Source organism: Lactuca sativa, chromosome 1 (assembly GCF_002870075.4).
Source record: "Lactuca sativa cultivar Salinas chromosome 1, Lsat_Salinas_v11, whole genome shotgun sequence".
Classification (NCBI taxonomy): domain Eukaryota; kingdom Viridiplantae; phylum Streptophyta; class Magnoliopsida; order Asterales; family Asteraceae; genus Lactuca; species Lactuca sativa.
Window position 1 is genome coordinate 105,779,440 of NC_056623.2, and position 59,823 is coordinate 105,839,262.

Here is a 59,823-nt window from a genome sequence, read left to right on the forward strand (position 1 = left end):
GCCAGTTGAACTGATTGTTTGAACTTTGAATCATCGCTTTGGATAGGTTTAAAATTTTAATATTGGGAAGGGGTAAAGTGTAAAATAAAGGAGGAAAGGGTAAAATTGTAATTTACTCTTATTTTTTTTATAATAATCATATTATATAATACTTTTAATAAAATAGAAAATGATATATTAATATATTATGCCACTAATAATTATAAATATTAGTGACATAAAATGGTAAATGCCATTAAATTCATTAATTTTTATGGTGGCATATAGAATATGCCACTAAAAACATGATATAATGGCACATTAAATATATGTCATTAAAAATGTATGTCGCTAAATGTCATTTTGTTTATAGTGTACTTTCCCTCAAAGCTTTAACTTTTAATTAAAAGAAACACCTCAACATCAATCCAGTCATCACAATATGATTTTTAAATTCATCTAATTATGTTTTACGCATATTGTAAACATAAAGATATGATAAATTTGTTTTAATATTATATATATATATATATATATATATATATATATATATATATATATATATATATATAGAGAGAGAGAGAGAGAGAGAGTTAGGTTCAAATGTTTTTAACAACTATTGTGTGCCTAAATGCACCAATGAGAATTCAAGAAATAATAAAGAATTAAATAAATCATTAAATGGTATTTTGGACTTTTGGTACTTTTAATTAAGGAAATGATTTAATTAAATTCATTCAATTAAGGAAATAAAGTTAATATATTTGACCTAGTTATTTGGGGCCGAACACATTCATCATCGGCTCACCATCGCCGATTCTACTTCTTCTTCTACAATTGATGTATCCTCTCGTCTCGCAGCCTCCTTCTTCCATGTACCTATTTGCACCACCGCCTACAAGGACCTTCAACAAGATTCGGGCTTTATTCGATCTTATTTTACAGTCGTTATCTTTATCTCTCTCGTTCCAAATCCATGGACCGATCCTAGAATACAGTGATTTATACTCACCAGTCATAGGTATGTAATTATATTTCTCAAATATTATCAGTTCAATCAAAACCGAAGCCACATAACCATTTATGCTTTTTTTTGTTCGATCGTATGGAAACCGAACACCGGAGGTATACCCTCCTGTGTAACTCATTTGATGTTGATGGTTCTGAATTGGTATTTTTTTTCATTCATGATTCATAGAAAATGTGGTGATTTAGGGAGCGCCCTTAAAGCGTTTGATGAAATGCCAAAGAGAAATATGACAATCTCATATTGTATTCATGGTTAGTGATGGAACACCGGTTAATGAGGAGATACTGGTAAGTTTACATGAACTTTATTGATCTTTGATTAAGTTTTTTGAGTTGGGTTTTTGTAGTTTTTTATTTTTTTCAAAAATTCAGAGACACCATTCTTTGATGGCAGAGAACTTGTAATTGGAAGTATTGATGATTCAATCTATGTTTATGATGTTGAAGCAAACATCTATCCTGATCATAGATTTAATGTTGAAGCAAACTGACTTTTCCTTATGTTTATGATGTTGAAGCAAACAGACATATGGGCTGATCATAGCTTTGACCTTGTTTACCTTTTTATAATATTTCCATTCTGAAAGAATAGTTTATTATATAAGAATATTATTGCTTTATTCTGATAAAATTTGTAGTTAATTAATTATATGTTTAATGTGTAGTTGTTACAAGTGTATCACTACAAAGTATTTGGCAATGAATTTGTGATAGAAATGACTTGAAGAATGGCTTGAAGACCTGATGGGAAAGACTCCTTGTATAAAATCATTCTCATGCAATACAATTCTGACAGAATGTCAATGTCACAAAATGTCAATCTCATTGAATGCTAGCATATTTTAAATTGGCTTAGAGGTCAAACATACACAAGACATCTAGAATGTTGTTATCTTTTAAGAATTATACTTGTTATTCTTTCATAATGTTTGTTATAATTCAATGAATCACAATCGTACAATGTAATTATTTGGTATATTATTAGTTCAAGAATCGATTTTGTGTAATCTTTAAGAATATATTTACTAGTTTATGGTTGACATTCTGTCATTCTGACAAAATAAAATCGAAAAATATGTTTACTACTTTATGGTTAAAATTCTATCATTCTGACAGAATAAAAATCGGATTTTTAATTTTAAATTAATTTAAAATATTTAGATTTTTAAAAATAAAGGAATTAATTATCTCTAAAAATCCGAAAATTTCCTTTTTTAATATAGGTTAATTGACTAGAATGCCCTTATGCTCAAATTTGTATGATTATATGGTACATGTTATCTTATTTTACTATCATAGACCCTCAGATCATGATCTTTGATTATATTACATCCAATGGTCCAGATCTGTGCATTCTGCCACATAATAGTTACTAAAAACAAAATAACTTAACCCTATATATATATATATATATATATATATATATATATATATATATATAGAGAGAGAGAGAGAGAGAGAGAGAGAAAGAGGGAGAAAGAGGGAGAGAGAGAAAAAAAAAGAACTATGTTCAAATGTTTTTCACATCTATTATGTGCTAGCATGCACCAATAAAAATTTAGTGAAAATTAAGTTATTATTTAATCAAATAAATGTATATATTAAATGATTTCCATAATTATATGTATATTAAATGATATCCATAATTATAATTCTTTTTTATGGAAACTAATTAAATTCGTCATTAATATCAACAATAACATTTTTTTTTCAGAATGAATTCGCATCTAGGTTGTCATGTATGGGTTCGTATTTTGTTTCATGACTCACTCACTCAAAATGCAACAAACTTGTCTGAAACATGGAGAACAAGAGTGTATTATAGCAGAATGAGAGTATATTTTAACAAAATGAGAGTGTATTCTAGTAGAATACACTCTCGTTCTTCATATTTAATGCAACTTTGTTGTATTTTAAGTGAATGAATCCATAAAAAAAACATGAACCCTTACATGAAAACCTAGATGCAAATTCATTCTGAAAGAATTTTATTGCTAACATTAATGACGAATATAATTACATACAATTATGAGATATATAATTACATACAATTATGAGAATCATTTAATATCTATTTTTATTTTATTAAATAATTATTTAATTTTACTAAATTTATATTGATGCATTTTATCACACAATAAATGTAAGAAACACACACACACACACACACACACATATATATATATATATATATATATATATATATACACACATATAAAAACATTTTTATATATTTTTGTGCTGATGTCATAAAGACGTTAAGTTTTTAAAAAATATTCCTTTTTATCCTTAAGTTTTCAAGTAATGTCTAGGTGGCCTAACCTGTTAAAAAGACAAAAATGAAAATTTTGACGCAAACTTCTGGCTTTACTAAACTCCGAAAAACATGAAAGGGTAAAACCAAACATATTTTTTAAAACTTAAGGGTTTTATAACATTGACCCTGTATTTTTATTTCTCACACATTGAAATCGCAGACAAGGAAAAATTTTACAGCTTACTCACTTTAAACCCTAAGTCAGTCCAATTGAAATGATGGGTAAGTTTATACTGTTTTTAATTATTTGAAAGGTCTAGGAAAGAGTTTTTGTCTGGATTGTGTTGTTTATGATTTATTTTGTTCATTAGTTCGAAACGTAAACTCTGTTTTTGCGTATTGGAAAACAGAAATTAGGAAACCGATTTGAGAATATTACATGTGTTCTAAAGATAATTGAATAGTTATTAATTTTTCAAGGCCGCAAGTATGATGGGTATAATCTAGTTTTTGCAAGTATGAAGGGTATATCATGTGGTGATGTAGGTTGTTTTAAGTTAGGTTTTGCCAAGGAAAGCCATCGATGCAACTAGAAAAATTTGAGGATAGACCAAAACTGAAACCCAAAAGAAATTTTTTTTGTTCTCACCCTTCTGCAACAAGTTTGGTTAATAATGCTTTATGTATGTATGGCCTCTAGCGTTTCTTTTTACTCGTACAACTTTGGAATAACCTTCTTGCTCGACTATCAATTGTCTTTCACTTTTATGCTCACCTCCTTTGATAGCTTCCAAACTCACGTCGGTTTCTCCCGAGATTTCCCTTTGTTTTCCACGACCCTCTTATAAACCATTATGCTCTTAAAAACTCTTGGATTATTATCTTTAGTGTTACAAAATGTAAATATGTGAGCCACAGCTCCTTAAAAATGCTTGCAACCTTTAAATCATAAGTATTACATATAAAATAGTTTCTTTCTCATGAGCTGTGCTACCACACACACACACATATAAACTTCGTTGATAATGAAAGGATATTAAGAATAGTATTCGAAAGGACAAGTTGCTCCATGTTTCTTATTGCATTCTATTTTATATTGATATAACTTGGTCTTTTTTTTCTGAATCTAGTAACAGAGAGAAATAAAAGGAGGGTTGTCAGTTGTCCCCAGGAAGATAGAATCAGTAAGTTGCCAGAACAATTGATAGACTCGATCTTAGAGCTGCTCCCGATTGAAGATTCTGTAAGGACAAGCATTATATCAGAAAGTTGGAGGTACAGATGGACCACAATGGGGGCACTGGTTTTTGATAAACATTTCTCCAATAAATTTGCAAACAATGGAGCTTTTGGTCGTAATGGGTTTATAAGGATCATAAACCAAGTCTTGTTCCTTCACAAGGGTCCTATCTTGAAATTTCATCTCTATATACCAAACATATCTCTTGATAGCTTCAAAGAAGTTGATCAATGGATGTCATTCTTATCAAGAAACGGTGTCACCGAACTCCTCCTTACTAATTTAAATCAACGTTATGAACTTCCTTCTTATGTGTTTTGTTTGTCTAGAGTTGACAAAGTTAAAACTGGTGAACTGTTTCTTCAAGAAGCCACTTAAGTTTGAAGGATTTCTCAATCTTGAAGAACTCCGTCTGGAGAATGTTGATTTTGGGACTAAATTGTGCGGAAATAAGATCAACCTACCACTGCTTAAGAAGTTGTTCCTTCTTACGTGCAAAAATGTTTACACTTTCAACATTAAGGTTACAAAATCGCAGATTTTGACTATCGTTGCTTGTCCTAATGTCATACTGCTCCGGTTATTGGACAGTTCATGCCTTTATGTGACTGGGCTTGCTCTTAAGAACCCCATACAAGATTTTGTACGAGGTGAAAAAATAAATTTGGCCACAATGTTGAGTAAGTTGCCCAGAGTTGAATACCTTTTTATCGACAATCATTTCCTTAAGGTATGATATAAAGGGATAGTTTTTATGCTTAACCTTTGCTCTTCCTGAATTGGAGGGTATGTAATTCTCATGTTTATCGGGTAACTTGAAATCTAACTTTCATCTCACAGTCTTTGATTAGAGAAAAGATTCCAAAATTGCTGCCACGTGCGATTAGTAGTTTAAAGCGTCTGTGTTTGTTTGATTATCAACTTGGTGATTTGGATCAACTTCATGTTGCTCTTTGTTTTCTTCGAAACTCACCGAATCTAGAACAACTGTCTGTATGGCACTCTGAAATGGTAAAGTAAAGAGTGTTAAAAGTAAATACATATAATAAAAGAGTTAGATGCTAAACTGTGGTTGCATCTTAAAATTGTTTCAGGAGTCTCGAGTGGATGTGGGACCAGCTTCAAATCATTTGGAATCCCCAAACTGTTTGGACTTTATATTGAATCGATTACAAACCATGAAGATAGAATGTTTAGAAGGATCAAAACCGGAACTGCTTTTTATAAAGCTTCTTCTTGCTCATTCACCTTCTCTCCAGAACTTTTCCATCACACCAAGTGAGAAAACTGATGCTCAAAAAAGATTTGACATTGCTAAAGATGTGATGCAGTTCCCTCGAGCCTCACCAAAAGCAAAAATGATCTATTTGAACCCGGAGACATAATCATGTAAGAATGTTCAACTACATTTCAAGTTAGCTTTATACTTTCATACAAGTGCCAAGTATATATGTTGGACTTTTTTGTCATCCTCTCCTTCCACAAAATCTCTACTATAAACTTTGACCTTCACAAAGCGCTAGTATAAATTTACAAAAATGTAGACAGATACCTCCAACTGAAATCAAGACTTTATTGATGTAAGTATTTGAACTTATATACACAAAGAAAGAAAATATGTGTACAGCTTCATACCAGTAAACAGTAAGTTTCTGCAGAGTATTTCCTTAAAACACCCACTTATTTATCTATCCTATATTCTTTGCTTTGCTACCCTTGCATTTTTGTTATTTGCACAAAGGACCTTGGTTCAGTTGAGTTGTTTATAGCTACAAGTCCCCTGCTTTTCATCTTCTTACTCTTTACTTTCTATGTCCTTGAAATAAAATAAGCAGTTATTAAACTCCAACAAAGTTTGTTGATTAAATTTGTTTAAGCATAAGATTACATAAAAAAGGACTGCATATTGAAAGTTATAGTAAGAAACAAGTGCTCAGTAGACTATATATATTTCAGCCATTAGAAAACCAGGAATTTGTAATGATTGGTATGTTATGATTTAATTCAGAAGGATCCTAGTAACTTTACATTTTTGATTATTTGTGGCGTGTTTTAATATACTTGTGAATAGTTTGTGTGCATGAAGAAGAAACTGATGATCTGAGATTTGTGTTATGCAGATCTGCAGTGACCATAGCGAACAACAACTATGTTGAAGAACAAAAGGAAGCTGAAGCTGTATGTGTGTGTGTGTGTCAAATTACATGTGTTGAAACAGAAATACTATAAGTTTAGTGCACTCTATTTAGATTAGAAGCTACAGTAGTGTGTATAATACCGAAGACCCAAGTGCTGTTCGTCTGTCGTTTTTGACTGGAAAGTTGTTAGCCTTCATTTAGAAAGAACTCCCGATGTGCTTCAAGGTGGATAGCCATGACATGGATATTTTTTGAGGAGTAATGCTAAAAAGGACATTGAAATTGTTATTTTGACAAGAAGTTTCGTTTATCCTTATATTAAGTAGCATGCTCTAACGACTATGTATGAAAGTAATTTATATAAATGATAAACTAGTTATTTTACTTTGGTTAGATACCAAAACCACAATGAAACCATATACTTTTTATAAAGATGTCTGTTTTGTTAAAATATCCATTCTTTTATGTGAACCAAGAAAGATGACACCAATAGACAATTTCTATAATTTCCTCTTTAAATTTTAAAGAAACATTTATGTTATCTATTTTTTTTATCTTTATATTTTGCAAAGATGATATTTTTTTGTTAAATAATAACCGTAAATATTCAAAATATAATATAGGAAAAAATAATTACATGAATTAGTAATTTTCTATAGAAAAAAAATCAATAAATAAAATGTTATCATTAACTCATTAATAGAAAAATGAGAAACAGCTACGAAAATCACCTACGGAAATATGTGGTCAGTGTTTTCCCACGGAATTCCAATGGAAAGTCATGCCCTAAATTAGTGACGAGATTGTGACGGAATAGCGACAGAATACGGACGGGGTGAGAAACCGTCGGAAATCCATCAGTAAATACCGACGAAATAGCTACAGAACAAAGAAAAATATTATTTTGGTATATTTTCCGTCGTTAGAAGTTAGAACTTGAAAAATGAAAAAAAAAAATATGGGGTCGGTTCATATCAAACACTTACTATCATGGCATGCCACATTCAATTATAATGGTTGCTTGATATTTCTTATACAATACCTATTTCCTTTCCTTTATTATTATTATTATTATCTCTAAATATTATTAAAAGAGAAACCTTATGACATCATCTCAAACAATCTAAGCCCTTGATTGTCTTTTCATTATAGGTTTTCCACCATTAGATCAAATTGTTGACATCATCGATACCTTTTTAATTTAAAACTACGCGTCTCCTTAATGATTTTAAAAGTTTCCAAAATCGGATTTCATTCTAAACCTAACATCATAGAACTCTTAAGTCTTAACCCTAATTTCGGCTCCACCAGTACATCTCCTCTTCTCTTTAAACCGAGCGACCGCACCACTACCATCGAGAAGATATTGGATTGACTGTATCACCGCTACCTACATAAATGATCAGGACTAAAATCATCCTTATAGGTATTGTTTCAAAGATCCCTTCTCTGTATAAATCAATCTCTCTCTTCACATCGACTCTATCTGCTTTCCTTTCTCAGAAGCAAAAAAATGGTGGAATTATGCCAAGGTGCTTTGATAGCATATGTTCTACGTTCTAGGGTAACTGGCAACTAAGTTTTGAATTGCAATTTGACGTGATGCTTCAATCGAGGTGAATTGATGTTTGTTTACTCAAATCATGTGTGATCAACAACCATTGCCACTTGGGGGCTGGAAAAGATGAAAATGCAGAAGACCATGGCGCAAACTCCGTTGTCGGAAGACGTTGGTGCGTCTATATCTTGGATTGAGACCTCCGACACCGTCTCCTGCCACATCTTCTTTCAACCAGACGACCAATTCTCCATAAGTATTCAACATATGATAACGCTAATCAAATTTTTACAATTAGGGTATTCAAAGTGCCATAATTTACAGTTCTAATAAATGTATCGTCTGTTGTTTATCGCAGAATCTAAACTTTTTCATAACGCTTAACATCATGAAAATTGAATATTGTGGGATATTTGTATTTTAGGTGAAGGTGTTTGACGATTCAAGAACAGATGTCCACAAAATGGCTGAATCTTTCGTCAACAAATTCTTCCCCTCTGGTTTTCCATATAGGTGAGTTGATGGAACTTAATTTCACATAAAATTTGTTGAAAAGTTTCATTTCTCATATCATATAAATTCCACCATCGCTTCTTACTCCAGCGTCAACAAATGATACCTTAGATATACTCAATTTTGGGCATTAAAAGTTACAGCAATTCTCAAGTGCAGCACTATCTTTTTTATCAACTCTGGTCCTCTTCCAATACACTCCATCTCTTAAATTCCATTTTTACGTGATTCATTCCATTGTAGCAAATAGCAATATTTAATCTTACCCCTTTGCAATCACTACTATATGCTGCAGGCTTGAGACCTAACCTACACAAGCAACTGCAGTTAGTTGGGTGAGGAACAACTTTCATCTCAAGAATTTGATCATACCAATACTAAAAGAACTTAACCTCACATTCTTGATGTCAAACAGATACTAAAAGATGGAATGCAGCATATGGGAAAACTAATATGTAGAAATTTAGGTGCACTCATGGATGTAGAACCCAAATGGTGGAGAATATTGGGTTTGTAGTTTGTACCATTATTTTTTTTCTTTGTTCTTATATATGAGTATGAAATATTCAACTTCAAGAACCTCTTTTTAATATGTAGCTGATGTGCTATACGACTTGGGCACTGGTCTCGAAATCGTTTCCCCATTGTGCCCTCAACTGTTTCTTCAAACAGCTGGGCTTGGGAATTTTTCAAAGGTTAGTTGGTGGTGAATAATTACCAATATTCAATAATTATATAATAACCAAAATTGACCAATTTTAAAAACTTGGTTGTCATTATTGAACAAGGAATGGCTGTGGTAGTTGCAAGAGCAACAAGACTACCAATTTATTCTTCATTTGCAAAAGGAGAAGCCATCTCAACCGTGTTTAATGTGCTCGGGTTAGGTACCAGTTGCTTACAACAGTTTGTTCATCTATGCAAGGAAAGGTACATGTAAAATTTTGAATTGACATTATTGCCCCTTTGTTATATATGGGAAACAAATCTAATGTCAGTTCTTTTTATTTTGTGTAGATGGTTGTTGGGTCACTTCTTTCTATAATACATGTATACAGTGTATCTGAGGAAATGCGAGCTGCTCCTGTTAACACATTAAATCCACAAAGAAGTGCAATGATTATAGAAGATTTCATTAAGGTTCATAAACAAATGCTTACATTTTTGTCCTGTCTATTTTGCTAATGTTTTATAAATTTCTTATTAAAACATAGAGTAAATTACATTTGTTGTCCCTGTGTATAGCTTATTTTTGCAATTTTGGTATTGTAATGTTTTTGGTTCAGGTTCCAAGTAAAATGACTCTTTTAGTCCCTGAGCATAGCTGATTTTAAAACATATCGTGGAGCTCCGTGTTGTTTGGTTTTCTTATCTGTTCCAGAATGTGGGGCAGATGTTCTTCGACTATAATGCGAGATTAATTTTTATTTTCAGGTCAAAGTCAAAGATGTCAATTTCCAGATAATGTTACTCGACCTTCAATTGGTATGATTACTTGCTCTCTTTCTCCATTTCATTAGGGATTCCATTGATTTCTTGAGGATTGCTTTTATGACAATAGATCGAACTGATGGAGCACCTGTGAACTATCCATTGACTCCTCAAGAACCTATTTTCATTCATGGTAAATAAAAACCTAAGAAGCACTTTTAGGTATATAGTTGGGGACATTGCATAATTTACATATTTGATGAATAACATTTTTTTGTCTTATCTAAGGCCAATCTCAAATGGTTCAACTTCCTAATGATCCTAGAGGACAAGCTGCAACTACTTCTATTGAATCCTTCTATACCTTACACATCAAATTTTAGACCTCGCTTTCCTGTGACAGTTGCTCCTACTCCTATAGTCTCATATTACATGGAAAGGTACACTATCGTTTCTTACTCTTCTTCAATTGGACACATGTAATTTTGTAGTTTTTTGGATTAAATTTATTTCCACATGTCATTTTGTAGTTTTTTTGTAATTAAATAATTTATTTAATGTTTTAATTCCATCATTACTCCGTAAATTAAAGAATACATATATATATATATATATATATATATATATATATATATATATATCTTATATTGCAGTTTGCCAGTTACTGTTGCTGATATCAAGCATTGTCGTTAAACTTTCTTTCTGTCAACCCCAAATCACAGGTAATCATATATCCTTTCCTAATTACATGAATGTTTTTTATATGGCATTTCAATTTACCATATATTTACTTAAGCCCATTGTTACAATCATACTTATGTATGTATGTATCTTTAACTTGATTCTAATTGACTAATAATTTGATTGAATGATAAATTGGTCAGGAACAATGTTCCACATTAATCTTTACATTTGGCTTATTGAATGATATAGAAGTAATATGATGGAATAAAGAATGTGGTAATATGATTACCTGATATAGAATCCAATGCTGATAAGTCATAATCTGATACCACCCCAACTTATGCACAACAATACAACTAGAAGATGGAATAAAAAATGTGGAAAAGAAAGAAAATCATACTAATTTCCAGCCATCGTCGGTTGCAATTTACAGGTAAGCCGTTTATTATGTTCTCCACAAGAGATTCAAGTGCTGAATGAAAAAAAAAAAGTCGAATTAGATTAAGAGGAGAATTGAGGTAATACGTGATTATTTATTTTGACTAAATGTAAAATACCTTCATCTACGGTTGTAGTGGGTTTTACCATGTGTAATTGTTTCCAACTTATGCCCCTACTCCCTTACATTTAGGTTAAAATTTTTGATTGATTACGTTTCTGTCATAAATCTACTATTTTGAAAGGGTTTAATGAGAACATATGACAATAAGGTCAGTTGGTAAAGAATAATTTTCGTATTTAGACCAATCTCATGAATTTGAAAAATATGTTACTATCAAGGTATTTACGCATACCCAAATAATATGTAGAAAAATATAGAATAAATAAACATTACTTAAATAAAGATGAGAATAAACTCTAGCACTAAGTAGCATTGATAAGTTAAACATTGCTTAAAACAATATAATAGAACATTGGCAAAGTCATAAAAGTCATATACAATATGAACCAATTTTGTTTGGTCACCCTTTTTTTGTTGCCCAGTTGTCACACTCCGAAAACCAAAGGCGGAAACATTTACGGGGTTGACTCCACGTTGAGTATCAAATCCAATGCACATAGTAAAGCAGTAATCACAAAACATTACATTATATAATATTGTTTACATCTGTTTGAAAGTAAAGTTATACAAGTGTTTTACATATGTAATATAAACAAAAGTAAAGACGAGTCTTCGGGACGCTCCATCTTCTCCAAAGGGTTGCGGTGTACCTGTCTAACGCTGACCTGAGAATACAAGCGGTTTGAAAATCAGCATAAAGCTGGTGAGTTCATAAGCGGTTTAGTTTTGAAAAGAACGAGTTCCTTTACTTTCTGGAAAAGTTATTGATCAAGAAAATCCCATATTTTCTTATGAAAACAGTTTAGTTATCTTTTGTTACAATTTTGAAAACAGTTGGTTATGTCGTTCCAGGAAAATCCCATATTTTCCTTATAGTTTTAGTTATTTGTTTGTTACTTTATCCGTTTATGTGTTGTTGTACTACCCAGGAAAATCCCATATTTTCCTTACAGTTTTAGTTATTCGTTTGTTACTTTATCCGTTTATGTGCTGTTGTGCTACCCAGGAAAATCCCATATTTTCCTATGTGTTGAGTTGTCTATTTGTATCTAGGTTCGTTACTGATTGTAATGTTATCCCAGGAAAATCCCATATTTTCCTATGTGTGGTGGTTGGTTCTTAAGTCTGATTTCGAAGTACTAGTAATTACCATGTGAGTAGTATTAGTTATGTGTTTTAAACCCTTAGTTATTCTACATTCGGATGACTATAATCTACTAACTTAGTTGTATTTTCGAATATTTGGAATCACACAGAAGCGTACATTACAGTATTTTCGAAGTTCTGCTGAGTTCCAAAAGAGTATATTAGTTGTGTATTCGAAGCTCTGTCGACATTCTGAGGCGGATATATTTGAAACTCAGTAGAGGTCTAGAGGCGTATTTTCGTATTAGATTCGAAACTCTGGTGACACTCAAGGAGTACACTAACTGTATATTCGAAATCTTAGTGTCAACCAAAGGCGTCATTTCGCATTCGTAGTCATATTCGCATTCGTAGTCGTATTTGTATTCGTATTCGTATTCGTATTAGTATTCGTATTAGTATTCGTACTAGATTACATTCGTTGATCTTAAATATGATTAGTATGATTTCTTTTTCAAAGAGAATGTATTTATAACACTTTTAAAAGAAATCTATGTTTAACCTGCAATTCGAAACGTCAGTTACCATAAATCTTTGGAAATCAAGACATCTAGTAAGTAAAACCATTGAGTTGAAAATCAGTTTAAGTACAAAATACACTTGTACTTTTTGCTTGTATTCCCCCCTGAAAACATTGAAAAACCATTGAAAACACGGAAAAGGGTAGGGGTATGAATTCACCGGACTCGGAAATGCGACGATTTCGGACATAAACGTCGGTTCGGGGCCTGATTACTCACGATGTCCCTATGTAAAATGAAATAATGTCCATATATATCTAATTAGATTTACAATCACTAATTATATGGAACATTATACTCCAATGAGATTATACACCTCAAAACGAGTGTTTGGAGTGACCTGGGTGACATCTACGGACATGTAATGGCACGAGGGACTTGGGATTTGAGTTTACTCCCCAAGAGTAAACATTTTAGGGAGTTTACAACCATAAAACACCTACATACATGAGTTCACGGCCATGAACTCATGTTGGTGTGATTTTGAGTGCTTAATGGCTTGTTTGGACTTGGGAAATGTTGGAATGGACTTCTAAAATGCCTTGGAATAAATTTATGGGACTTATACCATTCAAAAGGGAGTTCACGGCTGTAAACTTGGAGTTTACGGCCGTAAACTCTCCTATGGTCAAGAGTAATTATTTTGGGGCACAAGGGACAATCACATGTGACTCTAGTTAATTTTCCAAGCCTTGTTATGATTTAATGGCATCATTTAACACATAATTGGGAGTTTACAGCCTAAGAGCATGATCTATGTCCGTAAACTCTTATATGTTGCATTTTGATATGATTAAGACCCCCAAACTATTTTTAGATGGTTCTAGGATTTACCACAAGGCTAATGGTTGAGTTTCAAGGCATTTGGACATGTAAAAATGAGTTTACCCTCCATTTTTGAGGGGTTTACGGCCCAAGCATGAACCTTGGCCGTAAACTCTTATTTACTCCCCAAAAATTATGTTTGAAATGTTCTAAGGCCATTACCAATATTCTAAAATTCATATCTAAGCCTTGTTTGAGTCTAGGAAGGGTTTAAGGGCTTAAAACCCTTATAATTTAGTGTTTACGGCCTAGACACCTTCCTGGGGCATAAACTCATAATAATCCTTCAAATTCCATGTCTAAAATGTTCTAAGTCCAATCCATGAAGTCATTTAGCCATATCTAAACTCTAGTTGTGGTTTGGAAGGGTTTTGTTGCTCAAAAACCCCTTTTAAATGAGTTTACGGCCTAGGATAGTTCTAGGGCCATAAACACATGATAATGGTCCTAATCCAAAGATTAAACTCGAATTTGAAGGCTAAAGAGGCTACATAACAAGCTAGGTAAGGTACCTTGGTGATTAGAAGCCTTAAATTGATGATTTAGACCCTTAAACTTGGATTTAGGAGAGAGGTTAGAGAGATATGGTTGTGAAATGAAGCAAAAGCTTCAAATGAAAGCTTGAACGCGTTTAAATAGGTCCCAAACTTGGACACGATGGAATTCTACCCGATACCGGCACTAAACGGGGCTTTTGGTCGCACCCTATTAAGTTTCCGTGACTCGGCGGGAATGTTTCTAAATTTTTTTGGAATAAGTATTTTGGGCTAATTTCGTGAGTTCCTAAGAGGTTTGGACACTCATTAGCATCAATTAAACATATAAATTTAATTAATTTAACCCAAAAACGACATCGAAACGAATCGATTTACGGCGAGTTATACGGGTAGAATGGGTTTTCGGCGATGAACAACTTCGGGTTGTTACATTATCCCCCCGTTAGAGGGAATTTCGTCCCGAAATTCAATGATTACGATGCAAGTCATGAACTTGAATGAGATACGGGTGGATTTGCTGCTTCGGGTTTTCGCGCTCCCAAGTGACATCGGGTCTCCGCTTGACGTCTCAGCGAACCCTCACTATCGGGACGCATCTTGATTTCGTTAGGTAGATACTTCTCACAGACTGAGACGTGAAGTATCAGATGGGTGCTACTGAGTTCCTAGGGCAATCGAAGTTTGAAAGTTACGGAATCGATTTCACAAGGGTCGCGAAGGGTCTACTGTATCACGAGAGAAGTATTTCGCTTTTCTAAAGCATTCCATGTTTTCCCTAGGATAAAGCTTCCAACAGAAACAAATTCCAACAAGGAGGTACATCTTCATGTGGCAGAGTAACTAAGGGTTTGATGATCCTGATAGAGAATTCTGGGACCTGTGGGTTATGGGTCCATGGTATGGCTGCTTTGTTTACTACAAGATCAAGGAAAATGGTTTGACTGAAGGGTACCACTACGAACTCGTGGTGATCACATCAGGTCCTGGTCGCTGTATTGGATACATCATCTTCCAGAGGTTCGGCTACGAGGTAGCTCCATGAACTAGATTAGTATGAGACTTGACTAGACGTTCGGAAAAGAATTCTCGAGGATTCATAGAAAGGCATCAGGGAAAAAGTTACAGACTTCCCGCTTTCCCGAATATCATACGGACGGGGAATGTATGGAAAAACTTTCTAAGCTTTCGAAGACAAGACTAACCGCATGAATGAGACTAAGTTATTCCATGTCGAGTTTGCATCAAAGTTTTCAATGAAAGGTTTACCTTTAGATCAAATGGAAAGGGATAACCATCCGAATTGAGGATACGATCTAAGGGTATGACGTTAACGCTTTCTTTCTCACTGGTTGGTCATCTCGACGATGCACGTTTCAATTATTAACAAAGGATTTAATTTAAAAAGATATTTGAATGAATAGTTAACAAATCCTTTCATCATTAGAATCGAAAAGGATTACGGGCACAAGATTTATCGGAAAGAAGTATACCTGTGGCAACAGTGGGATCGGTGGCTGTCCTTTCTTGCCCCATAGTTAGGACTCTCCCGGTGTTGCCAGACGTTACTTTCTTTGGACAGTTTCGCTTATAGTGCCCGACCTCTCCACAGCTGTAGCAGGTTTGACCGATACCTGCTCCGGAAGCTTAACTAGTTGACGAGGTTGGGGTTTTGCAGGTTCGTGCGAGGTGACCTTCCTGGCCACAGCTTCTACAGAACTTTGCACAACAAGGGCCAGGGATGCGATGGTGGTAGTTACATCGGTCACACCACGGGAGGGTACCGACATATCCGGTAACAGGTACTTGAGATGTGGAATTAACAACAGAAACAGCAGCAGGGGTAGTGGCAGCGTGGACTCCCACTATTTGTTGTTTCTTTGAGGGTTCTGGGGAAGACTGGCTCTTCTTCTTCTTTCTCCAAAACTTTCTTTTCTCGCCACTCTTTTCTGTTGGCTCGGGAGTGGTGCCTGCTTCCTCTTGATCATCATTGTGATCGATCAAAGTTTGAGCCAGACACTTGGCGCTGTCATAGGTATCCGTCTTCGCTGCTATAACATTCCCTTTGGTCGGCTGAGTTAATCCCCAGATGAACCTTTCTACCTTTTTGCTCTCCGGGGTAACCATTCCCGGACAGAGAAGTGCCAAGTCGTCAAACCTTGAAGTGTAAGCGGCGATATCGGAACCTTTCATCTTCAGGTTCCATAGCTCATGTTCCAGCTTTTGGATTTCACCCCGAGGGCAATACTCCGCACGTAGTAGTTCCTTCATAACTTCCCATCCCATAGCATTTGCTACAAGTAAAGTCAGGGATTTGACTCGGCCGTTCCACCAAGTCAAAGCCTTATCGGTGAGCGTACAGGCGGCAAATTTCACCTTATCAGATTCCGAACAGGCACAAATCTCGAAGATAGATTCGATTCTCTCTAACCACCGAGTTAGAGCAATGACACCCCCTGTGCCATCGAAGAATGTCGGTTTTGCGTTCATGAAGTCTTTATAGGAACACTCCTTCCGGTGTCCTTGATTACCTTCTTGGTTTTGGTTTTGGGAACCACCTCCTGAACCATTGGGGTTTAGTTAAGGTAGGAGAGCTGATATGGTGGCAGAAATGGTTGCCTGAAGTGTTTCTAGATCGATTTGAAGAGGAGGTGGTGGAGGCGGAGGGTTGTTGGTGTTCTTTGAGCTGGGTCTTTTCCTCGGAGGCATCTTGATCTATAAAGATCAGGAAAGAGAGGATCATAAGTCCTCTGAATTGAATCAAGAGATATGGATCAGGGGATATCTCATCGAGACAGATATAACATTATATTAAGCGATAAAGCAGGAAAGAGTGATCAAGGCAGAAAATTTTATCGCTAAAGGAATGATTAAGGAACAACACGTATACGAGGATTTCTACAAAGGATCGGCACGAGAAATACTCCCATAGTATTTCATGGTTCGTTGCAGCGACGACTCGTTGTTTGGCATATTAGGTAAGTTTTAGGTATGCTGCGTACCACAGTCACTCCCAAGCACATGTTGGTCGTCTCTCGAATGAATATAGTTGGCCAGACTATATTGATCCTAGACACGACTACATAACTGCCCAGGTTTAACCGCAGTGTACAACACCCATTTACTTATACTTTGTTCTACTTGTAGTTACGGATTTCGACGATCGGCATACTTGTATACTTTTAGAAAATACTTATATTCGTAGAGTATACTTTTAGTTCAGAGCACTTAGGCCCCTTTAATGTTTATAGTCTTATACCATGTAAGCTTTGGTATACCAGTTCACTATAAACAAGGGCTCTGATACCAATCTGTCACACCCCGAAAACCAAAGGCGGAAACATTTTCGGGGTTGACTCCACGTTGAGTATCAAATCCAATGCACATAGTAAAGCAGTAATCACAAAACATTACATTATATAATATTGTTTACATCTGTTTGAAAGTAAAGTTATACAAGTGTTTTACATATGTAATATAAACAAAAGTAAAGACGAGTCTTCGGGACGCTCCATCTTCTCCAAAGGGTTGCGGTGTACCTGTCTAACGCTGACCTGAGAATACAAGCGGTTTGAAAATCAGCATAAAGCTGGTGAGTTCATAAGCGGTTTAGTTTTGAAAAGAACGAGTTCCTTTACTTTCTGGAAAAGTTATTGATCAAGAAAATCCCATATTTTCTTATGAAAACAGTTTAGTTATCTTTTGTTACAATTTTGAAAACAGTTGGTTATGTCGTTCCAGGAAAATCCCATATTTTCCTTATAGTTTTAGTTATTTGTTTGTTACTTTATCCGTTTATGTGTTGTTGTACTACCCAGGAAAATCCCATATTTTCCTTACAGTTTTAGTTATTCGTTTGTTACTTTATCCGTTTATGTGCTGTTGTGCTACCCAGGAAAATCCCATATTTTCCTATGTGTTGAGTTGTCTATTTGTATCTAGGTTCGTTACTGATTGTAATGTTATCCCAGGAAAATCCCATATTTTCCTATGTGTGGTGGTTGGTTCTTAAGTCTGATTTCGAAGTACTAGTAATTACCATGTGAGTAGTATTAGTTATGTGTTTTAAACCCTTAGTTATTCTACATTCGGATGACTATAATCTACTAACTTAGTTGTATTTTCGAATATTTGGAATCACACAGAAGCGTACATTACAGTATTTTCGAAGTTCTGCTGAGTTCCAAAAGAGTATATTAGTTGTGTATTCGAAGCTCTGTCGACATTCTGAGGCGGATATATTTGAAACTCAGTAGAGGTCTAGAGGCGTATTTTCGTATTAGATTCGAAACTCTGGTGACACTCAAGGAGTACACTAACTGTATATTCGAAATCTTAGTGTCAACCAAAGGCGTCATTTCGCATTCGTAGTCATATTCGCATTCGTAGTCGTATTTGTATTCGTATTCGTATTCGTATTAGTATTCGTATTAGTATTCGTACTAGATTACATTCGTTGATCTTAAATATGATTAGTATGATTTCTTTTTCAAAGAGAATGTATTTATAACACTTTTAAAAGAAATCTATGTTTAACCTGCAATTCGAAACGTCAGTTACCATAAATCTTTGGAAATCAAGACATCTAGTAAGTAAAACCATTGAGTTGAAAATCAGTTTAAGTACAAAATACACTTGTACTTTTTGCTTGTATTCCCCCCTGAAAACATTGAAAAACCATTGAAAACACGGAAAAGGGTAGGGGTATGAATTCACCGGACTCGGAAATGCGACGATTTCGGACATAAACGTCGGTTCGGGGCCTGATTACTCACGATGTCCCTATGTAAAATGAAATAATGTCCATATATATCTAATTAGATTTACAATCACTAATTATATGGAACATTATACTCCAATGAGATTATACACCTCAAAACGAGTGTTTGGAGTGACCTGGGTGACATCTACGGACATGTAATGGCACGAGGGACTTGGGATTTGAGTTTACTCCCCAAGAGTAAACATTTTAGGGAGTTTACAACCATAAAACACCTACATACATGAGTTCATGGCCATGAACTCATGTTGGTGTGATTTTGAGTGCTTAATGGCTTGTTTGGACTTGGGAAATGTTGGAATGGACTTCTAAAATGCCTTGGAATAAATTTATGGGACTTATACCATTCAAAAGGGAGTTCACGGCTGTAAACTTGGAGTTTACGGCCGTAAAATCTCCTATGGTCAAGAGTAATTATTTTGGGGCACAAGGGACAATCACATGTGACTCTAGTTAATTTTCCAAGCCTTGTTATGATTTAATGGCATCATTTAACACATAATTGGGAGTTTACAGCCTAAGAGCATGATCTATGTCCGTAAACTCTTATATGTTGCATTTTGATATGATTAAGACCCCCAAACTATTTTTAGATGGTTCTAGGATTTACCACAAGGCTAATGGTTGAGTTTCAAGGCATTTGGACATGTAAAAATGAGTTTACCCTCCATTTTTGAGGGGTTTACGGCCCAAGCATGAACCTTGGCCGTAAACTCTTATTTACTCCCCAAAAATTATGTTTGAAATGTTCTAAGGCCATTACCAATATTCTAAAATTCATATCTAAGCCTTGTTTGAGTCTAGGAAGGGTTTAAGGGCTTAAAACCCTTATAATTTAGTGTTTACGGCCTAGACACCTTCCTGGGGCATAAACTCATAATAATCCTTCAAATTCCATGTCTAAAATGTTCTAAGTCCAATCCATGAAGTCATTTAGCCATATCTAAACTCTAGTTGTGGTTTGGAAGGGTTTTGTTGCTCAAAAACCCCTTTTAAATGAGTTTACGGCCTAGGATAGTTCTAGGGCCATAAACACATGATAATGGTCCTAATCCAAAGATTAAACTCGAATTTGAAGGCTAAAGAGGCTACATAACAAGCTAGGTAAGGTACCTTGGTGATTAGAAGCCTTAAATTGATGATTTAGACCCTTAAACTTGGATTTAGGAGAGAGGTTAGAGAGATATGGTTGTGAAATGAAGCAAAAGCTTCAAATGAAAGCTTGAACGCGTTTAAATAGGTCCCAAACTTGGACACGACGGAATTCTACCCGATACCGGCACTAAACGGGGCTTTTGGTCGCACCCTATTAAGTTTCCGTGACTCGGCGGGAATGTTTCTAAATTTTTTTGGAATAAGTATTTTGGGCTAATTTCGTGAGTTCCTAAGAGGTTTGGACACTCATTAGCATCAATTAAACATATAAATTTAATTAATTTAACCCAAAAACGACATCGAAACGAATCGATTTACGGCGAGTTATACGGGTAGAATGGGTTTTCGGCGATGAACAACTTCGGGTTGTTACATTATCCCCCCGTTAGAGGGAATTTCGTCCCGAAATTCAATGATTACGATGCAAGTCATGAACTTGAATGAGATACGGGTGGATTTGCTGCTTCGGGTTTTCGCGCTCCCAAGTGACATCGGGTCTCCGCTTGACGTCTCAGCGAACCCTCACTATCGGGACGCATCTTGATTTCGTTAGGTAGATACTTCTCACAGACTGAGACGTGAAGTATCAGATGGGTGCTACTGAGTTCCTAGGGCAATCGAAGTTTGAAAGTTACGGAATCGATTTCACAAGGGTCGCGAAGGGTCTACTGTATCACGAGAGAAGTATTTCGCTTTTCTAAAGCATTCCATGTTTTCCCTAGGATAAAGCTTCCAACAGAAACAAATTCCAACAAGGAGGTACATCTTCATGTGGCAGAGTAACTAAGGGTTTGATGATCCTGATAGAGAATTCTGGGACCTGTGGGTTATGGGTCCATGGTATGGCTGCTTTGTTTACTACAAGATCAAGGAAAATGGTTTGACTGAAGGGTACCACTACGAACTCGTGGTGATCACATCAGGTCCTGGTCGCTGTATTGGATACATCATCTTCCAGAGGTTCGGCTACGAGGTAGCTCCATGAACTAGATTAGTATGAGACTTGACTAGACGTTCGGAAAAGAATTCTCGAGGATTCATAGAAAGGCATCAGGGAAAAAGTTACAGACTTCCCGCTTTCCCGAATATCATACGGACGGGGAATGTATGGAAAAACTTTCTAAGCTTTCGAAGACAAGACTAACCGCATGAATGAGACTAAGTTATTCCATGTCGAGTTTGCATCAAAGTTTTCAATGAAAGGTTTACCTTTAGATCAAATGGAAAGGGATAACCATCCGAATTGAGGATACGATCTAAGGGTATGACGTTAACGCTTTCTTTCTCACTGGTTGGTCATCTCGACGATGCACGTTTCAATTATTAACAAAGGATTTAATTTAAAAAGATATTTGAATGAATAGTTAACAAATCCTTTCATCATTAGAATCGAAAAGGATTACGGGCACAAGATTTATCGGAAAGAAGTATACCTGTGGCAACAGTGGGATCGGTGGCTGTCCTTTCTTGCCCCATAGTTAGGACTCTCCCGGTGTTGCCAGACGTTACTTTCTTTGGACAGTTTCGCTTATAGTGCCCGACCTCTCCACAGCTGTAGCAGGTTTGACCGATACCTGCTCCGGAAGCTTAACTAGTTGACGAGGTTGGGGTTTTGCAGGTTCGTGCGAGGTGACCTTCCTGGCCACAGCTTCTACAGAACTTTGCACAACAAGGGCCAGGGATGCGATGGTGGTAGTTACATCGGTCACACCACGGGAGGGTACCGACATATCCGGTAACAGGTACTTGAGATGTGGAATTAACAACAGAAACAGCAGCAGGGGTAGTGGCAGCGTGGACTCCCACTATTTGTTGTTTCTTTGAGGGTTCTGGGGAAGACTGGCTCTTCTTCTTCTTTCTCCAAAACTTTCTTTTCTCGCCACTCTTTTCTGTTGGCTCGGGAGTGGTGCCTGCTTCCTCTTGATCATCATTGTGATCGATCAAAGTTTGAGCCAGACACTTGGCGCTGTCATAGGTATCCGTCTTCGCTGCTATAACATTCCCTTTGGTCGGCTGAGTTAATCCCCAGATGAACCTTTCTACCTTTTTGCTCTCCGGGGTAACCATTCCCGGACAGAGAAGTGCCAAGTCGTCAAACCTTGAAGTGTAAGCGGCGATATCGGAACCTTTCATCTTCAGGTTCCATAGCTCATGTTCCAGCTTTTGGATTTCACCCCGAGGGCAATACTCCGCACGTAGTAGTTCCTTCATAACTTCCCATCCCATATCATTTGCTACAAGTAAAGTCAGGGATTTGACTCGGCCGTTCCACCAAGTCAAAGCCTTATCGGTGAGCGTACAGGCGGCAAATTTCACCTTATCAGATTCCGAACAGGCACAAATCTCAAAGATAGATTCGATTCTCTCTAACCACCGAGTTAGAGCAATGACACCCCCTGTGCCATCGAAGAATGTCGGTTTTGCGTTCATGAAGTCTTTATAGGAACACTCCTTCCGGTGTCCTTGATTACCTTCTTGGTTTTGGTTTTGGGAACCACCTCCTGAACCATTGGGGTTTAGTTAAGGTAGGAGAGCTGATATGGTGGCAGAAATGGTTGCCTGAAGTGTTTCTAGATCGATTTGAAGAGGAGGTGGTGGAGGCGGAGGGTTGTTGGTGTTCTTTGAGCTGGGTCTTTTCCTCGGAGGCATCTTGATCTATAAAGATCAGGAAAGAGAGGATCATAAGTCCTCTGAATTGAATCAAGAGATATGGATCAGGGGATATCTCATCGAGACAGATATAACATTATATTAAGCGATAAAGCAGGAAAGAGTGATCAAGGTAGAAAATTTTATCGCTAAAGGAATGATTAAGGAACAACACGTATACGAGGATTTCTACAAAGGATCGGCACGAGAAATACTCCCATAGTATTTCATGGTTCGTTGCAGCGACGACTCGTTGTTTGGCATATTAGGTAAGTTTTAGGTATGCTGCGTACCACAGTCACTCCCAAGCACATGTTGGTCGTCTCTCGAATGAATATAGTTGGCCAGACTATATTGATCCTAGACACGACTACATAACTGCCCAGGTTTAACCGCAGTGTACAACACCCATTTACTTATACTTTGTTCTACTTGTAGTTACGGATTTCGACGATCGGCATACTTGTATACTTTTAGAAAATACTTATATTCGTAGAGTATACTTTTAGTTCAGAGCACTTAGGCCCCTTTAATGTTTATAGTCTTATACCATGTAAGCTTTGGTATACCAGTTCACTATAAACAAGGGCTCTGATACCAATCTGTCACACCCCGAAAACCAAAGGCGGAAACATTTTCGGGGTTGACTCCACGTTGAGTATCAAATCCAATGCACATAGTAAAGCAGTAATCACAAAACATTACATTATATAATATTGTTTACATCTGTTTGAAAGTAAAGTTATACAAGTGTTTTACATATGTAATATAAACAAAAGTAAAGACGAGTCTTCGGGACGCTCCATCTTCTCCAAAGGGTTGCGGTGTACCTGTCTAACGCTGACCTGAGAATACAAGCGGTTTGAAAATCAGCATAAAGCTGGTGAGTTCATAAGCGGTTTAGTTTTGAAAAGAACGAGTTCCTTTACTTTCTGGAAAAGTTATTGATCAAGAAAATCCCATATTTTCTTATGAAAACAGTTTAGTTATCTTTTGTTACAATTTTGAAAACAGTTGGTTATGTCGTTCCAGGAAAATCCCATATTTTCCTTATAGTTTTAGTTATTTGTTTGTTACTTTATCCGTTTATGTGTTGTTGTACTACCCAGGAAAATCCCATATTTTCCTTACAGTTTTAGTTATTCGTTTGTTACTTTATCCGTTTATGTGCTGTTGTGCTACCCAGGAAAATCCCATATTTTCCTATGTGTTGAGTTGTCTATTTGTATCTAGGTTCGTTACTGATTGTAATGTTATCCCAGGAAAATCCCATATTTTCCTATGTGTGGTGGTTGGTTCTTAAGTCTGATTTCGAAGTACTAGTAATTACCATGTGAGTAGTATTAGTTATGTGTTTTAAACCCTTAGTTATTCTACATTCGGATGACTATAATCTACTAACTTAGTTGTATTTTCGAATATTTGGAATCACACAGAAGCGTACATTACAGTATTTTCGAAGTTCTGCTGAGTTCCAAAAGAGTATATTAGTTGTGTATTCGAAGCTCTGTCGACATTCTGAGGCGGATATATTTGAAACTCAGTAGAGGTCTAGAGGCGTATTTTCGTATTAGATTCGAAACTCTGGTGACACTCAAGGAGTACACTAACTGTATATTCGAAATCTTAGTGTCAACCAAAGGCGTCATTTCGCATTCGTAGTCATATTCGCATTCGTAGTCGTATTTGTATTCGTATTCGTATTCGTATTAGTATTCGTATTAGTATTCGTACTAGATTACATTCGTTGATCTTAAATATGATTAGTATGATTTCTTTTTCAAAGAGAATGTATTTATAACACTTTTAAAAGAAATCTATGTTTAACCTGCAATTCGAAACGTCAGTTACCATAAATCTTTGGAAATCAAGACATCTAGTAAGTAAAACCATTGAGTTGAAAATCAGTTTAAGTACAAAATACACTTGTACTTTTTGCTTGTATTCCCCCCTGAAAACATTGAAAAACCATTGAAAACACGGAAAAGGGTAGGGGTATGAATTCACCGGACTCGGAAATGCGACGATTTCGGACATAAACGTCGGTTCGGGGCCTGATTACTCACGATGTCCCTATGTAAAATGAAATAATGTCCATATATATCTAATTAGATTTACAATCACTAATTATATGGAACATTATACTCCAATGAGATTATACACCTCAAAACGAGTGTTTGGAGTGACCTGGGTGACATCTACGGACATGTAATGGCACGAGGGACTTGGGATTTGAGTTTACTCCCCAAGAGTAAACATTTTAGGGAGTTTACAACCATAAAACACCTACATACATGAGTTCACGGCCATGAACTCATGTTGGTGTGATTTTGAGTGCTTAATGGCTTGTTTGGACTTGGGAAATGTTGGAATGGACTTCTAAAATGCCTTGGAATAAATTTATGGGACTTATACCATTCAAAAGGGAGTTCACGGCTGTAAACTTGGAGTTTACGGCCGTAAACTCTCCTATGGTCAAGAGTAATTATTTTGGGGCACAAGGGACAATCACATGTGACTCTAGTTAATTTTCCAAGCCTTGTTATGATTTAATGGCATCATTTAACACATAATTGGGAGTTTACAGCCTAAGAGCATGATCTATGTCCGTAAACTCTTATATGTTGCATTTTGATATGATTAAGACCCCCAAACTATTTTTAGATGGTTCTAGGATTTACCACAAGGCTAATGGTTGAGTTTCAAGGCATTTGGACATGTAAAAATGAGTTTACCCTCCATTTTTGAGGGGTTTACGGCCCAAGCATGAACCTTGGCCGTAAACTCTTATTTACTCCCCAAAAATTATGTTTGAAATGTTCTAAGGCCATTACCAATATTCTAAAATTCATATCTAAGCCTTGTTTGAGTCTAGGAAGGGTTTAAGGGCTTAAAACCCTTATAATTTAGTGTTTACGGCCTAGACACCTTCCTGGGGCATAAACTCATAATAATCCTTCAAATTCCATGTCTAAAATGTTCTAAGTCCAATCCATGAAGTCATTTAGCCATATCTAAACTCTAGTTGTGGTTTGGAAGGGTTTTGTTGCTCAAAAACCCCTTTTAAATGAGTTTACGGCCTAGGATAGTTCTAGGGCCATAAACACATGATAATGGTCCTAATCCAAAGATTAAACTCGAATTTGAAGGCTAAAGAGGCTACATAACAAGCTAGGTAAGGTACCTTGGTGATTAGAAGCCTTAAATTGATGATTTAGACCCTTAAACTTGGATTTAGGAGAGAGGTTAGAGAGATATGGTTGTGAAATGAAGCAAAAGCTTCAAATGAAAGCTTGAACGCGTTTAAATAGGTCCCAAACTTGGACACGATGGAATTCTACCCGATACTGGCACTAAACGGGGCTTTTGGTCGCACCCTATTAAGTTTCCGTGACTCGGCGGGAATGTTTCTAAAATTTTTTGGAATAAGTATTTTGGGCTAATTTCGTGAGTTCCTAAGAGGTTTGGACACTCATTAGCATCAATTAAACATATAAATTTAATTAATTTAACCCAAAAACGACATCGGAACGAATCGATTTACGGCGAGTTATACGGGTAGAATGGGTTTTCGGCGATGAACAACTTCGGGTTGTTACACTAGTACTTCGAGATACAAAAGAAAAAGGAAAAGACAAATCTGCCCTTTTTTTGTCTCTTTTCCAAAATTACACCAGGGCCCTTCCTTTTTGACATATGCATTTTCATCCCTTATCCAAAAGGGTACCCTAGAGCTGCCTTTATTTCATCTACTTTGTTTTTATTTATTTATTTATATTTTTCAAACAAATTTGACCTTGGTTGCAGTCTAAAAGATCAATCACATACATTCCCTTTGATCGAAAGTTGCAAAGCAAAACTCCATACTTTTTTTTTTAATTTTGTTCTAATTGTATGTTTGTATGTAATTGTGTATGTCATTTGTATTTGTGTGTGTCTTCTATTTTTTTTTATGCTGCTACCGAAACAACTATTATTGATGTGAAATTCTAATTTATGGTGTAATTGAGCCGTTTGTGTTGTACTCAATGATCATAAACTGTGTTTTGAATTGAAGTCTTCACTAGCAGATCTATCTGAAAAAATTGTTAATTTTCTCACAGAGAATAGTTCAAATGGGAATGCAATAACGGTGGATGAGATTAAAATTTATATTGGTGTTGTTGTTGATGATAGCTTATTCAAATTGAGGAAGCGTTTGGTTGATTTTGTGGTTAATAAACAACAAAAAATGGTAAAAAGAACTAAATTGTGAGTTCTGAAATTGACCTACACCTTTTTTTTTACAAAGATTCCTATTTACCATATGGTTTTGAGTGATCATTTTTATTGTGTAAGTGTTATTTCAGCTTCACAGTGAGCAAGGGTGTAACAATTTAATCGTTTATATATTTTTTTTGCTTTGATTCTTCTTTGCAGCGCGTAGAAACTAAGCAAACACTAGCCAATATACCAAGAGATAAATATGACGATATGCTTCATGCCCTAAGTCCTTGACATTAGAAAGAATTCAGATTTAGGAAGTCATAGGTTTTGCATTAGATAACACGGAGAATTCATATGTAAATATTCCATTTTTTGTTTCGCATCTGATAGGGGTAAAATGGTCATTTACATAAAACCAATGTTTTAGTGTATTAGTGTTCCTTTGTTTCTTAATCAGCTTTATTGGTTAATGATGTATTTTCCAAACAAGTATCAATAAACTAGATTTCCTCTAAATGCTTAAATTTTTTTCTAACACCTCAAACCATAAATTTATTTTGATGGGACAACATAAACACATAGTAACCTTTTACCTTATAGAAATATAATAATATTATAAAAAATAGTAAATATTCATTAAAAAAGGGCAATATATGCATTATACTAAGTAGGAAGCCAAATTTCAATAAATCCCTCAAACAAGGATCAAAGTTGCAACTTTTGGAGCCTTTTGATGCTATTTAACCTCTCCCTGAATAATAGACCAAGAACCAAAATTAAAAGTGGTAAAAACAGAAAATAAATTTACATCTTGCTTGAAGCTACTTATATCATTAACCCCATATAGTTTTTTTACCCCTGGTATAATTTTTTGCTCGGTATGCTAGATAAGTATTTATTTCTTTTTTTTTTTAAATTCCATGGTGCAGTTTTTTTGCCTCATTTTGAAGATGTTTTAGCCCCTGGTGCATTTTGTTCATTGCCCTATTTTCCGTCTGTGTTGTATAAGATTGTTACTTTCAACTGCAAGATATAACAATGTATATTCATTTGTTATTTTTAATGTTGCATCCTACTTTTATTTCTTCATATTGTAGCATTGTACTTTGAAACGATCTACCTCATTATAACAATCTCTTTTCTGTAACAAACAAATACCATAGATATAAATGTGTAGATTTTTCAAATTTCAGCGTCCAAAAAGAAAGTTGAAAAGTAGAATGTTAAAGTAGGGTAAAAAATTTCAAATTGCAATTCCTTAAAAACAAGTTGAAAGTAAAATGATGTAATGAATTTTGAACATTATAATTTTGGTTTTTAGCTTTTTTAGTTTTATATTTTTGCTCTGATTTAATTTATAAGTTTCAAATTCTTAAAAAAAAAAAAAAAAGTGGACATTAAAATTATTACCGGAGAACTTCCTTACCTTTTGACGAATGTTATGGGATTTTTTATACTTAAATGCATCCTTTATTGTCACTTATGCTATGATATTTTTTATACTTAAATGCATCCTTTATTGCCACTTATGCTGTAATAAAATTTAAAATTTCCAACAAAGTATTACATTAAAATTTTCTTAATGCTTACAACTTGATATATTTTTTTTATAAACTGGTGGAGAAATAATATGGTTTTTGGGGTTATTGTTCAACAAGTAAAACCATGGAGAATTGTAGAGCGTCATTTTGTTCCGTCATGTGGTGAGAACGACATCAGTTGTGTACCAAATTCGTGTACAATTGTAGCATATTCCTTGTGCGGACTGATTGTTGGTGAATGTGATAATGGAGATGAATATTCAAAAAAGTTTTTATTTGTTTGTAAAGCAACGACTTTAGATTGCAAATCGTTACCATTTCCAATCTCTAAATACGTTGCGATAAATTTTGCTATGGTGGTTATGAGTTGGAAGCCGTTGCATTTCAAGATCATTCAGTTATCATATGTACTGTCATCGTAAGACTTTATCTGTTAACTATTTTAGGTATATTATTTTTATATTATTTTATTCCTTATATGTTATTTTCTTTGTAGTGATCTGCTTAAGGATCATGCGGACTATGATAACTTCCACCTAGAATTGTTTGCCTTTAATACATGGGAATGGAGGGAGCTTTGTAATATCAGATTACCATCTTCTGTTTATCCTGTTTTGGATGAAGCAATTATAAGCGGAAGTGTAGTTTACTTCTTATTCTCTAACTATGACATTTTAAGATTCGATGTATTTTCGGAAGAATATTTAGTGATATCTGCACCTTCTATTACTAATGATACCAACTCTTATACATCGAGGCTTATCAAGTTTGATGAAAAATTGACATATTTTTCTATAAGTGGAGATCTTTCGTGGACTATTTGGGTTTTCAATCAGAATCGGTGGGTTAAATTACATGTTACTAATTACAATGTTGGTGAAAATGAATGATGGTGTTATCAAAACAATCTCTTTTATTTCTTTAAAAGAAATACGATTCAACATGTCGTTCCGGCACATCATTCGCATGGAGTATTTTTATTTTGTTAAGATTTTGAGATAGTTACTATACCAAGTAAAATATGTGACTGTATTTATTTCAAATTGCATTTGAAAACCGTGTTTTCTTCTCATGCACATATTTTAATATTTTATATTATTTAATGACTGAATATTTTGTTTTTTTATTTATAGTTTTAGCCTTCAAGTCATGTTTTATTTTGTTTTATGATATTAATTTTTTTAATATGTGTATTCAAGAATTTAATAAATTCATTTTAAAAGTTTTGTAGACATTTATATGTTTTTTTATGCGTTCCCCGCGTTAAACGCAGGTTATAATCTAGTTATTATTATTATTATTATTAGTACTATCATCGTTGTTGTTGTTGTTGTTATTATTATTATTACTCACATTTGTCGTCTACAAAAATCCTTCTATGGTCTGAAGCAAGCTTCTCGTAATTGGGACCACAAATTGACAAGTTTTCTTTTGGGCATTATTAATTTTTGTAATAACGTAAATTTTCAAATAATTTTTCATTTTTCAAACACAATATAATCCCATTTAATATTCCCAAAATCACATGTATCAAATGTCATCACAAATAAAATATATCCCAGAATCTTAAAAACATAATCTGCTGCCAATGTGTACAAATCATGTCAGCGCCTTCCCGCGATCCTCACTGAAACACACAACACATAACATGGTAAGCATTAATGCTTAGTGAGTTCCCCAAAATACCGCACACAAATAATCAACCATTCAAGGCTATAACTCTGCATGACCCTCTGGTCAATGTATCTTTGTGGGACCCTCCAGTCCTATAACTCTATGGGCCCTCTGGCCCTAACTCTGTGGACCTTCTGGTCCTAACTCGGTAAACTCTGATAAATACACAGCACCTAACAAATATAATAATACAGTGTGTCACATCATACAACAACATATAAGGTACTCTGTTACACAACTCTAATTACCACCCTAGGTAAAGTATAGTGAGAAGACTCACCTCGGGAAATCTCAAAAAGTCTCGAACTCGGAATACTGATCTAGCCTCCGCCTAATCACATAAACAAATTACTCTAAATTAATAACGACTCTCAAAGGCTAGATAAGTCTCTTACTAAGACCCCTAAAAGGGTAAAAGACCATTCTACCCCACTACTGGCCCAAAGGTCCACTTGTTGACTAAACCCTAAAAGTCAAATCAACTCCAGTCAACGGTCCAACTCTGACCAGACTCGCCAAGTTCACTCGACGACTCGTCGAGTCCGAACGTGTACTCAGATTCCTCCTAAGGTTTCACTCGACTCACAGAGTCATTCGTCCAACTCGCCGGGTCACCAACGATCACAAATCGCGTGGCAACCCGATCCGACTCGTCGAGTCTACTCATGGACTCAGTGAGTTTCCTTCTTTATCATGCTCATTCGACCTTCTGAGGTCAGATCTGCTTTTCCAACTCGTAGATCTAACCTTCTAGCACTCAAAAGTAACGTAAAGGTTCAAACTTTACGTCCATGCATCACATATATTGCCATAAATGAAGAAATAGCCATCTAAATGGAAACCTAGACTCAAAACCCTCATAGGACAACATAAATTTGGATAGTTGGGACTCTTTGGACCTCTCATGGTCCATATCTAACATCTACACCACAATGGGACACCACATGCTTCATATTCCAACCAAAATGATGTAAAGAAACCCTAGATTCCAAGTAATCTATCATATACATGAAATGGGTATGAATTCATACCTCCATAAGCAATCTCGGGTCGAATAGCAACAGATCCAAGCTCCTCCACCAACCTAGCTTGGATTCCCCCCCCCCCTTCTTCCTTGCAAGAACACACCAAAAAGGATGATAAATTAGCCCTTCTCTTGCTCTCTAAGCTCTCTTTGCTCACTAGGGTTTCTCAAGGGTGTAAGTGGCTGCCAATGAAGGCCATAAGGGCGTTTAAATAGGTCCCAAACCCGGGGAATTAGGGTTTTCCTCGTCAGCACCGACTCGTCGAGTCTCTCCAATAACTCAAAAATTAAATAATTAAAATAGCATACCCAAAAATCCGGGATGTTACAATTTTCTTTTGAGCATTCTTTTTTGTCATTCAGAGGCCAATCATCAGTCATCACCTTTTCTTGCAAAATCGAAGTGGTTTTTTCACTGTCGTCTTGATTTATGTGGACAATATTATCGTAGTTGGTGACAATTTTGACCAGATTCAACAAATAAAAGGATAACTCGAAAAAGCTTTCAACATTAAAGATCTTTGGCAACTAAAATATTTTCTTGGCATAGAAGTAGCAAAAACTTCAGACGACTTAGTTCCAAGTCAATGAAAATACAGCTTAGATATCCTCAAAGATAGTTTATTGTTGGGTTGTAAAGCATGTTCGTTTCCTATTGAGCAAAACATATAGTTAGATCAATGAGAAGACGAAGCTCTGGTCGATGCTAGTCAGTATCGTAGACTTATTGGTCGGCTCCTTTATCTTCAAGGAACTCGTCATGATGTTACATTTGTTTTTAACTTGTTGATTCAATTTTTCTCTGACCCTCGCCAAAGCCATATGCAAGGAGTTACACGAGTCCTAAGATACCTAAAGGGGACCACATGTCAAGGAATCCTTTTACCACGAACTACAAAACCAATCTTAACCACTTTCTTTTTGATTGGCTTGTTTGTCCATACACAAGATGTTCACGAACAGGTTACTTGCTTTTTCTTAGCGGTGTTCCTATTTCTATGAAAACTAAAAAACAATCCATCATCTCTCCCTCTTTCGATGAAGTTGAGTATCATGTCATGGCCTCAATGGTTAGTGAAGTTTTGTAGGTTAGATGGCTCTTCCAGGATTTACAAATTGTCATAAACACTCCAACCAATTTCTTTTATGACAAACAAGCAGCTCATCATATTGTAAACAACACCGTTTTCCACAAGAAGACGAAGCATGTGTAAATGGAACGTTTTTTTTGGTTCAAGAACGGGTTGCTTCTCGAGAAGTCTCATTAATGACAAACAAACTACATAACTTTTAACCATAATAGCAACATACTTTTGTTTATTATTAATTTAATCAGTATTATCAACACACCTCTTGTTGCGTGCTATCCGACTGGGTGGACTGGGTGGATTAGGAAGATGGAGTCCCTAAAACCAAAAAATGTATATCTGATGCTCCTATCCCATAGATAGCACCCTTCTTCTTTCCTTTTCTTCTAAGTTGGCTTTCCTCCCATACATCTACATCATCCTTACGGTCTACAAGATCTTCACCAAATTTGTTGACCAACCCCTGCAGATACGTATCCTACAAATTACAAAAAAACAACACGATTGTCATATACAAAAATGAGACAATCAATATACATAAATGATAAAGATAACTTACTTGTGCTTCTTTGGCCGTCTGCAAGCAATATTCAAGATTTTCATGATTTCCCTCAAAATATATTTTCTTCGACTCGGCAGTGCCATGCGTCTTCACGAAAACATCATACTGTGTGGGTGGTTTACCCATCAATTTTTCCTACATAAAAGTCAATGTACAATTAATGTAGTTAGTGTTATAACAAAATAAGAATAATAAAATTTATTATTGTGATACTTACTAATTTCCTACGATGTTGGTCAAATCCTATGCTACCCGCAGTGTGTCTTGTTGTTGACCCACTAGAATCTGCGGAGTTGCGGTTCTACTGAGTGATTTTTGAATTCTTTTGCCACATCTCTATGGACCAATGCTTTGAAAAGAAAAAATATATATAAGTACAATAATATAACAAGAAATAAAAAACTTAACAAAAAAATAATAATGTATCATATCCGTTACATCACACAAACGATGCCACACAGTCTCCGGTACGCGTTCGGGGCGGTAGTTATGCATCCCATCATAGTAGGTACAAAAGTTGGGGGGGGGGGGGTCCAATCATTCGGGCGGTAGTTATGCGTCCCATCATAGTAGCTACAAAATGACGTGTCTGAAAACATTAGATTGTGATTTCTAGTCCAATAATCTAGTGGTGGCGGGGAGTGTGGAAGTTTTTGTACACCCGTCCCATCATAGTTTCAGACAGGTCATTTTATAAAAAATTTGGGCTTCAAGATTTGGGTGGTGTGGTGTTTGTTGATAATAAGAAGCCTCAGGTTGATGCATGCTTTCGATGACCATCTCCTCGTATCTACGATAATCACCAAAATCGTTATTCATGTGTTGACCCGTTTTAGGATATGAACTTTGAACCACGTGTTGAGCTGATATTGGGTTTGAACATTGACCAATCTCTAGTGTTGGATATTTTCGCCATGTAAATACCATAGTGAATAACCATTCATGAATCCTCGGGCAATAAGATGGTTAAAAACTAATTCTCTCGGGTGGTAATAAATATTTTTGCATTTCACAAACGACGACTATCGAGTCTCTTCGTGTACATCCATTCTCTATTAGACAACATTTTGATCTAAAACTACATTTCGATTTTAAAATGTTAGAACTCTAACATTTCAATATAATAGTGTAACATCCCATTTAATCTAATATGTATAACTAACGATACATAACATACTACACATTTCAAGTTACAAAAATCCATAAAAAATTCATAACATACTATTAACCTAACATTTCAACAAATGATCAATCTCATAATATGCATTTTAAATTAACTAAAAATCCATATATAAACATTTAACTAACATTTTTAACAAATTTAACAAATTAACTTAACATTTTTTTATATAACATATATATATCATATTTAACAAATCTAAAACCTCAAATTCAACCTATATTTAATATTTAACAAATCTATAACCACACGTTCAAAAAAGTGCAGGAGGAATTTTAACAAATCTTAAACACCAAAATCAACCTAAAACATCACATTCAACAAAAAAAATCAACCTAAAACCTCACATTCAACAAAAAAAATCAACCTTACCAACTCACATTCAACAAAATTAACCTAAAACAAAGTAATTTTTAAAAACAAACAAAAAAGGAAAAAAACTAGGGTTTACCTTTGTTGTCGTCGGCGACGGGATAATGCAGCATGGAAGAAGCACCGACAATGGCAGTGTCGTGGACAACGGAAAGGAGTTGGAGGAAGGAGCGCCGCCACCAGGGGGAAGAGCTCGTCGGCCACCAGAGAGAGAGCAGTTCACATTTTTTTTGTTCTTGTATTAACAGATAGTTGTGAGAGGGGGAAGACAGAAAAGGCAAGGAGCGTTTTTTATTTAAAAGACACCTACGGCGTAGCTACGACCAGTAAAAAAATGAAAAAATGTTGCAGTAGGAATCAAACTCTAGTCTCACGCGTATCTAACCAACATTCTTACCAAACAGCCGGGTATGCCACATCCTTAATAGTTTAGTCTCCAGTTACTTTTATTTTGTTTCTGGAAAAATAAAGAAAAACAGGGTGGGGTAAGAATCAAACTCGAATCTCGGGCATAACTAACCAACACACTTACCATCCGACCGGGCATGCCACATCCTTGTTGAGTTAGTCTCCTATTAGTTTTATACACTTAATTTCTTTTTTTGATTATTATTATTATTATTATTATTATTATTATTATTATTATTATTATTATTATTATTATTATCAATAGTCAAGTCTTAAAACTTTTTTTTATAACCGTTTTGTTTTTACATATTTAAAACACAATCAATTAAAAATTATACTAATAGTCCTAATAATAATAATATTCACAAATAATTAAAAATGTGTTTAACACACAAACAAACAATTAAAAATAATATATGTTTACTGTATAAATTAAATAATGAAAAAAATATGATAATTATGGGAAATATGTATATTTGTAAAAGTATGTATGTGTGTATGTGTGTGCTTATGTATATGTATGTCTATGTATATGTATGTGTATTTGTATGTATATGTATATGTAAGCATTACAACGTTAAACAATGAAACAGGTAATGGTGGTAGTGGTGGTGATGGTGATGATGATGGTGATGATGATGATGATGATGGTGATGGTGATGGTGATGGTGATGGTGATGGTGATGGTGATGATGATGATGATGATGGTGATGACGATAATGATGATGATGATGACGATCATCATCATCATCATCATGTAGGTATACGTGTTTGTGAGATGTATGTGAACATATTAATAAGCATTATAGTGTTAAAACACTAAACAAGCAATGGATCTCGTATGTGCACACTGCGTTATGAATGATATTAATAGCTATAAGTTTGTGAAAATATAGATAATCATGTATAGTAGATGTATGAAAAAATGGAGCGAAAAACGACGTTTGGTGTCCGAAAAATTGAAAATAAGAAAAATCCGTAGGTAATTAGCTACAGAATTCTAACGGAAAGCATATTCCGTTTAGTGGCTTTGACCCTTGGACCCTGCTCCCAGGGGTGCTTCCCTCGGACCCTCGTCAGTTCAGGGGCTTCGCCCCTAAATAGCAGTGTACTTTCAATCTTGAAAAAACTCAAACAAATGTGCACTCTGCATCACCCTTACTTGTTCAATGTTTGTCAAAATTGTATTTGGTCAACAAATTAATCCATTACACTTAAATACACTTTGGCAATACAAATCACCAAAAAAACTCCCCATTTAAGTGTATCTTGAATATCTTAAAACAAAACATAACAAAAACAAACTTATGCATAAATGAAATGTCATGACAATTGAATTTCACATTAGTATATTGTTCATTCCAACTATTTGAATATCAGGGTGTCACTAAGGATTGAACCCTTTCTATTCATAGTGAATACACAAAGATAATAAACACAATAGTTTACATTCTCATACGTTCTAACTTGACACTATATTTTACTAGCTTGTGTCCTATCCTTTAATAAGCATATCAAATCAAAGTCCCAACTTCTTGAAGAAGCTAAACTTCATGCTTATATAGGTAGTCCTTCTATTCTTGCACATGCAAATTCAAATTTTCAAATGAACTATTAAGAAATGTAATTTCAACCTCCTTTACTTGTAGTACTAAACACATACCTTGGGATAATTATAATAATTTGTTCCATATTCAAATATCAAGCTTTCTACATTGAATGCATCATCTAATATTAAATTAAATAGGAATTGGGTATCTTAATATGAAAGATTCCAGGTCGACTTTAAACCCATCCCTACAGCCGCCTTGTGTGCAAGATCTCTAGCTAACCGTTTGGTTAAATGATTGGCTAAATTCAACTGAGTTCTTACAAACTCCATAGACATCATACCGGTCATGATGAGCTCATGATTCATGCTATGTCTAACACCCAAAAGTCTAGACTTCCCACACTTGACTATAAGCCTTAACCAAGGTTACAACACTATCACATATAATATAAATGGAAGATATCGGTTTAGGCCATAATGAGATTTCATATATCAAATTCCCTAGCCACTTAGCTTCTTTACCATCAAAAGACAAAGATACAAATTTAGACTTCATGGTTGAGTTTGTAATAAAAGTCTGTTTCTTGGATGCCCAAGAAATGGCACCTCCTCCAAGAAGAAATACACAACTACTAGTAACAATGTACTTTCAATCTTGAAGAACTTAAACAAGTGTGTACTGCGCACCACCATTACTTGTTCAACGACTGTCAAGATTGTATTTGGTTAACAATTTAATCTATTACACATAAGTACACATTGGCAATACAAATCACCAACACATGGAAAGGGTACATTTTCCAACATCTTTAGTTGTATAGTTAGAACACTGTTGTGAAAAAAATTATGTTCCAAATGCTATCTATATTGGGAAAGCTACATCTATTACTATGTGTAATGTTATATGTTATCGACTTTTATTTGGAAAATTTTCAAACAACACAAACATCCTACTTTTGAGCTTGCTAAATCCGATTTTCCGATATCGAAATACTAAGTGTGATATGTTTATAGATAGCCCTTATTATATAGAACACAATGAAAAGAACTCACCTCAAACATAATTAGTATAAAAGAGCTATGAAAGTTCAAAGTTGAGTCTTTTTAACATATTTTTTTTACTGAGAAGCCTACTTTGGACATAAAAATTATGACCTCCTGACCTCCAAATATTATTATTATTAAGCGCGGGTTGTAAAAAACTATTCATTCAAGAAGAGCTCTTGATTTCTTTTCATCTTTAAAATTTACCATCTTAATTACATATTGACGGTTATCGCATGTAGCTTCTTCCTATATTCCTCCTTCTTCTAATCATTCTTTTACCTAGGATGAGTTCAGTTGATAACTATAAAATCCATAATTCGCTTTTTCATGGATCAATACAAGCACACTTTCATTTAATACAAGCATGTTCTCATTCAATTAGCCTATAGAGTACATTTCAATGTTATGAGTTCATTACTTTCATCATTTGATTCAAATTTCCTCAAGTATCAACTGCTTCAATTGCTTGCAACATTTCATTAATCATGGACCACAAATTGATAGAAAACCTTCTTGCAATTGAAGAAAACCTAGACAAGGTTCATATATTACACTTGTGTTTGGAAATTTCTAGTTTTTTTTACATAATGCGATGAAGATAGTGAGCCACTAATGGATTACTATGAAATTTTTTAATCTGGTCACAGTGAAATCAAGAACGAGCTATGGGCATAACTATGAGATCCCTATTTTTTACGACCATTTTAAAACTTTTTGTTTATGATTATTTAAAACATAGTTTATTTATAAATGTGAAATTTGTCCTATAAAAATTAATTTCGAAGAAATTTTTTCCATTAATTCATTAAAAATTGGGATGTCATAACAGATACAAAACATAAGTATAAACAGGCCTTATTGTGCCTTAGACTAACACAACACAAAAATCATCAGAGACTCGCTCGAGCATACTCACACTCGATCACTCATCCCTACTTGTTCCTTAGCATCCTAAGGATTCTTACTTGGGTTGTATACAGATTCGGTGCTTTCAGTAGTACGGGCCCAATACTACATTCCACACCAACCTGTAGTCACCCTAAGTCCTCCTCCTAGGATCCCAGTTCACAAGTATGATGATTTTTATACATAAGAACATCCTATGTGCTCATACAAACCCTAATGCTTGGATCTAGGTTTCTCTATTGTACATGCAAGTTATCCAAGACTATAAACCCTAATTCTAGCATACAAGTAATCATATTAACATAAGAATGGGTTTAAGTTATTACCTTGATTGTTATGTAGCAATAACAATCACAATTCCTCCTTGTAATGACTTTAGAAAGCTTAGAGTCACAAATGTCACTCCTCTAATGGTTCACAAACACCAAGAGCAAGAGGATGAAGAGGAGAGAGGATGGAGGCTGCCCAAAACATGTTCTAACCCTAGAAGAGAAGTTCCCCACGTTTTTTGAGCCTTAAGGGTTCTATATATAGTGAGACTATTAGGGTTATCTAACAAGGAAACCCTAATTTGGATGCTTAAGCCCTAAGCAACCCATGGACTCCTTTCCTTAAAGGCCTTGGACGATTTCTAATGGGTTTCCCCATAGAATTCGTACATCCTTATAATATAAGGCAATCCATGGCCCAATTGCAATTATCTTATAATTATAATTCCAGTCCCTTAAGTTTAATTAATCTCTTTTAGTCACAAAACTAATTACCAATTAATTATTGACTAATATTAATTAAACAATATGATTTCTCCTTTAATATATTATTCCCATAATATATATTAATAAATCATATTTAATCTTTTCTCTCCATAATTCATCCTATCAAGTTGCTTTGGTGAAGGCAACCCAAAAGGACCATGCACCATCGGGTCAAGCACATACCAAAATAGTTATGGACTTAGACACTAATCCAACAAAGTACTCTATCTCTCACGAATAACAGACTACCCACTTAGTAGATCTCTCATATAATCATCTAGGTATCTCTCCTAGATTATCTCTCGACTCAATACTCTCTCTCTAAGTGCTTCCTGTTAGATACTCTTACTCGGCACATACTCAAGATACATAACAACGACTCCTAGGTTAAGGCATCACAAATCAGACAACTCTAGCCCTAAATACGAATAACTTAGCCTATCCTCTAGCATGTATCACTAATATCTCATAACACAATTAAGTAAGGGTATTTTAGGAAATCACCGTTCGGGCTCTGGTTGATTGTACACACTGCCCCAACTCGTTTTCTCTTCAAACTCTTTCTTATTTTAGAAAAATTTATCTATTTTGAAAATCTTGCTCAAATCCTCAGTTTGAGTCCGGACACACCTGAAGATACATCTGAATCCCTCAAACCAAGGCTCTAATATCAACTTGTAACTACATAAATTTTCAAACAAAATTTTTCATTTTTAAAACACACAAAAACTCATAATATATCTCAAAAACATAATTGTCTCAAGTGTCAACACAATCCACATAAAAATGTCACTATCACAATACTCAATATAACACATAAGACCCTCTGGTCACACAAAGATTACCACTCTAGGTAAAGTATAGTGAGAAGACTCACCTCGTAACAAGCAAATAATAATCTCGTACACGAATCTCGAACTAGCCTCCGCCTAACACATAAGATAATGATCTCTAATTAACACTTTAATCATGAATCGAAATAAACTAGGTTATTCTCTCTCTCTCTCTCTCAAAATCTTGAAATGGGTAAAAGACCATTTTACCCCTCCATGGTCCCCATACTCTTTGCCTTGACCATACCCTAAAGTCAACAGAAGTCAACACTCGAGTCAACTGTCCATGTTGACCTGACTCACCGAGTGCATCTATGTGACTCGCCGAGTCCCTCTTGTTCCTTCAGATCATTGCGAAAACCCAACTTAACTCGGCAAGTTGTCCCGTCAACTCGCCGAGTTACCCATGTCCAGACTCATCGGGGAAAAACCCTAGCCGATTTGTCGAGTCAGCTCTTTGACTCGTTGAGTCCCTTAAATCAAATCCTCATTCAGACGTTTTAAGGCAGATCTACCCCTCCAAACTCTAGATCTAGCCTCCCAAGATTTAAATGTTACGTAAAGCTTCGATCTTTACGTTCATGCATGGCATATTTGCTCCATAATGCCAATACAAGCTCTAACTAAGGTGTTTAAGCACAATAACTCTTTCATGGATGGGTAAAGTTGGGACCTTTGGACTCTATGGACCTCACAAAGTCCAGATCTGATGTCTCAATGCTTGGCAAGCACAAGTCATGCCAAATCTCAAGGAAATATGGAATAAGCCCCAAAAGTTCCTCATTTACAAGTTCTAAACAACATGATGAGCAAGGTGATGGATTTTACCTTCCAACAGGAGCTCCAAGTGAATGAATATTGTATCTCACAACCATTCCTCATTCCTTGCTTGAATCTCACTTCTTCTCTTCCAATGATTGACCAAATAACTCAAATATTAGCTCAAACACTCTTTCTTAGCTCAATGGCCGATTATGGTTTCACATAGGAGAGTTGGGTGGCGGAAATGAGGACATAAGTTCCTTTAAATAGGTCCTAACCCCGAAGATTTAGGGTTTCATCTCACAACGGCAACTCGGCGAGTCGACTCTTTGACTCGTCGAGTCGGTCTTTAAACCCACGTGCTTAACCCAACTATACTCGACGAGTCAATCACCCAACTCGTTGAGGCACTCATTAAATAAATAAAATAAATGAATAAATAAATGAAGTACCTGGGAGTCAGGATGTTACAAGGGTCGCCGACCCGTTAGGGCCTAACAGGAAGGTCTTGGTCCATTAAGAGGATGGACTGAGAATGCTTGGGTTAAGGACCAAAGTTGAGTGGAATTTGGCTTATTGGATTGAGTTTCGGGCTTATAAGGGATTGTTTCGACCTAAATGTCAATGTATGAGAGTAGAATCTTAATGGCATTGAAGTTTTGAATTTCGCTAGATGAGATGTTGTAAGGTTACACAAGGAGATTATATTGTACAGGAATTCACATCTTAACCTAATTTTGCCAGTTGTGACATAAACCGAACACTAGAGGCTGAAGGTAAAGAAAAAGGTCCTTATCTTTAAAGTGGATTTCGATAAAGTATTTGATTCATTAAATTGAAACTTCCTAATTTCCATTATGAAGCAAATGAATTTTGTGGATAAATGGTTCTAATTGATAATGGGTTGTTTATCTTCTGGGAGGGCTTCAATAATCGTAATGACCTGTCTACAAAGGTGACCCTATCTCCTATTTACCTATCTCGGTCTTCTAGTTGGAGCGAATATGGAGTTACCTAAGAATTAGGAGCTAGTTATAGAGAAATTTAAGTGTCGGTTATTTCTTTTGGAGGATCCTCTACTATTGTCATCTTCAACATCTAATTGTCTTTTGAAAAAAAAATTGCTAATGGAACCCTACAATGGAAGTATTTCAACTATAAACTTGATTTCAATTTTCAACAACAAATAATCACTAACTATTAACCCTAAGTCCATAGTTAAATAAACATAATTGCTAATTTCTAGTTTTCAACACGATGTCAAATAATGAAAATTTGAAATAACCTAATAATAAATAATAGGATTGAGTTATTTGTGTTACCTACTTGTTTCATTGTGCAAGGTGGGTGAAACTAGGGGTGACAATTTTCGACCAAAACCGTAACTCGACACGAAAATAAACGGGTTTGAATTGAGATTTCTGACCCACAACCCCCCAAAACCCACTAACATGTTTATTTCATGGGTTGAGTTGGATTACTTGTTTAGGTTCGTGGGTCAACCCGCCAACCCATATATATATATATATATATATATATATATATATATATATAATTAAAATTTTATTTATGAATTAATAGAGTATAGTAGGATAATTCGTTGGAAACTTGTTTTTTTTTCAAATATGTTGCTTATTAACTTATTATGTTAGATTTGTATTTAGTTGTTCATTTCATTCCCATCAATGTAAAATGCTAACCATTAATTAATTTAGAGATGCATATATTTCGTATAAATTTAACATAGTAAAAGTTATGGTAAAACGACTCATTGACTCCTTGACCCGAAATCGACTCACTGACTAGCAAACTCATATATTTAAATGAGTTATGTAGGCTGGGTTGGGTCAATATATTATGGCCCGCCAACCTGAATCCAACCCAATTGCCAGGTGAAAATTTTCGATTGCAAATTGATGACAACAAAAAGTCAACAACATCAACAATGAACAATGCAGGGGCAGGGGCGAATTGTTTTTGCCTTTTATTTTCCTCCTCCCAATTTTGAACAACAATAAAATGACCTACCTCTTATTTCATTAAAAAACTTTGGTTTTAAATTTGAGCTACTTTAAACACTTTAGACAATCAAACTACATTGTGTTTTTGTGTTTGGATTTATAAGATAGGGGTAACCCATATTCTTTTTCCAAGTATAGCACCATAGCATAGTTTTTTCCTTTATTTTTTTTATCATTTTTTTTCTTCAAAAAGTATATACAACTAAAGGAAGTTTGAGAAATAACATGATCTATATTCTATCCTATACTCCCATAGTTGTCCGCCCCTAGATGTATCCATTATCCATTCAAGCAATCCAAATGACCACCAAAGTCCACAAAGTTCAATTATTATTTCTAATAAATCCGGCCCAAAGTTACACTATATTACAAATCCAAAAGTCCAATACGAAGCCCATATCGATAGCCCTCAGCTTCTCAGGCCCAAAGCAACCGCGCCTTATCTGAAATCCCCAATCAATTGGAGATATTCCTGCAACGGTAAATGAAAGTTTCTGAATATTTCGGATTGAGGAGCCGAGGAAGACGATTTGTGGTCTCTGGAGTAGCCGAGTAGCCGACTTCCTCTCTGCCTCCGGTTTTCGATTTTGGTTATCGATTCTCTAATATTAGTATTTCTACTGATTCTCTCATACAGTTACACTAAGAAGGTATGCATAAATTCTACACTATAATTATCGATTTTGGTTTCAAATTTCTGATGTTGGCTACATTTGTTCTCTCTCTCTCTCTCTCTCTCTCTCTCTCTCACACACACACACACATTCTCTTCTCTTTTGCAATTCAATATTTCTGGAACCAAAAATGTTCGACAGCCTTTAAGAGCATACATGGGAGCTTTTTAATTGAATTTTTTTCATAAAAAAACTCAAAATACAGAAGTCTCATAATAGGCGAGCTTTTTCATTTTGCTTTTTGTTAGTTGATTTTAGATGTTGTATAGTTTTAATTGGTTAAAAATATATGGTTCCATACTAGAAATGAAAAAGCTAGAGCTTGTATATTAACAAGCTTACTCAAAAAGCTCTCAGTAGTTTTTTTATTTTTCAAGAGGTTTTTTGTTTGAAAAAGCTGGAATTGGGATGCTCTAACACTGATGCTCTTAATATCGCTGAGAGATTGAGTTCATCTACTATCGTATGTTCTTCAATGATACGAATTGGTTGTTTCTTGTTTAAGAGTTTACTTTATATACAGCTTAGTAGCTGGGTTTTTTTTTTTTTTTTATCTAACTTTGGATTTTCAGTACAATTAGTTCACTGTAACTCTGTAAATTTTAGTTGCTTTTACATTACAAACTTTTATTGTTTTTAATTGCTTACTGTTTACTATAATTACTTTCAAAGGTTTTAACTTGAGTATATGTTTATTGTTTTTACTCCTGCTTGGTTTGAAGTTGAATTGCATTGTTCATGTGTGTTCAATTTCCACATGTTTATTGTTTAATATCTTTACTACCCATTGATAGTCTTTGTTTGTTGTGTAGTTTTAAGTATCAAAATTCATTTTTATCTAAACATGAAAGGATTATTGATATTTTTCCTGATGAAATTTATAACTTTCAGTAAATATTGCATACCTTACTACTTATCATGCCCACTTTAAAAACTAGGCATGAACATAGCAACTTGAAGTGGAAGGAAGAAAGTCAAAACAATACAATTAAAAAAAACACAAGAACTTGAATTTTAGAAGCTATGGTTTTGTATATGTTACATTTTGGTTTTTTCATATAATCATATTCACTTTATGACTCGATGTATAATTAGTAATTTATATAACACATTTTGATTTAAATAAAGCAACATAATTCTACTTCTGAAGATATTCTAAATCACTTCCAATGTATGAAGTTTTATTTACAGACATCAGACACTCATGCTACACTAAGTCTAAGTGAAGTTCAAAGATGGAAATGGCTTCTTTCAGTGGTATATCACATTGTCATCATCACAGGCTATGGTGGCAACCGAATACTTCCAAGCTTCCAGTTTCTTGCTCTATGCCACCTCCTTCATTTACAGGTAAATAAAGGGCCCGTTTGATAGTTGCTGTCTGGGAAAGTGTTGTCTGGAAAAGTTTTCTGTCTGGGAAAGAAACCATACTGTTTGATTGTACATCTGACTGATTGTGTTGAATGATGAAAAATGACCATTTAGCCAAAAAGATATGGTTTCAGGGCTTTCTGGGAAAGACATATCTTACTGGAAAATACCATTTTTTTATGCAAATCAAACAGTCTTTTCAGTTCATTTAGCCAGAAAGATCTGTTTGGACTTGAAAAGATGTCTATCAAACGGGGTCAAAATCTCATCATTTTTATTGATTTTGTTCATGATGAATTGATGATGATAGTATGATACTTTCTTGGATACCTGTTTGTTGAATTAAGCAAATTTGAATGTTGAATAGGTACTAGTCATGGATCTAAAGTTGGGTATAAGAGATCTGGAAGATTTGAAGGAGCTGGAAAGAGCATGGAAGATTCTGTGAAGAGAAAAATGGAGAAGTTTTATGAAGGGCAAAATGGTCCACCTCTTCGTGTTCTTCCAATTGGTGGTTTAGGAGAAATTGGAATGAATTGTATGCTTGTTGGGAATTTTGATCGGTATATTCTTATTGATGCTGGTGTCATGTTCCCAGAGTAAGAAAGATTCTCTTTCCTTTTTCCTTTTTCCTTAATCCTTATAAGTGTTGTTTGAGAATGTTAATGGATTGTTTTTTTTATTCAGCTATGAGGATCTTGGTGTTCAAAAAATTATACCTGATACAACATTTATAAAAAAATGGTCTCATAAAATTGAAGCAGTTGTTATAACACATGGGCATGAAGATCACATTGGTGCGTTGCCTTGGGTAAAGTTTCTATTTCCACTTCTTATTAAAAATCATTTCTTTTATTGCTTACCATTTAATAATTTTTTTTTATTATCATTTGATTATATTTTCTAACATTTAGTTCTCACTTTTTAACCAGGTTATACCTGCTTTGGATTCACGTACTCCAATATTTTCATCAACCTTTACAATGGAGGTCCAAATCTCCCTTTCTCTTATTTTTCTAGTTTTATATATGTATTTTAGCAAATTACAAAAAAATAAAATAAAAAGCCATTATATTTTTAGCAGTTTTGTAGTTTATCAACCACTAATACTTTATATATTTTTTCCAATCAAACGATATAAGTTTAGACGTTTTCCCAACAGGCTGAAGTGGTTAATTTGGAAAAGTGACATCAACTTTTATGGTTTGATTGGAAAAAATATATAAAGTATTAGTGATGAAACTCTAAAAGGGTTAATTTAAAAAAAGACCTTATATTTTATGTTTTTTCTCGATTAGACCTTAATCTTTTTTGCCTGAAAAAGACCTTGTATTTTTTCACTTTTTCCGTTTTAGCCATTTTAGTTATTTTTCTCCAAAAAAAGGGTTTTATACAGAAAAGTCCCATTATTTTGGGAAATTTTTTGATAAAGTCCTAAACGTTTTTTTTTAACAGAAAAGTCTTATTATTTTGGGAAAAGCACATAATCTATCATTTCCTATTAAAATAAAAAAAGGATTTTCTCATTAATTGCGGTAAAATATTAAATAATCGGGACTTTTCTGTTCATGAAAAAACTTTTAGGACTTTATCAAAAGTTTTCCCAAAATAATGGGACTTTTCTTCATAAAACCCTCAAAAAAATTGTAAAATATGAGGGTTTTTTCGAGAAACACTAAAAAAGTTGAGGGTTTATTCGGAAGCATTTAGAAGGTTGAGGGTTTTTTTCCAGAAAAAAATACAAAGTTGAGGGCTTTTTCAAAAAAAATAAAAAATACAAGGTATTTTTCATGCAAAAAAAAAGTTTGAGGTTTAATCCGAAAAAAAACACAAAATATAAGGTCTTAAAACCGCCCAAAATCTAAAGTTTTTTTGCTGCAATACAAAGTTGAGGGCTTAAAACATTTGAGATTTTTACTATGTTTTAGATAATTTGAGATTTTTTTTTTTTTTGAGCAGCTTATTAAGAAGAGATTGAAGGAATCAGGCATATTTGTGCCTTCAAGGCTTAAAACATTTAAAACAAAGAAGAAATTTATGGCTGGACCTTTTGAGATAGAGCCAATTAGGGTTACTCATTCGATTCCTGATTGTTCTGGATTAGTTCTTAGATGTTCTGATGGTGTTATTCTTCACACCGGGGACTGGAAGGTAATTTTACATTTTACACTTAGTTTCTAATGTGTATGCATTGTATTGTTCTTAATCAGTTAATCCCTTAATTACAACTTTATATTCAACAGATTGATGAGTCACCATTGGATGGACAAGTTTTTGATCGTGAAGGTTTAGAACAGCTCTCAAAAGAAGGGGTAACTTTGGTAAGTTCCTATATTTTCTTTTAACTTTAAAAAAGGGCAAGTTGTTGAATAATTATATTTGGTTTAAGGTATTAATAATGTATAGGTTAAATATTGTATTTGGTTTCAGTTTATAACAGTTCTCAGATAAAACAGTCTTTTTTATTTCAAGATCATTTCTAGATAGAAGGGTAAAATGGTCATTTACTCTCAGTAAGTCCAAAAAGGGAACGATATTTGTTCATACAACACTTATTAAGTCCTATATCTTCTTTTAACTTTAAAAAGAGGCAATGTTAGTAAATATTATATTTGGTTTAAGTTAAATTAATAATGTATAGATTAAATATTATGTTCAGTTTATAACAGTTCTCAGATAAAACAAAAAGATCACTTCTAGATAGAAGGGTAAAACGGTCATTTACTCTAATTAAGTCCAAAAAGGGAACGATCTTTTTTCATACAACACTTATTCTAGACTCACATTATTTATGCCCTTAGAAACATATAGTGGAATTTGTGAAAGATAGGAATCTTGATAATAGTTTGAACAAATGCTTATGATGTTACGAGTGTCAATGACCATTTTACCCTTATGTCTACAAGTGATGTTCGATAATTTCTTCTACATATGAACCTTTTGTCAATGTCTTATGTTACAATTTACTTCCTTTGTCCTATACAAATCGCAACATCTGATACCACACACAGTTTTTAGCGAAATGCCTAAAATACCCTTTTTTCACAAAATAAGTTAACTTTTCATCCCAAGTTGGTAATTGAGTCAATATGCCCTTAGAAACAGATAGTGGAATTTGTGAAAGCTAGTAATCATGAATTCATGATAGTAGTTTGAACAAAAATTTACGATGTTACGAGAGTCAATGACCATTTTACCCTTATGTCTACAAGTCATGTTGAATAGGTTCTTCTACATATGAACCTTTTGTCAATAATGCCTTATGTTACAATTTACTTCCTCTGTCCTTATGTCCATAATGCCTTATGTTACAAATTGCAATATCTGATACAGCACACGATTTCTAGTGAAATGACTAAAATACCCTTTTGTATGTTTGTCAGATGATGAGTGATTCAACAAATGTACTCTCACCTGGAAGGACACTTAGTGAAACCGTTGTAGCAAATTCACTACTAAGGAATATTTCAGCTGCAAAAGGAAGAGTAATAACCACTCAATTTTCATCAAATATTCATAGACTTGGAAGTGTTAAAGCTGCAGCTGATGCAACTGGAAGAAAGTTGGTATGTTTTTTCATCCTCATGAGTCATCATCTTATGGAAAATGCAAAAAAAAAAAAAAAAAAAAAAAAAAAAATTCTTGGAATATTTTTATTTATATTTCCAATTGTTTTCCAAAACTGCTCATTGTTACAAAATACAGTGTGTTTTTTGAATTTTTTTTATGATGTATGGTTTGTTGACTAGAAAGAAACAAGTCGAATGGTTTCTAGTCAAATGTCTAAAATACCCTTTTCATGTCGATTTACAATATTATTCCAAAACTGCTCAATGTTACAAAATACGGTGTGTTTCTTGCATTTTTTTTATTTATGATATGTGGTTTGTTTACTACAAAAAAACCAAGTACAATGGTTGGGAAATCAAAATGTCTAAAATATCATTTTTCCTAAAATAAAGTATCTTCTTGTCAAATGTCTAAAATACCCTTTTCCACAAATAATGTATATTCTAGTCGAATGTTGAAAATACTTGTTTCCACAATCTACAAGATAAAGTATCTTCTAGTTGAATGTGTTCTAAAACACCCTTTTCCACAAGATAAAGTATCTTCTAGTCAAATGTCTAAAATGCCCTTTTCTACAAAGATAAAGTATCTTCTAATCAAATGGGAAGTTAATCACTAGAGACCTTTCTTTGGATAAAATATTTTCTATTCAAATATCTAAAACACCCTTTTCCACAAAATAACATATTCTAGTCGGTTGTTGAAAATACTTTTTTCCACAAGATAAAGTATCTTCTAGTCAAATGTCTAAAATACCCTTTTTCCCAAAATAAAGTATCTTTTAGTCAAATGTCTAAAATACCCCTCTTTTGTTTCAGGTATTTGTTGGGATGTCTTTGAGGACCTATCTTGATGCTGCATGGAAAGATGGAAAGGCACCAATTGATCCTTCAACTCTTGTAAACAACTTGAACCTAAACTTATCATGTTTTCATGGTTTTCATTTGGTGTATAAAGTCACCCTTTTTTTTTTTTGTTTCTATTACAACAGTGTATTATTATTTTTTAATATTAACACATTTTTTAAAAATATTGATCACTATTCATTAGGTGAAAGTTGAAGACATTGATGGTTATGCTCCAAAAGACTTGCTAATTGTTACTACTGGTTCTCAAGTAAGTTGCAATTTTAGAAAGTAAATTTATTTCAATAATTAGGTTAAATGCAAGAAATAGCAACATACTTTCATTTATTTATTTAAATCTCATCCTACTTTCATTTCTTATATATATATATATATATATATATATATATATATATATATATATATATATATATATATATATATATATATAATTGCTGCTGATTAGGCATGCCTTTCTGCTAACATACTTCTTGCCATTGTGCTAACATGCACCTAATTAATCCAACTTACAGAAATGCCATGTTTAGTCCCTGTAGTTTTGAAATGGAATAGTTACATGTTTAGTCCCTATAGTTATATACTATTGTGGCCACTTTAGGTTAATTACAATGTTTATATGGAAAATTACAGAATGGTCCCTGTGTATCATAAAACTAGAAAAATGCTTCCTGTATTATCAAATATTTGTTGGAATGGTCTCTGCTTAAATGGAAAATTACAAAATGGTCCCTATGTATCATAAAACTAGACAAATGGTCCCCGTCTAATATGGAATTCCCAGAAATGGTCCCTATGGAATAGTGTAGTTACGCAAATTGTCCTGTTTCTTAAAGTTATAGAATTGGTCCCTACATTTCAGAAATTTTCAGAGATAGTCAATGTTTAATCGAAAAATTACAAAATAGTTATTCTATTTCATAAATGATGTCAAAAATATAAAATTAAATCAATTTGCCACTCTGTGGGGCCATCCCACTAGTTTTTTTTAAATATTTATACATCATACTTTGAAATATCTACCTAAGTATAAAAATAACATGGTAGATTTTTCAAAGTACAATGCTGTAATTGGAGAAAATTAAATATCTATCAAATTATAAAAGTGAAAATAGACTTATATTTGGCTATTTGCTTATTATGCAGGCAGAACCTCGTGCTGCACTTAACCTTGCATCATTTGGAAGCAGTCATTTTTTCAAATTGAGCAAAGAAGACTTAATTTTGTATTCTGCCAAGGTTATTTATTATTTATCATCCTAATCATCATAGTAAATATATATATATATATATATATATATATATATATATATATATTGTGATAATTTATTTAGTTTTTTGGGTTAATCACATAAAATACTTTATTTTTTTTCATGTAAAAGACCTTGCATTTTTTCATTTTTTCTGATCTGGCCCTTTTAGTCTTTTTCTATAAAAAAAAGTTGTAAAATGTAGGGGTTTTTTTTTTCAGGAAAAAGGGTTAATCTCAAAAAAGACCTTATATTTTGTGTTTTTTCCGGATTAATCCTCAAATTTATATTTTGCCTGAGAAAGACCTTGTATCTTTTCAATTTTTCTGAAAAATCCCTCAACTTTGTATTTTTTTTTCCAAAAAAAACACTGAACATTCTAAATGCTTCCAAATAAACCCTCAACTTGTCTAGTTTTTCTCAAAAAACCCCTCACATTTTACAAATTGTTTGGCAAAAAATGACTAAAAGGGCCAGATCGGGAAAAATGAAAAAAATACAAGGTCTTTTTCAGGCAAAAAATAAATTCGAGGTTTAATCCGGAAAAACACAAAATATAAGGTCTTTTTTGAGATTAACCACAGAAAAAACTACAAAAGTTGAGGATTTATTTGGAAACGATTAGAATGTCGAGGGTTTTTTCCGGAAAAAAAGACAAAGTTGAGGGCTTTTTCGGAAAAAATAAAAAAATACAAGGTCTTTTTCATGAAAAAAATATAAAGATTAGGTTTAATCCAGAAAAAACATAAAATATAAGTGATTCCTGGTAATGGATCTATATTTATCATCTGAATCATCATGCTACAAAAAAATATATATACATTGTGATAATTTAAATAGTTTTTTTTTTTTTTGACATCATCTCCTTGTTTTATTTATATTATTATAGGTGATTCCTGGTAATGAATCTAGAGTGATGAAAATGATGAATCGATTATCTGAAATTGGGCCCACAATAGTCATGGGGAAAAATGAACAACTACACACATCTGGTCATGCCTATCGTGAAGAATTGGTAATATATTTTTATTTTTTTCTTTTCTTGATTAACTAAATAAATAAATAAAAACATATTAATTAGAATTAGAATTTGAATTTTGTAGGAAGAAGTGCTGAGGATTGTGAAACCACAACATTTTTTACCTATTCATGGGGAACTCTTATTCCTCAAAGAACATGAATTGCTTGGAAAATCCACTGGGATTCATCACACTGCTGTAAGTATCTACTATTAAGGAGGGCATTTACGTCTTTTCCACCTTTGTCTCTATTATTATACTAGTATATATATTAAAACAAAAGTCCTTATGAAGAGTAAAGCTTTAGGCTTTTACAATTTTGCCACTGAAGATTTTAAATTAAATTTTGGTCACAATACATTGTTCTAGAGTTTTACATTTTTGCCACTGATAATCTTAAACTTTAGCCACAAACTTTCTTTTTTTAGACTTTAGCCACAAAACTTTCTTATTTTGACATATTTGATCCCTAAGCTTTTGTACGTCCTCACTTTCCACCCGTTACTTTGTCGAATGCTGTTTTCCACCCCTACTTTATGAAATGTCACTTTTCACCCCCTCAAATTTGAACACCGACATTTTTCATCTCTCTACATATCGTATCTTGGCATGTTTGCAGATTTCACATGTTTGGTCCGTACGTAGAAAATAAATTACAAGAACGGTCCTTGTAATTTACATAATAGGTCCTTGTGCAGAATTATATTTACAAGAATGATGCATATGTTTAAAAATTACATAAATGCTCTTTCCTAATAACAAATTTACAAAAGTGAGCTTTGGTCCCTACATAGAAAATGAATTACGAAAATGGTCCCTGTGTGTTTTTTTTTTCTTTTCAAAAACAGTCCCTGTAATTTCATAAGCAAAACCTTGTCTGAGTCGATGATTTCTAGTTGTAATTATGTTAATTTTATGTTATCAACAAACAGGTCATAAAGAATGGAGAAATGCTTGGGGTTTCTCATTTGAGGAACAGAAGAGTTTTGTCTAATGGTTTCATAGCCCTAGGAAAAGAAAATTTACAGGTTTCCTTCTCTTTCTCTCTCCTCTCTTTCTCTTTCTCTCTCTCACACACACACACACTGATAGAATCCTACAACTGCAGTTGATGTACAGTGATGGTGACAAAGCATTTGGTACATCTGCTGATCTTTGTGTAGATGAAAGGATGAAAATTGCAACAGATGGAATAATAATTGTCAGGTTAAAATCTCTCAACTCTCAACCACCATTTGTTACACATGATGACATGGCATGTGACATGACATGACATGGCAAAGCAGAACAGGTTGTACTGTGTTTGGCATGTTGCAAAGTTTTTTGTCCTGCCTAAAGGTGGGACAATTTGCTCTCAATCTCTTATTTGTGTAAAAGACATAAATGCCCTCCTCATCTTAATATTGAAAATAACCCTAGAAATCTTGTCTAGTCCCATCCAGTCTAATCCTAATATGCATTTATATTATAAATTTAGGGTAATTTAAAGAGACGTAAATATGTATTAATGTTCAACAAGTATTATGTCTTTATGTGTGTAATATATATTTATATATAGTTTTTTTAATAGAGTAAATTACACGAATGGCCCCTATGGTTTAGGGTAATTTGTTTGTTTTGTCCCTAACTTATTTTTTTAACTCGGAAGGTCCCTATTGTTTGTTTTTGTTACGTGTTTGGTCCCTGCCTTACCTAAAAAGACTATTTTGCCATTAATTTTTTAATTAATTTAAATAAACACACCCCAACCCTACCCCTCACCTCACCTTACCTACCCCACCATTTTTTCCTATATAAATAAATAGTCTTTTTAGGTAATACAGGACCAAACGCGTAACAAAAACAAACAGTAGGGACTTTTCAAGTTAAAAAATAAGTTATGGACCAAGAGCACAAATTACCCCAAACCATAGGGACCATTCATGTAATTTACTCTTTTTAATATCATGGCTCTTATGAGGCACGAGTTGACAACTATGCCATTACTTGTTTTGTCCTTTTTCCCTCCAAATCCCATTAATATTGTTTAACCCGATGGATACTGTTATGTTTTTTGTTCGAATGTAAGGGTAAAATGGCCATTTAGTCACATTAAGACAGTTTAGTCTTTATATGTGTAATATATATTTATATATAATTTCTTTTAGTATCATGGCTCTCACAAGTTGAGTCACGAATAGAAAAATTATATTTTAAAGTCACGAGTTGACAACTACACCTTTACCTATTTTGCCCTTCTTTTTTTTTTCTCCAAACTCCATTAATATTGTTATGTTTTTTGGTTTGAACATAAGGGTAAAATGGTCATTTAGCCACCAACTATGCCTTTACCTATTTTTCCCTTCTTTTTTCCTCCAAACTCCATTAATATTGTTCAAACTGATGAATATTGTTATGTTTTTTGTTCTAATGTAAGGGTAAGATGGTCATTTAGCCACCAACTATACCTTCACCTATTTTTCCCTTCTTTTTACCTCCAAACTCCATTAGTAGTATTTAAACCAACGAATAGTTTTTTTTTTGTTCGAATGCAAGGGCAAAATGGTCATATAGCCACACATTAACTGTTCCATTTCTGTATTTCAGCATTGAAATCATGCGTCCTCAATCAACCGAAAATACTGCATTACTGAAAGAAACAATTAAAGGAAAAATAAGAATAACTACACGTTGCTTATGGAATGACAATGGGAAGCTTCTAGATGCTCTTCATAGTGCTGCACATGCAGCCCTATCCAGCTGTCCAATAAAAAGCCCCTTACCTCATATGGAAAGAACTGTTTCTGAAGTTTTAAGGAAAATGGTAAGAAAATATAGTGGAAAAAGGCCTGAAGTCATCACACATGCTATTGAAAATCCTATTGCTGTTATTGCTGATGAAATTAGTGAAAAGTTATCTGGTGTGAATGTGAATGTGAAAGTCAACAATGGTTTTGAAATGCCTTTGGGGAAATCGGTTGATGGGAGTTTAAAAAAGAGAAAGTCAAGTAAGTTTCAAGAAGAAAAGAAAGATCTTGATAATGAAATTAAAGGTATTATGATTCAAAATAATTAGTTTTGAATATTATTTATAGGGTTATATACAAGAAATAACAACTTTCTCTATAGCATCCTACTTTTGTTTCTTTCTATTACAACATTATTGTTTTAAAGTACAATTTTTTTTTTGTAATAAAAAAATGAAATTAGAATGATGTAAGAGAAAGAAATTGAAGTAGGATACTGTGATAAAAGACGTTATATTTTGTGTTTTTTTCTGGATTAAACCTCAAGTTTATTTTTTCATTTTTTTAGATCTTGCCCTTTTAGTCATTTTTTTTTTCCAAAAAAGAATTGTAGAATGTGAGGGTTTTTTCGAGAAAAACTAAAAAAGTTGAGGGTTTATTTGGAAGCATTTAGAAGGTTGAGGGTTTTTTTTTTTGGTGAAAAAAAATACAAAGTTGAGGGTTTTCCCGGAAAAATTGAAAAATACAAGGTCTTTTTCAGGCGAAAAATAAATTTGAGGTTTAATCCGAAAAAAACACAAAATATAAGGTCTTTTATGAGATTAACCCAAGTTATAAAGTACAATTCTTTTGTAATAAAAAGTTGAAATTACAAACAAATCATTAAAAGTACGTAGCTATTTTTGCATTTAACTCAATTGTTAATACACCTTTTTTTTTTAAAATCTATTATTTCTTTTGCAACAACTTCAAGCATATGTTTGCAAAGACATTTATTACAGCTGATAAATTAATTAATTATTTTATCCTATGTGTGATATGGAGTAAAAACATATGAAATTATTTTCAGGAGATGAAGGATTGTTATCCGAGGAAGAAACCACCACATCTGTTTCCGACTCGACGGGAATCGCGGTTTCCGATTCCGATGAATTCTGGAAACCGTACACGGATTCCGATTCCGTTGAGCAATCGGAAAGTGATAGCAAGGATGATTCTGATTCTAGTAATACAAGCAAGAAGCCTCTGAAAAGAAACAGATGGAAACCAGAAGAGGTTAAAAAGCTTATAAAGTTTCGTGGTGAGTTGAATAGTAGATTCCAAGTTGTGAAGGGAAGAATGGCACTTTGGGAAGAAATATCCGGGAATCTTTCCACTCAGGGGTATAATCGAAGCCCTGGGCAATGTAAATCTTTATGGGCTTCATTGCTTCAAAAATACGAGGTTTTTTATTCTCCATATCAACTTTACATTATTATTTTTAATAATCCTTTGTTATTTAACATGCGTTGGACTAGGACTAAGATATTGTTAAAAGACATTAATGCCCTTGTCAATGAAATTAGCAGCCCTAGAAAGCTTCTCCAGTCAATTCTGTCAAGAATGAGCTTTCTAGGGCTATTTTCGATGATGAGGGCATTTATGTCTTTTTGCATACCCACGTGTGATTTGAGCTTTCTAGAGATGAAAATCCCATTCGTTTTTATTAACATTTTAGATTTTATTTATTGGTTTGATGTTGAGGGCATTTATGTCTTTTTGCATACCCACGAGTGATTTGAGCTTTCTAGAGATGAAAATCCCATTCTTTTTTATTACCATTTTGGATTTTATTTATTGGTTTGATTTTTGCTAAACAAGGATAAAGAATGAAAAATCTAAATTTTTTGTACATATTCGTTTTTTTTTTTTTCATCTCAAATTTTTTTTTTTGATTTTTAACATGTGAAAAATTGCAACACACTTCTATTTTGGAAATTTTCTTGATAAAGTCCTAATTATAATTTTTTTAACAGAAAAGTCTTGATTATTTAACATTATGCCCAAACTAAGGAAAAAAATCCTTATTTTTATTTTAACAGGAAAGCAAGAAAGAATCTGAAAGCAAGAGAAGCTGGCAATATTATGAAGACATGGATAACATCTTCTCCACTTCTTCTGATGCTACTATGATAAACAAACAATGATTTAAGAAATTAAATCTGTTAGCTAGGGTTTTGCTAGTGGAATATATATTATGTGGTCATGTAATTTCATTAGATTTGAGTTTATATTTAAAAGCTAGGTTTTGCCACTAAACTTAAGAAATTGTATTCTTCTAAAATCCAATATGAAAAAAAAAACATAAAAAGAGGTGTATCCCTCTAGGGTTTTGAGTATTCCGTGACTACATACATACCCTGTGTCAAATGTCAATCTTCTCCAACTTTTGGAATCTTTATGCATGTTGTCTTAATAGATTTGAGTGTTATATATAGATGTTAGTTATGTAGGCTACAAGGACAAGCTTTCCAGGGTTATTTTTGTTGATGTGGATGAAGAGGGTATTCACATTTTTTGCATAAACAAGAGATCATGACCAAGTCACTGTCCCATCTTGTTCGACAAAAGATTACAATTCGTGTCTCGTCGTCATTAGTCCTTGTTCCAGTACAATGCATACCAAACACAGTGCAACTTGTTTTGTCTATCTGCATTGCATAACAATAGGGGTCATAAGGTCTTATAGTTCAATCAAAATCGGTATCAGTTACAATGAATGTTTTAGTAACAATAGACTAAAAATGTATAATCGAGATAGATGTTAATGTTTATAATATAGAGCTATTATGAACACAATGGTAAGCTTAATGATTTTAGCCACATAACTGAGTATTATGTATAATATATATTTATAGACTCAAACACATAAAAGAGATCTTGAGTTATGATATTCAAGAATTATGTAATATTCTGACATGTGAGATGGGGGTTGTTGCGGGATTGTAAGAGGTGGAATCCTATATACCTAAAATATTTCAGGTAAGAAACTTTGGCCACTTTTTTTGAAACTTTAACTTATTAATTTGAGGATTTTAGTTGGGTAACTGATTTCTGAAAGAAAAAAAAAATAATTTCAAGAAAATGTTGGGAATGCAACAAAACAAGTTAAGCACTTTGAACAAAACGATTAATGATTTCGGTAACACTCGCGGAATAAAAACTACTAAAAAAATTGCAAATGAAATTGAACACAATATTTAACGTGGTTCGGTCTAATCTGATCTACGTCCACGGGCGAACGAGAGAGATGAGATTTTATTTAACATCAAAGAAAATTACAATCATACAAGGCTAAAAAACTGCACTTGTAATCTGATCACTCAGTGTAAGATACCACTCGTAATTTTTGACTGCCAAATTAAGGCTCTGCACAAAAATTAATACCTCACTAATTCATTTGTGTATCTATTCTTTATGATGTTGTGGTTATTGTGTGTCTAACAAATGAAGAGAAAATGAATATTTATAGTCTTTTTGAGCCGTAACCTTCTTCTTCAATTCACACACATATACGTATATGTTGCTGCAAATTATGACTTGTGTGTCTCATGCATTTAATGCATCACATGCCTACTGCATATTTTTTACTTTGAAGCTACGTACCAATTTCCAATTTCACCAGTAGCACACTTTTCATTAGAAAGTACTCCAAGTCTTCACACATGAACCAATTAATTGTAAAGTTACAATATTGGCCTTTGAACTTTGTCATTTATGGCTTCACTAACTCAACAACCTCCCACTTGGAGACTTAAATGACTTATTATTTCTCTGTCATTCAAAAACTTTGCAACATTCCTTAATCTCTCTCTCTCTCTCTCTCTCTCTCTCTCTCTCTCTCGTTCTCTGCCATGCCTTTTCTCCAACTTTTGAAAGGCCAGTTGCAGCCATACAAAGCTTCAACTTTTCAGTGGTAACCACCTTGGTGAACATATCTGCTGGATTCTTCGTTCCAAGGATTTTCTTCAGATTTAGAGTTCCATCATTAATGAATTCTCGAATAAAATGGTACCTCATCTGAATGTGTTTCGTTCTACTATGAAACACTGGATTCTTTGCCAAGTAAATTGCACTCTGGTTGTCACAATGCAATACACAATCCTCCTGATGCATTCCAAGTTCTAATAGAAAGTTCTTCAACCATATAAGCTCTTTGGCTGCTTCTGCAATAGCCATATACTCTGTTTCTGTGGTTGAGAGAGCAATACTCTTTTGTAACGTAGACATCCAACTGATTGATGTACCTCCAATCGTGAACACATAACCTGTTGTGCTCTTTCCTGAATCCACACATCCACCCAAATCAGCATCGGCGAACCCTTCTAAGATCACACCCTTTCTTCTGAAACATAGGGCAACCTCAGATGTTCCTTTCAAGTAGCATAACAACCACTTTACTCCCTCCCAATACTCTTTTCCTGGATTTGACATGAACCTGCTCACAACTCCCACTACATGAGCAATGTCTGGTCTGGTGCATACCATAGCAAACATCAAGCTACAAACTGCAGATACGTAGGGAACTTTAGTCATTTGTTCCCTGTCTTCTTCCGTCTTTGGGGATTGCCTCTTTGAGAGTCTCAACTGACTTCCAAAAGGTGTACTTCTGGCTTTAGAATCTGCCATGTTGAACTTTTCTAAAACTTTCTTGATGTACTTAGCTTGTGAAAGTTTTAGTGTACCGATAACTCTGTTTCTGGCTATGCTCATGCCCAATATCTGCTTAGCAGCCCCTAGGTCCTTCATCTCAAACTCTCTGGACAACTGCTTCTTAAGCTTGTTGATCTCCTGCATTTCGGACCCAGTGATCAACATGTCATCAACGTATAATAACAAGATGATGTAGGAGGAGTTGAATTTCTTCAAGTAACAATAATGATCCATCTCACATCTGTTGTACCCACTCCTTTGCATGAAGCTATCAAACTTCAAGTACCACTGTCTTGGAGCTTGCTTCAATCCATACAGACTTTTCTTCAGTTTACACACCAAATTTTCCTTACCAACTGTGAGAAAACCCTCTAGTTGTGTCATGTAGATGTCTTCTTTCAGGTCACCATGGAGAAAAGTTGTCTTCACATCTAGCTACTCTAGATGGAGATCTTCAGAGGCTACAATACCTAAGACCATTCTGATTGTAGTCATCTTTACAACTGGAGAGAAGATCTCAATGTAATCAACTCCTCTCTTTTGTTGAAAGCCTTTTACTACCAACCTTGCCTTGTATCGTTTGGTGCCATCAATCTCATCTTTGACCCGAAACACCCATTTGTTCTGCAGTGCTTTCTTCCGTGTCGGGAGCTCGACCAAGGACCAAATATGGTTCTTATCAAGTGAGCTCAACTTGTCTTCCATATCCTTCTTCCATTGTATGGAATCTTTCATCCTTAAGGCCTCTAGATAAGACTCAGGTTCA

General features: G+C 34.2%; 1 protein-coding gene and 2 pseudogenes across 2 annotated transcripts; all 3 read left to right on the forward strand.

The window, feature by feature from the left end:
* Nucleotides 1–3,543: 3,543 nt before the first annotated feature.
* LOC111879259 (F-box/FBD/LRR-repeat protein At1g13570-like) lies at nt 3,544–5,890 on the forward strand (annotated as a pseudogene).
* Nucleotides 5,891–8,170: 2,280 nt separating this feature from the next.
* LOC111879260 (protein root UVB sensitive 2, chloroplastic-like) lies at nt 8,171–28,203 on the forward strand (annotated as a pseudogene).
* A 15,154-nt stretch (nt 28,204–43,357) lies between these two features.
* On the forward strand, nt 43,358–56,743 carry LOC111879314 (ribonuclease J). Of its 2 annotated transcripts, none has more exons than XM_023875767.3 (18): nt 43,358–43,542; nt 44,746–44,916; nt 45,305–45,536; nt 45,625–45,748; nt 45,870–45,926; nt 46,897–47,088; nt 47,181–47,258; nt 48,321–48,503; nt 49,326–49,406; nt 49,558–49,623; nt 50,517–50,609; nt 51,510–51,635; nt 51,724–51,837; nt 52,572–52,667; nt 52,748–52,845; nt 54,226–54,671; nt 55,435–55,808; nt 56,447–56,743. In XM_023875767.3, exons 2-18 carry the CDS (start codon nt 44,802–44,804, stop codon nt 56,549–56,551), a joined length of 2,580 nt encoding a protein of 859 aa, XP_023731535.1. In that variant the 5' UTR covers nt 43,358–43,542; nt 44,746–44,801; the 3' UTR covers nt 56,552–56,743. The 2 variants fall into 2 exon arrangements, with proteins under 2 accessions (XP_023731535.1, XP_023731536.1); XM_023875768.3 differs by having other exon boundaries at nt 44,758–44,916.
* Nucleotides 56,744–59,823: the final 3,080 nt, after the last annotated feature.

Bases quoted from the DNA above. Each gene is read 5' to 3' on its own strand.
- LOC111879314 (XM_023875767.3), top strand. From the start codon at position 44,802: ATGGAAATGGCTTCTTTCAGTGGTATATCACATTGTCATCATCACAGG. The intron at 45,749-45,869 runs GTAAAGTTTCTA...CTTTTTAACCAG, and splicing joins ACATTGGTGCGTTGCCTTGG to GTTATACCTGCTTTGGATTC. The intron at 52,846-54,225 runs GTTAAAATCTCT...TCTGTATTTCAG, and splicing joins GATGGAATAATAATTGTCAG to CATTGAAATCATGCGTCCTC.